This window comes from Magnolia sinica, chromosome 13 (assembly GCF_029962835.1).
Source record: "Magnolia sinica isolate HGM2019 chromosome 13, MsV1, whole genome shotgun sequence".
Taxonomy (NCBI): domain Eukaryota; kingdom Viridiplantae; phylum Streptophyta; class Magnoliopsida; order Magnoliales; family Magnoliaceae; genus Magnolia; species Magnolia sinica.
In genome coordinates, this window is record NC_080585.1 from 47,928,895 (window position 1) to 48,000,983 (window position 72,089).

At 41.1% G+C, this 72,089-nt stretch overlaps 2 protein-coding genes and 1 long non-coding RNA gene across 6 annotated transcripts; 2 read left to right on the top strand and 1 right to left on the bottom strand.

Moving 5' to 3' along the window:
- Positions 1-3,821: 3,821 nt before the first annotated feature.
- Positions 3,822-8,934, bottom strand: LOC131224270 (cation/H(+) antiporter 15-like). Its single transcript, XM_058219801.1, has 3 exons — positions 8,779-8,934; positions 6,967-7,965; positions 3,822-5,144 (listed from the first exon to the last, which is right to left on the bottom strand). Exons 1-3 carry the CDS (start codon positions 8,932-8,934, stop codon positions 3,822-3,824), a joined length of 2,478 nt encoding a protein of 825 aa, XP_058075784.1.
- Positions 8,935-19,030: 10,096 nt separating this feature from the next.
- On the top strand, positions 19,031-51,297 carry LOC131223735 (bifunctional protein FolD 4, chloroplastic). 4 transcript variants are annotated; one of them, XM_058219227.1, is made up of 6 exons: positions 19,114-19,233; positions 44,583-44,724; positions 44,905-45,224; positions 46,711-46,950; positions 47,435-47,602; positions 50,866-51,297. In XM_058219227.1, coding segments are annotated over exons 2-6 (900 nt in total). In that variant the 5' UTR covers positions 19,114-19,233; positions 44,583-44,723; the 3' UTR covers positions 51,037-51,297. The 4 variants fall into 4 exon arrangements, with proteins under 4 accessions (XP_058075207.1, XP_058075208.1, XP_058075209.1 ...); XM_058219224.1 differs by lacking the exon at positions 44,583-44,724 and having other exon boundaries at positions 19,031-19,233; XM_058219225.1 differs by lacking the exon at positions 44,583-44,724 and having other exon boundaries at positions 19,031-19,233; positions 46,714-46,950.
- A 4,756-nt stretch (positions 51,298-56,053) lies between these two features.
- LOC131224364 (uncharacterized) lies at positions 56,054-67,094 on the top strand. Its single transcript, XR_009160853.1, has 3 exons — positions 56,054-56,461; positions 56,583-57,131; positions 66,972-67,094. It is a non-coding gene; the product is annotated as an uncharacterized LOC131224364 (long non-coding RNA).
- Positions 67,095-72,089: the final 4,995 nt, after the last annotated feature.

Here is a 72,089-nt window from a genome sequence, read left to right on the forward strand (position 1 = left end):
GACACCGAAAATGCTGTTTAAGTATACTAGGTGCATAGGATGCCCATGTGTGAAATTTTCAAAACTTCCATGGTACCAAGGATTTACTCCAATGCCGTGATCGGGTGGAAACATAAGCGTGCGAGGGCCTTACACCTGTAGGCCATGACTCCCACTATCGTGTAGTCAGTTGGATAGGGATGTGGCCTTATCCACCTATGAGGGAGGGCATTATTAGGCTAAGCCTACCAGCTTGTGAAATGGGTTCGCTACCGTCAGGCCTTGTTGGTGATTGGCTGTTCACAAGCGGGTAGTAAGATCCCTTAGCTCATTTGACTGTGCGGGGTCTGTAGAGCGGCGGTCATTCAGTAGTATAATGGACCCCGGTGATTTCCTTATGATTGAAAATATACTTGACATATGGTTTGGTTATGAGCACTGGCATTACTTGTATTGCATTAGCATTGGCTGTGTAAGCCCCTTCATGCATTGCCTTGGTATGGCTCCCAGTACTCATTGCATGGTATTCATGAGAAGCCTTGGTAAGGCTGGTGATATTCTCATTAAGCATGTTTCTTTCCTTGTACCTCCTACTATTCTTCTGTGCACCATTGACACACACTTTCACCACCCTCTAAGCTTCTATAAGCTTATGCATGATTGATGCGTGTAGGAGATTCTAGGCAGGCATCATAGTAGCAGGGCGTAGAGTAGAGTTAAGCAGTAAGGACTCCAGTGTTGCTGATTTCTCTATTTTCTTATTACCTTATGTATGTTCTTTTGAACCTGATGTAAACTTGTAAAAGTTCAAATTTATAGTAGATTTTGCGATGTGTGCCTTTGTTATTCTCAGATGTACTTGTTGTAATCTTGAATATGCTCGCATTGAAAATGATTATACTATTATGGAAATCCTTATTGTAGGATCCCAGGATCGGAACCTGCCTCAGGAGCCGAGAATGAGGTACTACGGAGGCTGTTGCGGCCAGAACCGGCCATCGGATTCCTTGTGAGTGCGGTTACCGAGTCTGAGGCGTGACACTACTCCTGCTTGGTGTTCAAAGGAGTGTACCGATGGAAGCGACTTTCTGAACGTCAGTTGGTACGCTGTCCTCAATTTTAATCGTCCTCCTTTGTTTTGGCTTTAGCGGCAAAGGGTTCCCCTTCTTCCTTTCGCTTCATATCCTTAGTCAAGTTATTTTCTCCTCGAGTAGCTCTTCATGAATTGAAAAGTTCCTCGGTGTTAAAATATTTTTGAGCTCGGTTAAGTAGGTCGGATGATGTCAAACTGTTGATGCTCAATTATGATCAATACTGTCTCACCTCTTTGTGAACAAGAGAAGACACTGGGGACACTGGTTAAGGCCGAAGACCCTTCGACGCTTAAGTCAAGTGTATGGACTTACAGTAGGCATAGTATAATCGGGATAGTTGTCTGTAGGCTTTATAGGAGGTCTGCGTATCTGATTTGATTTGATGGATATGCTGGAGGGGGCCATATTGGAGTCGGACTCTAATTTCAATAATATATATGACCTTACCTCGATATATGTGATTTTCGACTAAGACATCGTCGGATCGATCCTATCTTTATATGCTGCAAGAGTCTCTTCGAATATTTCTATTATGATATTGAGGTCAGTACCCAAAGTCGAGGTCAGTACTTGAGGTCGGTACCCAAGGTCAAGGTTGGTACCTGAGGTCGAGATAGTTACCTAAGGTTGGGTCCTAAGTAAGGGTGTACACGAACTGAGCTAGCTCAGTTAGCTCGCTCTACTCAACTCGAAAAAGCTCGATTCGACTCGGTTCGAAGTTGAGTTTAAGCTGAGTCAAGCTGATTTTTTGAGCTCAAAACTGAGTTCGAGCTGGCCCCAGCTCGACTTGACTCGGATCGATTCCAGCTCGAATTAAACTTGGATCAAACCAGTTCGGTGACTCGGTTACTTTGCTATTGATGTTGTTCACCAAGTGTTTGATGAATAACTCAACGAAATGTGGCCGGTGGCAAGGAAGGTATGTACATGAAACAAATACCATTTTTTTCCTTAGTTTTTATGTTGCTTAGAAGGTGTTTAATATACTTGTAAAACCATTGCTTCTGTTTTACATATAGTGGGATTTTGAAGTTGCAGCATAGGTGTTTGTGAAAATGCCTCAATGACGAACTCTGCTTGATCTTGGCTCGAACTCGGCCCAAGCTGGCCCGAGCTGCTGACCAAACCGAGCCGAGCTAGCTAGTCAGGCTCAAGGACCGAGCCGAGCTGAGGCCAACTCGACTCGGTTCAACTCGATGCACACCTCTAGTCCTTGGTCAAAGTGACAACTGAGGCCGAGGTAGAAAGTAGTCGACACCAAAGGTCGGGGTGACTTTCCCGCCCTCAAGCAATATATAAAGTCACTGAGTCTCACTACTCGGCTCATCTGTACTATACATTTGTTTAACTTTATTTTACCCATAACATACATGATGTGGGGTCCACCTGGAAGAGGGTGAAAGAGATGATAGATGAGAGAGATGAGGGAGAGAGGGAGAGACTAACATGTGGAATGACTTAAGAAAATAAGTCAGTATACATTCATAATAACCTGAGATTATGATATTAAGTGCTGATCTTCCTCTGTTCCTCTGTTTCTGCTGAGCTTGATCTGTTTTGAAAATCTTTTCGCAGCAGTTTGGACCCAAGTTTTTGGGCCTCATGCCAAGGTCTCAGATTTTGGTTGAGTATATGTTCTCAGGGATTGTTGTTTTGGGTAAGCAGGAGCTTTGAATTCTTCATCCGTTTTGCTGTTATGCCCTGCAAGAGAATTGTTTACTTTTGCAATGTGTTTGAGAATTTTGGCTCTTCTTGGTGTTCTCTCTAATGTTTGCTCTGCCACGCCCTATTGCATGCTGCTGCTGTTGCCTTTGTTGCATTTGTTTTTGTTTTGTTTTGTTTATATATACTTTTATTACATGGTGCTGCACTTCTGCTACATGGTTGCTTGTAGATGCTTTTGTTGAGATGGGGTTGATGTTGTGATAGGTTTTAAGCAGACCCCAAAGTCAAGAAGTAAGGGTAAAGATATCAGGGGCGGTTTTTTATCAGGCTGAGCTTCTTTTTTTTTAAAAAAAAATAATAATTAATTAATTTTTATTATTATAGCTTGAATAGGGATCGCAATGGTGAGCACTCCGCAATCAAGGCCCCCATCAATCAGTGGATCTTCCTAGGGAGGTACGAGGCATATTGGAAGAGATTAGAGCAAGGTTCGGAGGTGCTATAGGTTGTATTTCCTCTCTCTCTAATCAATTTTGTAAAGCTGGATTGTTATTTGAAGCTCTTTGATATTTTTTAAATTTGTGTCTTACATTCATTCATGTACAATTATTTTTCTAATTAATAAAATTACAGATGGTGTGCTTCCACCTATATGAGAAAAGAGAGGGATCCATAATCACTACCCAGATGGACCTTTAGAGTTACAGCAAACAAAATCTTTAACCATACGTTAAAAACATTTTCTGCCCTTCAACGTAGGGGTCGTATCGAATCACTTTAAAAAAACCAAAAAATTATAAAAATATAAAATAAAATAATAAAATAATAAATCATATCTTGTATTGAACAACAAAAATTTAAAAAGAAAAAACAAAAGGAAAACCACCCGAAACCAACTTCCCCATTCATGCAGAATCCACGGAAAGAGCCAATTTTCCCTGCGTCTCAACCAAATGTCCCACCCACTGGGACCCACATGCAAATATCATTGGATGATAGGAACCCTCCACATGTATTGGGTGCTTCTGACCATTGATATTCTCTGATTATGGACCATGAATCAATGATGATGAGATTTGATCTTCAAGCATCCATCCCAGCCGCCGCATTACCCCGCGGCTGCGGCTGGTACAACGCCTGAGATGCCCGGTGCCGCCTATTATCATTATTCCCACCGAGGTACTGTTCCACTTGCTTGCCCGGACTATCCGGCGTTCCCAGCCCATCTGTCGACGTTGTACCCACGTACTGCTGCATAACCAGCACAGACACAGTCAATGCAAAATCCGCCGACGCCAGGAAATCCCCTATCGCCCCCAGCTCTGGACACTCACTCCATTCCATCATTCCCGCTGTTAAAGGCGACACCATTCCCTGCCCACGGCCTACTATATACAGATCATGGTTTGTAGACATATTCCGTATTGCCGCCACCGTCTCCTCTGCATTGTTCGTCACCTTCTCCGTGTACACCACCGACTCGTTACTCACGTGCTTCAACCGAAACTGGTTGATGTAGTCATCATCGAGCTGCTTCTCCCTCTCGTTATCGGTGATTACTGAAAGTCTCCCGTCTTCATTGGACTTGCCACCCAGCACGGCGGGGTCCACTGGGTTATCTCCTACAATGAAACGAATTACAGTGAGGGTTACACCTGGGTGCTCGGCCATCCGCCATGCGTACGCTAGGGCTTCACGATCGTCGGGCCCACCAAAGAAGAGGACCCCTACATGGTGCTGCACGTGGCTGGCTGGGACGTGGGTGGCCCCACCGAGGCCGCGGTCGACGAGGATCCCTACCGAGCATGGAGCATTTGCTAGGACGTTCTGGTTAACGGTCTGGGCGGCAGGGTTAGCTGCTTCCATTCCGCCATCTACTGTCTGTTGCTTGTGGAAGGGAAGGATGATAAGAGCGACTCGCTTGTCCTCGGCCACGTCGCATATGTCCTCGTGCATGGTCGAGTAGGGCGATATAGCTGTGAGCGGTTGCACTGCCACCCCACTAGAGCGCATCTCGTAGTTCTCAAAGGCGCTGACGATGTGGTCTGAATGAGCCTGGGTTCGGTTGATTGGGGGTCGACCGTTCTTTCTTGTGCTGTGGACGATCAGCATCGCTGAGGCGCGGCCTGTTAGTTCAACAAGGTGGAGTGCGTAGACGAAAATCGGCGACCTCTTGGTGGGTCTTGACGCTTCAAGGAGGTTAATGATGGTGGGGACACTGCGGGGGCTGTGGATGCAGGCTAGCAATCGTAGCTCAGCGTCTGCCTTTGACCTTTGGATCGTCCGGCGCTTATACGCTATGAATCGCCTTGCGGGCCGGTAGACGGAGGTCACCACCGGCGTGATCATCCCCGTCATTACCACTGCCGTCATGACCATGATTGCAAATGCCGGCTCATCAAGGACCTGTGAATGCATGCAACCCAACAGCCGTAGATTGAGTTAGGGCCCAGTAATCATATAAAACCCACCACGTCAATGTCCTTATCTGGCCCACTCCACTCAGGTGGACGAACACAGATGATGTTGACCGTTCATTAGGTGGGTCACACCATGATCAGCCCAAGTCCGGAAACCATTACTTGTTGAACAATCGTAAGCATCTGATTTCCTGTATATAACTTTGGCAGCAATCTGTATTTGTTAATGGTCTACCAAAATGGACGGGCGGGATTGGCCAACCTACAACTTACAACGGTGGCACATCCACGCTGTCACCTACCTGATGATTGGACTACGTAAGTGAAGTGACGTCACCAAGTTCCGTGGGCCCTGCTATAATGTATGTGTTATATTCAACGGGTACCTGCATTCGAAGATATCATTTCATGGCATGAGCCCAAAAATGAAGCAGATCCACAGCTCATGTGGACCCACCGTAGAAAACAGTAAAGATAGAGACCCAACGTTCAAAACTTCTTATGAGCCACAAAAGTTTTCGATCAAGATGATATTGATGTTTTTCTTTCATTTATCTCTATTTCAACTTCCATGTTTCAATTGTGGGTATCACTACCCCACTGTTTCCTGTGGTGGGTCCACTTGAGCTTTTAGATCTACCTCATTCTTTGGCTCATGACATAGAATGATCTCTCCAAATGGGTGGGTGGACGGTATGGATATAACACATATATCATGGTAGGGTCCATGGTTGGTGACGTCACTTCATTAGCTAATTGACTATTGACATTGTCAGTATCTAATCTGCGTCCATCCTTGCCACCGTCCAGTAGTCAGGTGGGCCACAAAATTAATTGTAAAAATGTCTGATTATGAAAAAAAAAAATCCCCAGTTCCAAGAATCAGGACCCTCCGATGGTCAGGTGGGAAACAAAATTATTTGAAAAAATCGTACGATTATGAGAAAAAATGGAGTCCTAATTCCAAGAATCAGGTTGGTCTGGTAGTCAGGTGGGCCACAAAATTAAGTAAAAAAATATATGATTATGAAAAAAAAATGGCACATTTACATCCAAAACACCCAAAATTACAAATCTCATCTAATTCCTTGAATTTGTGATAATTTTCAGATTTAGACATTTTTCTGATAATATTATCTGGAAAAACTCTTGCTAAAAACAAAATGTGAGAAAATATTTATTTTTAAATATGGGTTTTGCGGCCCTACTTTCAGGGGATGTTAGTAATATCCCAAAGCTTTTAAGTTACATGAGATGCCCTATCATCGATTTGAAACAGAGTAAGTTATGGTGCCAAAATCACATTAATAGGATTGTCTTAAAAATCCAATGGATGGCGTAAAAAATAATCAGTCAAGATTAAGCTGCAAAATTGAAAGAACAAATCATTATCTTCAAACATCTATTCATTGTATTACTTATGATTTTTTGGAGTACTTGAAGGCTTTAAAATAAATAAATAAATAAATAAAAACACCTATTCATATCATCTTACTTTGTATTCCTTATTATTTATAACATTTGAGATAATTTCAAATAAAATCACCAAAATTTTGTAAGAGTATCGCAATAGATATATATTATCACGATAAGTCAATTTTACGTAACAAATTCAAATTTATGTGGAATATTTGTCGGAATGCAAACACCCCAAAGAGGATTTTGAAAAATATTAATGGGAAAATGGGGCTCTTCCAAACAAGGTCATTTCTGAAAATTCTACAAAGTATAGAATAGAAACGAAAAATGGTGAATTCCGGCATGCAGCATAAGAGTTTGGGAGTAAGGATTATTATTATAATTTTAACCTTTTGATCCCTGCCGACGTTGAGGACGATCATTTCAATAAGCCCTTTGGTGTTCATGAGCATCCCGAGCGAAAACCCTTCACGGAGAGGCATTCCATAGAAGAGGGCGACAATGAGGGTGGCGACCACCTTGCAGATACATGCGATGACGATGATCACCACCAGGACGATCGTTGTATCTCGGTTTGTTACCGTGCTCAAGTTAGCCCTGAGGCCGCTGATTGCAAAAAAGAGAGGCAGCAGCAACCCGGAAACGAAATCCTCCAACTTTTCGATCAACAAAACTCCCAAAGGGCCGCTTGGAATTACTAGGCCAAATACAAATGCACCGAAGATAGCATGTATACCGATTGCATCAGTTATGAATCCGCTTATCAACACGCCAGTGAGAATGATGCAGACGTGTAATTCTTTGATAGCTTCTCCTTCTGGAGTCTGCTTGATGACCCATCCAATGGCAGGTCGAACGATAAAAATGCAGAATAAAATGTAGGCGGTCCCACAGAGGACGATCCAAAGAGATGCAAAATTATATTCACTGTTGTCTGTGAGGGCAATGGCTAGTGCAAGCAAGATCCATGCACATAAGTCATTGATGATGGCGGACGACATTGCAATCCTTCCAAGTTCAGTGTTGAGGAGCTTGAGTTCTGCAAGGATGCGAGCTAGAACAGGGAAAGCGGTGACGGAGAGAGCGACGCCGAGGAAGAGGAGGAAGCTTGTCTGGTTAACGCTCGTGCTTATGGAATTCCTGAGGAAGTATGATGTGACAGAGCCGATGAGGAAAGGAAGAGCCATGCCTGATATGGCGATTACCATTGCCTTACGTCCTGTTCTTCGTATCACGTTTATGTCCATCTCAACTCCTACAAGGAAGAGAAAGTAGAGCAGACCCAAATTTGCCATCGTCTCCAGCACTGCAATGCTATGTAAGGGGAAGACCGTTTTACTGAAGTGTGAGTTCTTCCCCATCACCGACGGACCCAAAATCAGGCCACCCTAAAACCGGAAACAAAAATGCTTAATCCAGTCCGTTTAATTAAGTGGACCACTTAAAAATACAATGATGATATCTAGCATTTTATTATGTTAATGATAGTAACACTAGTAATTATTACTCAGGTTTTCTGATTCAATGAGATATTTGTGACCCCACGTTGGGGTCGAGTGGGACCCACAATGTAGATACCCTAGTTCGAAAAGGGATGGGCTACTCCCCCTGCCACCAGGCCAATGGCTGATGGTCGGTGATCTGTGGGCCTCACCATGATGTATGTGTTTCATCCATGCCGTCCATCTTTTTTTAAAGATCATTTTAGCTTGTGAAACCAAAAATTAGATATATCACAATCTCATGTGGACCACATTACAGGAAACAGTGTTGAATGAAAGTCACAATTAAAACCTTTTTGGGGACCATAAAAGTTTTGGATCAAGCTGGTCTTCGTTTTTTTCCCTTCATCTAAGTATTTATGACCTAATCAACAGATTGGATGTCAAATAAACAGTACAGTGGGCCTTAGGAGTATTTTAATGGTGTATATACAATCGCTATTGTTTTTATGTGGTGTGGTCCACATGAGATTTATATCCCTCTCATTTTTGGGATCAAGCCATAAAATGATCTGTAAAAATGGATGCACAGCATGGATGAAACAAATACATCATGGTGGGTCCCACAGAGCACCGACCATCGGCCACCGGGCTGGTGGTAGGGGAGTAGCCAATCCGTTTTCCCCAAGATCGCCTGATGGCGCACGTTTTTTTATTGGACCCACTTGAATTAATGGTGATGATTGACGGTAAGCATACCAAGATCTCGGAGACGACCCGGGGCTGGCGGAGGGGCTTCAAGAGGAAGACCAGGGTGCGAGTGACGATGATGATGAGGGAGAGTTGCAAGACGAAGAGAGGGAGGGAGTAAGACAAAGGGTCCTCTCCTCGCCATATGCCATTTGACGAAATCATCGTAGGAGTATAACACACGACGTCGTCTGATGAGTTTGTGCGAATTTTCTCCATGATTATTACTCCTCTTACAAAACACCCTTCTATCAACAACAACAACAACAACAACAAATAACAAGAAGATGATATCAAATGTTTTCTAGCTAGAACGGAAGTTTTGTGTGTGCTTGCCCACGCGTGTGTGGGCGGGGGGGGAGGGGGAGAGGGGAGAGAGAGAGAGAGAGGAGACAAAGGAATGGAGGAAGACGGATAAAAACGGTTACTACGGTTGAAGGTTTAATGGTTTGCTTTGAGGGGTTAGTTCTCTACAAATGGAAGGAAGATGATATGGTGGAGAGCCGAAAGAATCGGAATATGGTAGAGCAATCTACAACGTACACGTGGCAAGGTCATTTGACAATAGAGTTCATTTAAGTGGTGGGACTAATCATTGATGGATAGCATTTGGAAAACCACACCTATAATACAATCTTGAACTTGATGTTTCTTCACTTTCAGCACTTGACGGTGTGGATTAACCGTTTTGGATTGATAGAAATATTAGAAAATTGAGGTTTTTTTTTTATGAATTATTTTCCATCCATATCAGAAAACATTAGATGGACGGCCTTGATTATACTTAAACCTTTCACCTGTGCTTGCGAGAGAGAGAGCTCTACCATATTACGGTTCTCTCAGCTCGACCGTTTTGAATTTTCCTTTGGGAGAGATTGGCGGGGAATTTCGTTATGTAAGACAGGACTTTGAACGTGGTCAATACAAGGTCAGCAGTCAATTTCTCTTCGCACTCACCTCTCCCACACGCCTGCGTGATCCCAGCCGCTCATAAGGCGGGGCCCACGTGATGACAAAACTACAGCTGGGCGAAGGGTGTTTTGAAATTCATTGGACCAAAGAGGGCATCCAAAAATCAAACGGAAGCGGATTAGGTGTGGCCCTGGCCTCACCCAAGTCGGTGCGGCCCTGACCCACCTTTGCTGTAAGTACTGTATATCCACGGTCTTAATCCGTTTTTGTGGGTCATATTAGGGAATGGCCCAAACATTAAGCTTATCCAAATATCAGGTGGACCACGCCACAAGAAACAGTGCTTGACCATTAAAAACTTTTTGCAGGCCAAGTTTGGGATCTTTCTGATATTCGGTTTTTTTTACCTTATCTAGGTCGTGTGACTTATCAACAAGCTAGATGGAAAATAAACATTAAGGCACTGGGGTGCGCCCCTGGGAAGTTTTCAATGGTGGATGTTCTATCACCATTGTTTCTTATGGTATGGTCCACCTGAGATTTGGATCTACTTCATTTTTGGGCACATGCCCTAAGTGATATGAAAAAATAGATAGACGATGTGGATATGCAGTACATACATCAAGGTGGGCCTACTCATCAAGGCTGCACTGTGTTGCGTGACGCCTAGGTTGCACATAATATGCTTCCGAATCACATAGGTTGAAAAATCATATCCAATGGAGAGCCTTTGGCACATGAAATCCGTTTTCAACCAATCTTTTCTCCTGAGAAATAGGATGATAAAATCCCATGATAGCCCTGCTATGGAACGATATTCTAATCATAATGATCCTAGGCTTGGACCATACTGCTAGCCGTCCATGCCTGCCTGAGCCTAGAAAACTAGAATATATTAGTAGATTCAGCTAGTTCGAAAAGCTCACTCGGCTTGGCTCGATTTGGCTTGACTTGACTCTACTTGAATGATGACTGAGACAAGCCAAGCTTCATACAACTCAACTCGTTTTGAAAACAAGTTGAGTTCAAACATAATAGACTTTTACTCGATTCAAACCCGGCTCAGCTCAGGTCGAATATTTTATATATATATATATATATATATATATATAATAAAATAAAAATTAAACCTTACCTTACTCATCCCTCTTTTTCTTACCATTTTCCTTCTTTACTTAACTCACAGCTCTCTCTCTCTCTCTCTCTCTCTCTCTCTCTCTCTCCACTTGGCCACTCACCTGAGCTTGACTCAGCATTTGCTCTACTTGTCTCACCGTATGGCCTACAATTGCTCGAGCTCTCCTTTCTCTCTTTATCCCAACAACAAGGTATCATTTATGGCTCTATTGAATATTTGATTTGGGAGTTGGGTTAGTTGGGTTAGGTAGCTGGGTTGAGTCGGGTGCAAGTTGGGTTGATGGGTTGAGTCCGGTGCAGTTTGGGTGCTGGGTCGGGTCAAGTTGGGAGCAGATTCGACTCAACTCGAGGTAAGCTCGCCTCGACTCGATCCACTAGCTCACCTTAAGATCAACTCAAAAGGTTTGACAAACAAGCCAAGCTCCAATTATAAGCCTGAGGTTAAGCTTAAGCTCGAGCTCAGAGAGTGCAGATAAGCTAAGCCAAGCTTGACCCACCTCGATCTGACTCGATTCGATGTACAACCCTAGATCCAACCCACTAAACCCCATCTGAGCAGTTCAAAATCCTGGCTGTCATTCCAAAGCGTTGAAATAGTCAGATCCACCTCGAAGATCATTGGATGAAAAAAAAATTCATTCAGATCCGTTAGTCAGGTGGACCAAATCGATGAAAGCCACTGGCCGCTAATGGGCTGACTGATTGTACACTACTGGCCCACCTGATGAGTGGATTGACCTAAGTTTTTTCACCACACCCAGATCCATCGGGCAACTGGCAGACGGAGTGGAGATACCTCGTTTCAATACTCGAGGTCTTGGTATCGATCCCTAGCTGGGGGTGGCTAACATGGAGTGTGTGTACTAACATGCCACATGAAAACATTTCGATTTCAAGATTATTGGAATATTTGGTTGAATTAAATAGACTATTAAAAATCTAGAACCAAAAAGGAAAATAAATTTTGAGAAAGAAGAACTTATTGAATTGAGTCGAGGCGTGATCGAGTCACTCGGCTTGAAATCGAATTTGCTCCCCTTGGACGGCGTCCCAAGTGCAATAGGTTTCGAGCAATCGACCTCCAGGATACAACGACTATGACCGGTCCCCGGTGCACTCACCGTACACGGGCTCGAACCACTTGCGGTTTAATCAAAGTGCTGAGTTGACTCAATGATGAACTCAGTAAAATTCTTAAATTGGTATCGAGAGAGTTTTATAAGAGAGATAATAATTTTGTATATTTAAAACTAGAATCGGTAGTCTTTATATAGACTCCGAAGTGGTGCATAAGCACCCTTTACAAAAGGTTAGGTCCATTGGGTTTAAACCCAACATGTGCAACCAACCGGAAGTGTGCGAGTACACTCTCGCACATAGAGTCCTGCAAGTACCCATACACACACACCCACACGAGTACACTCACACCGCACCCGCGCCACGCCCACGCCCACACCCAGCCCGTCCCATCCGTCCCTCACGCGCATGCGCACGCGGACACGGACTGACTCGGACTCGGCTCGGCTTGGCTCGGCACGCGCGCGTGTGTCGGCGCGCGCGCGCGTGTGGTAAATGACATAGATTAGAGCTATTGGCATAGCCCCTCCCCCACCCTATCAGACCAAATTCACATGCCCCCTAAAAGGGGCTCAAGCCTTAAGCAAAAAGACTATCATATATACAAGATAGTTTACCTTTTCAAATCCGATGTAGGATAAAACCCACAACACAAAAGTACCAAAACTTTTCAAATGTGGAGGAAATCGAAAAATCAAAATTATTGAATTACATAGACTATGGCTACAGTAATAGTAAATGCTTCTACTGAGTTAGCAAAAATCGAACCGTTCCCTGGACAATGCTTTAAACGGTAGAAACAGAAACTGATGTTCGCTCTGACCACCCTGAAAGTTTCATACATTTTATCCGAATCATTTACTATAGATCCAGCAAATCAAACTGAAGTAATATATGAAAATAATTGTAAAAATTATATTCTAAACTCTTTATCCAACGAACTATATGACGTGTATGCTTCTTACGAATCTGCTAAAGGCATATGGACTGCTTTAGAAAAGAAGTACATATTAGAAGATGCAGGCGCGAAGAAACATGCAATTACTAATTTCCTTCATTATGAAATGACAGACGATAGACCTATCACAAATCAAATTCATGATTTTCAAAATCTAGTTTATGAATTGTTGACAGAAGGAATTAAGTTGGATGAAGTATTTCTGTCAGGAGCACTGATAAAAAAGCTACCGCCCTCCTAAAAAGAATATAAGAATAGAATGAAACATAAAAAGAACGGAATTTATTTGGAAACCACTATTGTACATATACAAATAGAGGAGGCCAATAGAATCAAGGACCAAAAAGAAAATGAAAATGAGATAGATTCAAAGGCGAATCTTTTAAAATCAAGTCGGAAAAATAATAAGAAAAATGGCAAATGTCATAACTGTGGCTAACTTGGACATTATGTAAATGAATGCAAGCTCAAAAAGAAGAATGCAAACAATCAATTCAAGAAAAAAGAAAACTGGTACAACCGTGGAAAGCCTAGGCATCATGTCAAAACCTGCAGGCTTAAGAAAAATAAAGATAAGCCGCAGACTAATCTTACAGAAATAGGCAATGAGTCTGACATGGTAGTTGCTGTGGTATCAGAAGTCTTTCTTATAAACAACTTGGAGTGGGTACTAGACACTGGTGCAACTAGGCATGTGTGCAAGGATCGTAACATGTTTACCTCCTACCAAGTATCAGGAGATGATGAACAGGTGTTCATGGGTAATGCTAGAACGTCTCCAGTTGTAGGGAAAGGGAAAGTACTTCTGAAACTCACTTCTGGAAAGACTCTAATGTTGAATGATGTCTTACATGTGCCTGACATTAGAAGAAACTTGGTCTCTGGTTCACTCCTCAATAAGATTGGTGTTAAGTTAGTATTTGATTCAGATAAGCTTATAATGACTAAGAATGAAACTTTTATTGGTAAGGGGTATTGTAGCGATGGTTTATTCATTATAAATATATCCAATGATAATAATAAGAAGACATTCAGTTCAGTTTATATCGTTGAATCTTTTTATCCATGGCATAGTAGATTAGGTCATGTGAATATAGCATCTTTGAAGAAAATGAAAAGATTAGGTTTATTACCTAATATATCTAATGAAGAATTTGACAAATGTGAAACATGTGTCGAATCAAAATTCATTAAAAAACCCTTTAAACAAATAGAAAGATCATCTGTTCTATTAGAGTTAATACACAGTGACTTAGGTGATTTTAGAAATCATATGTCTAGAGGTGGAAAAAGATATTATATAACTTTTGTAGATGATTACTCTAGGTTCACTAGAGTCTATTTGTTAAGGAACAAAGATGAAGCTTTAGATGCCTTTTTTAAATACAAAATTGAAGTTGAAAAATAGTTAAATATAAAAATTAAAATACTTAGAACATATAGAGGAGGTGAATATGAATCTTCTCAATTTAGAGAATTATGTAAAAAGAACGAAATAGTTCACGAAACTACAGCTCCTTATACACCAGAACAGAATGGAATAGTAGAACGTAAGAATAGAACTCTAAAAGAGATGATGAATGCTATGTTAAATAGTTCAGGCTTACCCTCAAATATGTGGGGAGAAGCAATTCTATATGCTTGTTATATTCTAAATAGGATTCCTTTTAAATTTTTTGAACAAACACCATATGAACTTTGGAAGAATCATGTTCCTAGTTACAAATATATTAAAGTGTGGGGTGTCTTGCTAAAGTAGGATTACCTGAAACTAAGAAAAGAAAGTTAGGTCCTAAGACGACCGACTGTGTATTTATAGATTACGCATAAAACAGTGCGGCCTACAGGTTTCTAGTTTTAAAAACCAAGGATAATATTCTAGATCTTAATACAATTATAGAAGCTAGGGATGCAGAGTTCTTTGAGAACGTATTCCCTATGAAATTTAAATCTATAGGAATAGAGGAAGTCAATGAATCAGAAATTGCGTCTACTAGTAAAAATGCATTCGAGAAAGTAGTAGAAGAGATACAACCAAGAAAAAGTACTAGTGCTGGAAGAGAAACTAATTTAGGATATGGTTTTTTCACTTTCTTAGTAGAAGATGATCCTACAACCTATATAGAAGCAATTAACTCTCCAGATGCAACCTTTTGGAAGGAAGCAATAAATGATGAGTTAGAATCTATTATATCTAATAACACTTGAGAAATTGTAGACCTACCACCTGTAAATAAACCAATAGATTGTAAATGGGTGTTTAGAAAGAAACTAAAACCAGATAGGACTATTGATAAGTTTAAGGCTAGGTTGGTAGCGAAAGACTTTAAACAAAAAGAAGGAATAGATTACTTTGATACATACTCTCCTATAACTAGAATTACAACTATCAGGGTCTTAATGGCGATAGCCTCCATATATAAACTGGTGGTACACCAGATGGACGTTAAGATAGCTTTCCTAAATGGAGACTTAGAAGAAGAAATATATATGGAACAACCTGAGGGTTATAACATATCAGAAAAAGAAAATAAAGTATGTAGACTAATTAAATCATTATATGGTTTAAAATAGACTCCTAAATAATGGCATGAAAAATTTGATGGTATTTTAAAATCAAATGGTTATCATATAAATGATGTAGATAGATGTGTATATAGTAAAATTTCTTAAAATGAATATGTTATTATATGTCTTTATGTTGATGACATGCTCATTTTTGGAACTAATATTAAATTAGTTAATACAACTAAGAAATTCTTGTCATCTAAGTTTGACATGAAAGACTTACGAGAGGCTAGTGTAATCTTGGGTATTGAAGTAACCAGGAAAGATGGTGCTATTATATTATCACAATCTCATTATATTGAGAAAATATTGAGAAAGTTTAACCATTTTGACTGTTTACCTATCAGTACTCCTTATGATTATAGTGTGACTCTCATGAAAAATACAGAAAATAGTGTGTCTCAATTGGAGTATTCCAGAATAATTGGTAGCCTCATGTATCTAACAAACTGCACTAGACCAGACATAGCTTTTGCAGTATGAATGCTAAGTAGATATACACATAACCCTAGAAAAGAGCATTGGAATGCATTGTCTAGGATTTTGAGATACTTAAAAGGCAGTATAGCTTATGGTTTACATTATAATGGTTATCTTGTTATATTAGAAGGATATAGTGATGCTAACTGGATCAGTAATTTAGATGAGACAAAATCTACAAGTGGATATATCTTCACTTTGGGTAAAGGAGCAGTCTCTTGGAAGTCTACCAAGTAGACATGTATCGCTCGGTCGACTATGGAATCCGAGTTTATTACCTTAGAAAAGGCTGGATCAGAAGCCGAGTGACTTAGAAATCTCTTAGCTGATATACCATTGTGGCCAAAGCCTGTATCGGCTGTGTCTATTCATTGTGACTATCAAGCAGCTATAGCGAAAGTAAAGAGTAAAATATATAATGGAAAGAGCAGGCATGTTAGACTCAGACACAACATAGTGAAATACATGCTGCGTGATGGAGTCATATCTATTGACTTTGTGAGGTCAAAAAAGAATCTGGCAGATCCTTTGACTAAAGAACTATCTAAAAGGTTAATCAATGATACATCGAAGGGAATGGGGCTGAGCCTAATATATGAGCTGCCAGTGTTGGTAACCCAACCTATACAAGTGGAAAACCTATGAGATAGGTTCAATGGGTAAAAAATAAGACACAAGGTAGACGATTACACTGAGTTATATGAGCCCCTTCTATGGTGTACAGTGCGAGCAACAACACAGAAGGATGAGTTTTTAAAACTCTTAATGGATCCATAGCCATATATTTGGTGGTGTATACAGTTGCTGCATACACTTAATGGAATTCACCTATATGGGTGTGGAGGTGGAGGCCGCTTCCTATGAGAATCTAGGCGAATTATCTAGAGCACTTATGAAATTTAGGTAATAGTGTATGGCCGAAACGCACCGAACCACAGAATCACTTGCAGAGGAAGAATTGTGTGAGTGGCATGTACTTGCGATCTACATTAAAAGGATTCAGGTTCAAGACTATGGTGTCACCCGATTCCTGTAGACCTGTCTTGCTTACTCTAATGTCGGTTCAAGTCTATGGTGACACCGGCACCATTGCATAACTATTACGCTTTAATCCGAAAGAATTTTATTTTAAAACATGTGAGGGATTGTTATATTTTGTTTTAAAATAATATTAAAATTTTGAATTTTTAAATTTTCGGTGATTTCCAGACTTTTTGGCAGTATGAGCAACGTGGACGGTATCTTTACCATACATAGAGGCGTATTGGATCACTCAGGCCTTCCTGTCCGAGACTCCCCGATGGATGGAACCTGAATAGTTCTCCTGATGTGGCATTTTATGCAAGGAACCATTATCCAGTGATCCAGACCGTTTATCTCATGCTTCCTAGCGTATACCAATATATTCGCAAGTTAATGGTTCCAAACCCTCTTATAAAAGGACTACAGACGGTTAAAGAAAATTACAACAACAGCTCCAGTAAAAAGTCATTAATTGGATCGCTAGCATTTTCCAATCTCGAAAGTCTACAGGCATTCCCCATCTGCAGTAGCTCCCCATAAGATCAACGGTATGGATCAATGGAACATGGCCCACTTGTACGAAACTAGTGCATGAGGACAGTATTAGCGTGCATCATCATTCTGTTCCAAAATTTCACAACAAAATCTCCGTGGTAAGGTGTCAATGGGGATGGCTGGGTCAGGGCGTGTCATGAAAGCACTTCCGCCCTGCTATGTTTGCCTTGGGCATAAATAGTCCAGCTCGAGTCTAGCCAAGCATGCTTATGCTAGGCCTAACCTAAGCCTAGGTCCAACCGAATGGGTATGCTATGCCCGACCCATGTCCCCCGGACGGGCACAGAGTCAAGGTCCCCAAGGAGTATAAAGAAAAAAGCACAAGTTAAAGCCTGAGAAAAAAGAAGAAAAAAAAAACAAAAAGCAAAATAGCTAAAGAGAAAGAGTTGGGAGTTTTTAAAGAGAGATCGAGATCAGCAAATTGTTAGAGTTGAAGAGTGGGAAAGGCTGCCTTGAATATATATATATATATATACACACACACGTGTGTGTGTGTGTGTGTGTGTGTGTGTGTGTGTGTGTGAAATAGTGTTATAAGGTCGATATCATTGGAACTTTCCATGAGGTTGAGATGTGTAAGCCTCACCTTGATGTATGTCGAACATCAACATCATGTATTTTATGGGTCCCGTTTATGTTATGGGATATCCCAAAAATCATCAATATACCTAACTTAGGTGGGTTATACCATGAGTTTTGGATGCAAATGAAACTTGGCCTGACCCCTCATCCAAGTGGGAGACACATAATGGATGAATTGGATTTGTGAACCGCATATCGACGGGCCCAATAAATAATTATGAATGTTTTAATGGGAGGGTAACCCACCTTCTTATATTATAAGAAGGGGGTCAAGCTGCATTTGGTATGCCCGATTGAAAAAATTACTTTAGTTTTAAGCTCCAACCCAGCCCTCGGCCTAATATTCCAGCTCAAATTAGGACTATCAATGGACTGGGCTTAGGGCTATCAAAATCAAAATTTTAATTAGGTTCAGCTTGATGGCCCCGCCCAAAACAGTTCAAAATTTGGGCAGAGGCCAACCCTAGGCCGGGCCTGTTGACAGCCCTAGCTCAAATCCTGCCCAAAGTGGCTGAAGCTTAAAAGCCCAATGGGCCAGCCCAGACCGGCCCATTCACTACCCTGGTTTAGAAGAGACAAAAGACTTACCTAGGCTGATAAGTGTGAGACTTGATACGCAGGTAATAACTAATTGCGTACGTGGAAAATCGCGCGAACGAGATGCCTCGTAAACGGAAAGTTACATGGATCTTATTCCCTAACAAACTGCTTGGACAACTAAGTGGACGACGGTAAAGAGAACAAATGCCAACGGCCTTAATTAAATAAAACATTTCCCATTAATCTAAACGACGATCTGTCTACAGAAGGTCCTATATAAAGACCGGTTTATTTTATGCTGGTGTTTGCCACGTGTACAGTTTCTGAGCGCCAGCATATCAACCATCATACACTACCAGATATCAAATAACTGCCCAATCGCAAATGGTAGCCGGGAAGAGTTAGGAAAGCCGGATTGAAAACAGAGAGAGAGAGAGAGAGAGAGAGAGAGAGGAAAATGCAAGCTCAGATATCAAAGAAGGTCGCTCCTTCCTTTTCAAAAGCCGCTCTGAAATCTTTCTACCGTCGCTACAGAACGAAATCTGCTACTATTTCTACTCCGATACTCGGCCTCGACCTTCCCGACATATGGACTCCTCCAAGCTGTACTCGGCCGCTCCTCCCTAATCCAGGTGCTTAAGAAAGAAACTACTACCCTTGCCTATCCGTCTTTCTTTCTCTGAGGAACTAACACAAACACCTGACGAGCCTATATCCAAACTCCATTGCCGTTTTGTAATTATATCTACTGCACAGCCTGATTGAATTCCATACACTCTCTCCATTTTGAGAATTGGGTTGACAACGAAATGAAACATGGGTGCTTGAAAATCAATCAGTTTCTCTCTCACTCTTCTTCTTCTTCTTCTTCTTCTTCTGCTGCTGCTGATTATCTGAGGAATTAAGGCAAACACCTGACGAGCGAATGACCAAAATCTCCCTTCCATTAGCGTAATCAATATCTACACCCAGTCTCATTGATTTTTATAAACCCTTTCTTCATTTTGGGAATTGGAATACCACAAGATGGAAAATGGTTGCTTGGAAGTTGATCAGGTCAGGTTGTAGATTATCACTCCCTTTTTCTATCTAATTTCAGATTTCTGTAAGTCCTTTACACATCGTATCATATAATTGCTTTCTTTCTCTATTGAGATACAACTCATGCTACCATAGTTCTAACACTTGCTGACTCGACTGGAAATTCGGCCGAGTCAACTGGTCTGAGTGAGGTTTTGAGCAAAGTAACTGGGAACCCGCTCCTCAGAGTAACTCAGCTCTGATTTGACATGGATTGTTTAGTCGACTTGCTGATGCTTTATGCACAACGAAACTTGCTGAGATTTGAACTGAGTCACTCGTAAAGTATAAACTGCCTTCTTCTTCTTTTTATTTTTTTGTTCTTTTAAATAAAAATGAGGTTGGGAGTTTTGAGCTCATGACCTTTGTGAGAAAAGGGAAGGCCTCTAACTAACACACCGGCGTTGTGCAATTGTCTCTTTTAGGTTGCGTTTGGATGCCTGTAAATTCTTTAAGACTTGTTTGGCTGGGTGTAATTACTGGTAAATGGTAGTAAAAGCATAATAATGAGAAGTTTTCACTGTTTGGCAAGAGGAGGTGTTTTAACCTAAAAGACCAAGGTGTACCGTTGCGGTAACAGTGGGTGTAATGATGCCCACTGTTACCAATATGGCTACGGGGCCATAACGGCCGATACGCCCCCTGTAACGGTCAGAATTTTTTTGTTCTACAAAAAATTAAAAAAAAATATATATTAAATTCAGAAAATTCTAAATATTCCAAATATGCATTCATTTATAATTTTAAACGTGTTTATGGTAGTGTAACAGTCCACTCTTTGGTGTGAAAGCTATATCGGGTGATTTGATGAATTTATGAACTTGACAACCTGGAATTGATCGCAAACTCATATATTTAATTTTCTAACTATCTAATACTAATGACAGATATATTAGAATGAATTTAATATTAAAATATCTCACATTTTTAGGTGTTTCCTATTATTTTTCATAATTTACTCTACAATTCTACAGTACATACCTGTCCTTGAGGAGTGTGAAGTGAGGACTTATATAAATTACAATGTTTACTTTATTCTATTTAAAGTCTTAAACATGCTAGAGATTTCTCCTCTCTTATAATTCCCGTCCTGTTATCCTTAAGATATAAAAGTAAAAAATTTTTAATAGTGTTTAATTTACTCCCTTGCAACTTGATTAAGAATTACTTGATTGGTTGTCAAGAGAGCTATTTTAAGCACAATTTCGGCAGTGTTAATGAATGTGTGGTTAATGGGTTTAGAAATACTTACCTTAAATGTAAATAATGTTTTAAAAAATATACTTACCTTAATAAAACTCTCTAGTCACCGCTAAAATGAAAATCTGCTTTGCTATGGTTGCTCGACCGCCACGTTCTCGTCATCATCAGGTTGTGGGTGTGGAGTAGGTGCTACATATCCATAATATCCAACACCAAAGGGAAATATCAAGTCAATAAAACCAGAGGACGACTAATCTTAATTAGGCAACAACTCTGACCCCGAGTAAGGATATGCACCAATGCTCATCGAATAGTTATATTGGTGCTCATACTTGGGCTGCTATGGATAACTTGGATTTGGATTTGTATCTGGATATCTCTAATCATATGGAACATATCGATCAGGACTACTCCAACATGAATGTAATGGAATAGCCTCCATATAATCTTATCGGCCATAAGAATATCCATAATGCTTGAGACCATAAGCCTGTTGCTGATGTTTTGAACCTCTCGTCGGTGCACCACTGGAGCCAACCTCCTCTCATTGTATATAGCGGGACTCAGTAGACTCATAAGTCTGACCTCACGTACTCTGTTAATGCTCATCGACCTCGCAATCTGTAGACGGCTGTATGCTGGTGTGTCGAGCAACACTAGAAGCGGGATTAACATCAGGTGCATCATCACCATCACTACCATGATCATTTGTCTCGGTCTCGCTACTACTATTGCTCGTACTCTTCCACTGAGCTGGACTTTGCATGAAATCTACCCATCTTTATATGTCCAACACAAATGCATGACTCTCTTGTTGCGCCTTGCATATTATTGGGTCATCCACTTCCAATTTTTTACTATTTTATTCTATTTGTTTTTCTCTTGCTTCCAACCAAGGTAGAAGCAGTTCGTCATCCTCATAAATATTGTCTAAGTTTATTGGACAATAGTCTGTGTCACTGGCGGCTGCTGCAATAATGCTCCTATGATGTCGCCGCATTCTTAGCCTCATGTTGTAGTGCATGAAAGAAAGTCTATCCAACGTCCTAGTTTGTAATATATTCATATTTTTCAAATGAATAAGTGCAAAACAACTCCAGTTCCTTCGCAGTTAGAGGAAGATGTTATCTAGCTCAAAACTCTTACTGCAAGTTTTTGGAAAGGCTTCTCACTCTCTCTGAAATTCATCCGCCATTTAGCAGATGACAACCTAGATAGTACATGTTGTGCACAAGTATTTCCAAAGCTACCCTGACAATTTCCATATGTATCTAATTCATTCAACGGCTTTATTTGATTATTTAAGTGAGGCTCTAATCTCTTTATCACATTCTTTAGCCCGACACGAACATCATCATCCGCAACAAATGATTGGGCATATCTATATCTAGGATTTAGATAGTAATCTGCTGCATAAAGTTTGTGATGGAGTTGTCTTGTTTATCTCTTTTCTCCTTTCGATCATCCTCTAGTAGACCTCCCAGTTTGAACAATCACCTTGAATTGCCTTTAAGATCTTTTGGAGACTCTTCCAATATTTGTTGTCCCTTATGGTCTTCACAACCTCAATCGGTGTCCCTGATGTCTTCTTTCCATGTTTTGTGTTAAGCCAATGTTGAGAATCGAACATCTCATTCAACTCTCCTTTTTGTTGGTACAAACTCTCCAAGATTATAAAATTAGTTACAAATTTAGTTGCTGCACGCCTAAGCAACTCTATTCCCTTCATAAACCTCCTCATTATTGCAACTACTTGATTATGATTGTAAATAAATGTCGTCACTTCTCTTGCCCTTTCGACCATTTCCTTTATATTCTTTTTTTTCCCAATATCTTCCAATATAAGATCAATACAGTGGGCAGCACATGGTGACCAAAATATATGTGATCTCTTTATCATCAACTTTTGTCTTGCAGCCTTGTATGTTGCTTTGTTATCTATAACAATCTGCACCATATTCTCCTCTTCATTCTCATCCACCATTTTATCTATTAGGGAAAAGATATAAGCAACATTTTTTCTTTCATCCGATGCATCAATTGACTATGGTACATTGTTCCCAAGTGGCAATACATCATAAAGTTGATCATGCTACGTCTGGTTGGGCCATTCCAATCATCACATATGACCGTGCATCCTTTGGCCTCCCATATGAGTTTAAAGGTAGCCATGCATGATTTCACATCCGCATGCTCTGCATTTGTTTATTTTTACCTAATCTCCCTAGCTGTAGGAGCTTTAATTCATTCACCTACTTTTGTTGCTGCATCAATTACCACATGCTAATATGGAAAATTGGCTGCATTAGGGGGTTTGTTGGCATGTATAAATAACTTTGCCGCTGCCCTACCTAGCTTCTTAATGGAAGTTTTACTTCATATTTGTTTAGTTGATTTTTTTCTTAAATAGGATCGGATCAATAGAGGGTCTCCTTGACTCATCTTCTTCCACATCTACATCCACATGGGCATTACGTGAAGATGCCTTTCGTCGACTGCCAAACATATGTTGTAATCTACCCAACCTATCCCCACTTACAGCTGCCGTCACACTACTAGTTGCACTGCCCCACCTGTATCACGTATAGATCCCCTGCCAAACATGCACCGACGTTCTTCTTCATGAGCAAGGTGCACGCTCTATCTTCTAGCTATAGTTATTTTTTGATCTAAATCTTCATCAAAATCAATGATTTCTTCATCATGAACGCCCATATATTCAGGACCAAACACCTCTTGTCGGGCCGCTTCCAAAATCGCATATTTTTTCTTCTGCATAGCAACTCGTTTTCCTTTCGATTAATCCAAACTGGCTTGCATCAAAATCATTATATCTTTTGGCACTTTGGTACATCTTGCAACTTGACCCTTTCGATGTACCAAATGTTGTTGAAGTCGTGTAATTCCACCAATTATTAGTCTATCATAATAGTCGCACTTCATTTGGTACCCACCACCACATACCCTCTGACAATGTTGTTATCCAATATCCTCACCTCCATGTTAGCTAATCGTTTTCTTATATAGATATGACATATGTGAGAGTTTACTCAATTCTCTATGTCTAAATACAATTTTTATAAGAGAATTAATTAATTAAATCTCAAAACTTGTAAATAGATTAATGAAATAATGTTCTAACTTCTTCTAAATCTAATCGATAAAAAAGAAATTAAGTACTAAACCCTATGATTACGAAGCTCCAAAACCTATCCAAAATAAAAAAAATATATAAATATACAATCACTAATTTGAAAAAAAGAAGAAGACTGAATCAATAATGACAATATGGCACTCAAGCACATCATGTCATCTTATATTAATACAACATTCTTCTTCAATCATCAAATAAGAAAAAAAGACATACTTTTCTTAATTTTTAAAAATAAGCAGAAAATAGTCCATAAATACATAAAAAAACCAAAAAAAAAAAAAAAAACTAAATCAATTGCATAATCCGTAAAAAGAACAATTATATGTTTTATTATCATTAACACATCATATTCAACCGTTAAAACAAAAAAAAGAGTGAAATTTTTTTCCTAATTTTTAAAAATAGGTTGAAAATAGTGAAAGAATATAAAAAAAGAAAAAAAAAAACCCAAATCAATTGCATAATCTGTAAAAAGAACATTTATATGTTCTATTATTATCAACACATCATATCCAACCATTAAAATAGAAAAAAGATTGATTTTTTTTTCCTAATTTAAAAAAATAGGCTGAAAATAGTTTGAAATTTTTTAAAAATCCAAAAAATACCAAATCATTTGCGTAATCTGTAAAAAAGAACATTTATATATATTCTACTATCATTAACATATCATATTCAATCATTAAAATAGGAAAAGATTGAACAAAATTAGATTTTTCGTAATTTTTAAAAATAGGCCAAAAATAGTCCGTAAATACAAAAAAAATACCAAATCAATTGCTTAATCTGTAAAAATAACATTTATATGTTCTACTATCATTAACACATAATATTCAACCATTAAAACAGAAAAATATTGAAAAAATAATATTTTGTCATAATTTCTAAAAATTGACCGAAAATAGTCCCGGAAAAAAAGAAGAAAATCAGTTGCATAATCTTTAAAATGCACTTTCATACGTTCTAATTTGAATAACGCATCATATTAAACCATAACAACATAGATTAGAAAAAAATTGTATAAATACCTATTTTTGAAGATTTTTTGGAAAATGGCCCACGGAGCTTCGATTCAATAAAATCTTTCAAATAACTTGTTTTGATCCTCAAATACAAGCTGAGAGTGGTCGGAATTTACAGTAGAATAGTTTATGAAAGAATTTGGAAGAGAAAAGTGCCTAAAAATGAGAAAAATCACAACATAAAAAGATGATAAAACTAGCTGTTTTTTTTTTTTTTTTTTTTTAATTTTTTAAATTTTAAAAAATTAAATTAATTTTTATTTATTTATTTACTGTTACGCCTTGACTATTATGGGGAAGTAATGGCTGTCATGGAGCATAACGGCCGTTACGGCTCCCATAACGGCCGATCCAAGCAAACAATTGGGGGGTCACCGTTCGATTCTCGTATAGCGTAACGGACTCAACCATTACGGTTGATACGTAACCGATTTGGTACACCCTATGAAAGACATCAAAACTCATGTAGTTTTTTTGCCAAACCAAAATTTTATGGGCCCCACCATAATGTTTGTATTTTATCCACGTTGTCCATTCATTTAGATAGATCATTTTGGGGCATGAGCCCAAAAATGAGGCAGATCCAAAGCTCAAGTGGACCACACTGTAGAAAACAGTGGGAATTGAATGCCAACAATTGAAAGCTTCTTGGGCGCTATAGAAGTTTTGGATCAAGCTGATATTTATGTTTTCCATCCATGTCTTTGTGACCTTATGAACAGACAGTGTTTCAATAGCGCCCGTAGCGCTATGTAGCATCCCAAATAGTGTAAATCCCCTGTAGTGTACGCTACAGGGGTTGTAGTATACGCTACAACTATGTAGCACGTAGCGTCTGTAGCATAAGCTATAATGTATTTTTTTTACTATTTATTATTATTATTATTATTATTATTTTTTTTTTTTTTTTTTCACTTTTTCTTTGTTTCTAATGTTGAGGAATGTGACACTTGTATTATACTTGATACTTTTAACCTATGAGATTTTTATTTCTTTTCATAATCGTGACTCGTGGTTTCAAGTAGACATTATTATTTAAAGTGGTTTGCTTAGAAAGTTGTTGATGTGATAATTATTTGATTTGGCTTATATATGTGGATTGGCTTTTGATAAATGATAACTAATAACTTTTTTGAACATGCTTATAATTGATAAAATGAATCATCTTTTAGGCATTTATATATATATATATATATATATATATATATATATATATATATATATATATATATATATATATATTCACTATTTATTATATTTGTCCTATTTTTAAATTAAAAATAGAAGTATCATGTAGCTTACTCTACACGCTACGTATTTACACTACATGCTATAGAGGGTTGAGGCTACGCATCACGCTACCGCTATTGAAAACATTGTGAACAGATTGGACTTCCAATAAACGTCATGGTGAGCCCTACATAGGTTTCAACTGTGGGCATCATATTCCCGTTGCTTCCTGTGATTTGGTCCACTTGATCTTTGGATCTCCCTCATTTTTTGGGTTCATGCCCTAAAATGATATGGCAAAATGAATGGACGATGTGGATAAAACACATACATCATGGTGGGGCCCACAATGTTTTGCCATGTAAACACGGTATAGTCATCACGTTAGCTGAGACGCATTTGAGACATCGTACATTACTGCAAGGAATAACAAGGTAAGTAATTATTACCCATTTACATCTATTTACAGGGAATTGCAACAAATCAAACATCCCCTTAAGTTGTAAGTGACTTATGGGGTAAGTCACTTATAGGTGAAAGTCACTTATTGTTACAGTTTACAGGTAAGTTTTTTGCCCCAAACACCACCAGTACTTACTTGTAAGTCACTTGCATTTTACAGAAGTTTCAAACATCCAAATAACCCCTTAGCTATTTTATAATTCTCAACAATTTTTGACTGGTAACGGGAACTTTACTAAAACTAGGCAAAAGAGGTGGAAGGTCCAAACTAAGATTACATGGTAGATGATGAGGAATCATCCATGGATGCAAAATTATAGCTCTGCATAAGAGACCCTTAATTCTTCCATGTTACAACCTCAAATTCATCTATTCCAATTGCCCAGTCCACTACCTTCCTCAATCTGCAAAAATCCCTTTTGGCCCTTCCATTTTTTAAATTATTATTATTATTATTATTATTATTATTATTATTAAAAGTCCGATTACTTCTTTCTAAGTGACCCTAGGCTTCCTTTCAAAAAGGAAAAAAACCACCTACAAACTCACTATTAAGGCATCATTCGAAGCGCTTGCTTTTTCCTATTAGGGATCCCACAATACTAATTAAGCATGCTGTGCCATAAAGGCCGTTATGGGCCATAAAGGCCATTACCATGGTTCAGAATGACAGTATCGGCCCCACAGAAAAATGATATGATAAGGTGTCGCGTGCGGAATCGGGCCCGTATCGGCCAATTATTATTTTTTTTTAAAGCAAAAAAATATGAAAAAATATCAGAAAATAGGGAAAAAAAAAAAGAGATATTCATGAATCTATCATTTTTTTATTTTTTTATTTTTTCTGTATTTTGACCATGTATTCAATGGTGTATTAGAGCATTCTTTGGTAAGAATGCTATCCCGGCAAGTTGACCTACTGTATCTGTAACTTCTAGTGTTGATTTTTTATTTTATTTTATTTATTTTTTATTTTTTAATATATGAACTGATGATATATGTCATAAATTGATATCATATATTGCTAATAGTCTAATATGTCTAAGAAGTATCACTACTCATTAGTCTAATTACTAGTATGTGCTTGCTTGGAGAATGCGTATGACAAGTGTATGTAACAATATAAGTATAGAAATACTTAATTCTTACCAGTTCCTTAAATGTGAATAATCTTTGAAAAAAACATTACTCTTAAGTCTTAATAAAAACTCACCAATCACCTCACTACCAAAATGAAAATCTGGTTGGTAGTGGTTGCTTGACCTCCACGTCCTCGTCATCATCTGACTGCGCCAGTTGCTGTGCAAGAGGTGCCGCTGCTGCATATCCATAATAACTAGAGCCGGATGGAAAGAGTGTTCATAACCCAAAGTGTATGGTTGTGCTTTCATAATTTCTTAGACTTTTTTCCAATACTTGTCTCTTATAATTGTGCACATCTCTACAGGCGTGTCTCTCGTATTTTGTCTATACTTTAAGTTGAGCCATTGTTGAGATGCAACCATCTCGCTAAGTGCCCCTCTATGATTGTACATCTCCATGGCTATGAAATTTGTGGCGAATTTAGTCACTCCTCAACAACTCTCGCCCGCCTGTGAATTTCTTCACGAGAGCAATTATCCAATTGTGATTGTAAAATTATTTCATGATTAATCTTGCCTTTTCAACCAGTATCAACACATTAGGCTTCTTCCCAATATCCATATCAATGCAGTGTGCTGCACAAGGTGACCAAAACAGATGAGGCCTCTTTGCCATAAGATGTCTTCCTGCTAGTTTATATGATGCCTCATTATCAGTGACAATCTGCACCACATTACTCTCCAATTTCTTTTACCATTTTATCCATTAGTCCAAATATATACTTAGCATTTTTCACTTCATCGGATGAATCGATGGCTCTAATAAAGATTCTACCCAAGTGGGAGTAGATTATGAAATTTATCATACTCAATCTGGTTGGGCCAGTCCAACAATCACACATGATTGTGCATCATCTACTTGCTCATATGCTTCTAAATGATTGTACATAAGTCCACAGTTCCTGGTACACTTCATTTGAATACTTCAAATTTATGTCATAAGAACTGGGCGCTTTAATCGCAGGCCCTACATCAGCTCCTGCATCTACAAACACCTGAAAGTATGGGCAATCGACAATATATGGAGGAATACTATTTTGCAAGAACAACTTTGCAGCCTTCTTTTCAAGATCATCCACTATTTACTTTGACCATATCTGTTTCGATTTCTTTTGCTTGCTAGTAGCCTTTCTAAACATTGTTTCATCACCAGGAAGTGCTTGTGGCTTCCTCTCGTCATCAAGATTATGAATATGGGGAGGGGGTTGGGCTGAGAAGGTTGTGGCTTTTGTCGTCGTGTGCTAAAGGCATGACGTAACCCCGCCCCTAGTGCCCCCCAAATAATCCTCTGTTGTCATGCCCACTACCACTACCACTCCCCTCGCCCACATCCCAAACCGAACCAGTCCTCACAAACATTTGACGCCACTCCTCCTGTTGAGATCGTAAACTTTCCCTCCTCGCAATCGCAACCTCTCTATCTGAATCCTCCCCTAACTTAATGTTCTTATCAGGCAGCAGCGTAGGATCCCCAAACACCTGTACTCTACATGCATCAAGCGTAGTCTTCTTATTTTTCTCCCTCATCTCCTTTTTACCTTTAATTTCTTCTAAGTTTTTTTCATCTCTTCCCTTACTGGCTGAGGGACACTTGGACACCCTGAAACATGATCCTGTTGATGGGCCAAGTGTTGTTTTATTCGGGTTACGCCCCCACTCACACTTCTACTGCAAAACTTGCTCATTTTTTGTTATTTACTCCCACCTATCTTTACTCCCTTCTTCCACCCTACATCTTCATTTTCATTTCCAGCCATCTCAACAAATACAATTATACAACAATGGCTGCTCTACAGTCTGCACAAGCCACAAAGCCACAAATACCACAAATAGTAAAGAAAATGTATTATCAATTTGCATCATTAACTAAGAAACTAAGCATATGAAATTGAAATTGAAGCAACTTAATTTGCATCAATTTGCATCTCCCTAGACATGCATTATATATATATATATATATATATAAAATTGAAATTAAAGAAACTAAATATGATATTTGAACAAAAAAAACCCAACAAATTAATCGGATCTAATAAAAAAACAACCGAAAAAAACCAAAAACAATAAATTAGCCCCCCTCCCCAAAGCAATATATTTGAAAAAGAAAACATTTTCTGGAAATTTCAGAAATTTTGAGATTCCCAATTTTTTATATATCAAATCTGATGTGTAGATCTGATAAAAAAATGCATCCCCTCTCCAGATCTATGATTAGATTTTTTTAAAAATTACAAAAATTCTGGAATTTACAGATTTTTAGACAGATTTAATATATATATATATATATATATATATATATATATATATATATATATATATATATATATATTCCGAGGTGGGGGAAATGGGTTGCCTCTACAGATTGAGATTAGATTAAAGAAAGCTATTTTCGAAGAATATTCAAAAATCAGGCATAAATGCAAGAAAAAGCCCCCCAAAATGCTAAAAAAGATATTCAAATTTGGTAGTTTTTTTGTTGATCTAGGAGTATAATAAACATAAATATACAACAAGGATCGACAAAAAAAAATGGATTTTTTAAACGTCTTTTCCAATTTTTTGAAAACCAGCCCCAAACTGTTTTGATCCTTCAAATCAGCTGAAATATGATGTTTTGATTTTCCAAGTTGCTATTAATGGCACCGAAAATCCCTTTAGGTTGATGTATTTGAAAGCTTGGAGGATAAATGAGGGAGAGAGATCGAAAAGGGGGAAAGAAAGGGGCGTTTTGGCCCTTTTTATACTCGTATCGGTTAGACTGATATGGGTACAGAATATCGGCACCGATACAACCTGTATCAGCTGATACGACCCAATATAGGACAACGGATACCGATACGGGCGATATATGCCCGTATTACGTATTGTATCAAGCCAATACGGATACCGTACACTCGTATTGGCCAATACGATACCGTTTTTCAGATCTATGGCCATTACGTAAAGGTAACAGTGACAACCATTACACATTGCGGGGTCGTAAAGTCCATAACGTCTGTTATGGAAAAAAACCCATAAAGGTCATTATAACCCTCATAACGGCCCGTTACTCCTTCCCATAAAGGCCCTAATGGCCCCATAACGGGGCTGAGACAGGTTTTTTGGATTTTGTTTCAATAATAATTATAAAGAGACTGTAATGGCTGCTATGGCCCCTATAACGACCGTTACACCCGTATTGCAAAGGTGACGGTGGTGGCCGTTACATCCACCATTATCGTTATGGAATACCTTGCACTTAAGGAAGAACTAAAAAAACCGGTTGGGACATAACCCAAGTTGTATTTAAGCATGCAAAAAAAAAAAAAAAAAAAAAAACCTTCAAAGCTCTTAGCCACAAATAGATAGTGGATAAAAAGATGATTCACTAGTTTGTATTACTCATGCATAGATGTGTAAACAAAGAAAAAACGATGAAGGCTTTCGGGAAAATGATTCTCCTTTACTTTTCTGTGTATTTGAGACAACTCTGAAGGGTTGAATATATAGAGCTTTACAACGACTTTACAAGGTAAAATGATAAATACTAAATCTTCTACTTATACATCGTCTATCTATAGAATCGGCTATACAAGGCATGTGGCTTGTCTAACATCCCCCCTCGAACTAATGCTGGTCATCGATAAGTAATAGTTTGCTAATTAGAAATGAGTGTCGTGCAGAGTTAAGGGACTTCGTGAGAATGTTTGCAATCTGATCATGGGATGCGACATGTGGTAGCGAAATGAGCCGAGACTGAAACTTCTCGCAGATGAAGTGACAGTCAACTTCAATATGCTTTGTCCGTTCATGGAAAACCGGATTAGAGGCAATCTGAATGGCACTCAGATTATCTACATGGAGTAGCGTAGGATCTTGTAGATGAACGCCCAAGTCAGAAAGAAGTCCACGTAACCAGATAATCTCACTACAAGCAGCTGACATTGCTCTATACTTGGCTTTTGTGCTTGATTTGGAAACAGTGGCTTGCTTCTTACGCTTCCAAGAGATGAAAGAAGTGCCAAGAAAAACACAGTAGCCAGTGGTAGATTTGCGTGTGAGAGTACAACCGGCCCAGTCAACATCTGAATAAGCACGAAGGTCTAGAGGGGCCATGGATGAGAAGAATAGAGATCGATACAGAGTACCACGTAGGTACCGTACGATGCGCAATACTGCAGTCATATGGAGAGTCCGAGGAGCAGAAACAAATTGCCTGACAACTTAGACCGTACAGGCAATATCAGGGCGAGTCATTGTTAAGTAAACCAGACTCCCAACCAAACGACAGTATAATGTGGGATCCTCAAGGAGTTCACCATCGTCACGGCCATATTGAACGTTAAGTTCCAAGGGAGTTTGAACTGTCTTCTTATTCGTTAATGAGGCCAAGGTAAGAAGATCCTTGGTATATTTATGCTGGCCGAGCAGGATTCCACGTATAGAACGTGAAAATTCAAGTCTAAGAAAGTAAGTCAGATGTCCTAGGTCCTTCATCTTGAAGGATGACTTCAGAACTTCCTTTAATGCCGAGATGCCAGTATCATCGATACTAGTCAGAAGTAGGTCATCAACATATACGAGAACAATGACGATTTCATGCTCAGTGGTGCACAAGAATAAAGATGGATCATGACCACTTTGAGTAAAGCCAGCTCCTGTAACAACATCATGAAATCGTTGGAACCATGCCCCCGAGGGGCCTGTTTGAGATCGTATAAAGCTTTCTTCAGGCGACAGACTTTATTGGCAGGGATTAAAGATCCAGGAGGAGGTTTCAAATATACTGTTTCTTGGATGTCTCCATGAAGAAAAGCATTTTTCACGTCCATCTGAGTGAATGGCCAAGAGCGAACTGATGATACTGCCAGAAGAGTGCGAACAGTTTTCATCTTGGCCATAGGAGCGAATGTCTCATCATAATCAATTCCGTGTTCTTGTTTGTATCCCTGAGTGACAAGCCGAGCTTTGTATCGATCCAATGATCCGTCAGACTTGAGCTTCACAGAATAAATTCATTTACTGCCAATTAATTGTTGGTCAGTAGGTCAAGTAACAATGTCCCACGTATGGTTATCATCCAATGCGGCAAGTTCTTCTGCCATAGCCTTCTTCCAACAATCATGACTGACTGCCTGATGGTATGAAGTAGGAATAGATACAGTATCCAGGGTAGTATTCATGATAGACATAGAGTATATCAAGTGATCAGGCTGTCAATGTACACGAGTGGAATGACGTACCAAGATAGGATCAGGATCGGTTACCGGTACAGTAGGGAGAGTAGTAGGTGATAGATCTGTTCGTGGTTGTTGTGAATAAACCTGCAATTGACAAGGAGGTGTACTCGAGGCAACCGGAATGTCAGGAAAAATAGTAAGACCAGGAGAATCTGGTGTGGGTGAAGGAGGAACAGATGAATGGAAGGGAATATGCTCAAGAAAAACAACATGTCTTGATACCCGTACAAGACGAGAGATCAGATCATAGTAACGAAAACCCTTTTGAGTTTCTACAAATCCCAAGTACATACATTTGACTGATTTTGGGGAAAGTTTGTTACGTTCACGTGATGCCAGATAAACATAACATACACAACCAAAAACACAAAATGTGAAATATTTAGGAAATGAACCAGTAAGAACAAAGTAGAGAGATTTACTATTCAGGACTGTGGTTGGCAACCGATTAATCAAGTAGACTGAATGCATCATAGCTTTCGCCCAGAAAGAACGAGGAATACTCATAGCTGTCATTAAGGTATTGACAGTTTCAACAATATGGCGATTTTTTCGTTCAGCCACCCCATTTTGTTGTAGAGTATCAGAACAGGTGGTCTGATGATTAATCCCATGACCCTGAAGATATGTATGAAAATTTGTGGAGATATACTCTCCCCCTGAGTCAGAGTGGAGAGTTTGAATTTTTACGCGAAATTGAGTGTCCACCATAGAATGAAATATTTTGAATTTTTCAAAAACCTGTGACTTAGAGTGCGGAAAGTAAATCCAGGTGTAACGGGTGAAATCATCAATGAATATAATATAATATCGTAGTCCAGAGAGACATAATTGGGGAGGGGCCTCAGACATCCGTATGCACCGGTTCAAACATAGATGATGATTTTGTAGTACTTACAGGAAAGAGAATACACTTACTTTTTGAAAGGCAACAGGAAGAACAAGAATAATTCAAATTACTTTTATTAAGATAAATACTCTAACATGCCAGAAGAAAAGAGCTGAATCAAATGATCAGAATGTGGATGACCCAGGCAAAAGTGCCAGAGTTTCCATATTTTATTTGCTGAACAAATATCTGAGGAAGAGGGAGAAAAGAAACAACGAGTTGGAGTAACGGATGGGTGAAAGTCCAACACTTACAAACATCCATGCTGCCTACCCTTCCCAAGTACCTTCTCTATTACCAGATCCTGCACAAAATAATAATTTGGAAGAAATATGACTAAGCAGTTATTGGATGTAAGTTGACCAATAGAAATTATATTTGAGGAGAGTTTAGGGACATGAAACACATCACGAAGGGTAAACTTGCGATGGTTAGAAGGAGAGAAAGTTAATGAACCAACGGACTGAATGGGTAGTTTAATGCTATCCACAGTAGAAATAGCCTGATTGCCAGTGTAGGGACGAATATCGCGAAGATGTGATACATCATTAGTCATATGATTGGAAGCACCGGAATCGAAGAACCATGGAGAAGATGAGGTTATACCTGACATACCGACAGTAGAAAGGGCTGCACGATTTGCTGGAGCATTGTAGGAGTCAAAGGTGAGGAAAAACCTTCAACAAAACCAGTGGATGCAGTATCACTAACAAAAGGCTCAGAAGAAGTAGGTGCAGAAGTAGCAGAAAGAGCACGATCAATGCCAAGACCTCGACCCCCACGTCCATGGCCGAATGAGGATGCATAAGCACATGAATGATAGTCTTGAATACCATGACCAGTCCTTCGACAATAGTGCACCAATCTTTGCACTGAGTGACGACATGCCCCACTTTGTTACAGCCGTGACAAGTTAAAGGAGTGGAACCACGGTTTGGTACAGAGGTGGATACAACAAGTGCCAGGTCAGATGGTCCTTGAGATGTCCCCTGAGAGAGGACTTGCAGTTGTTGTTCCTCGGCTAATAAATCATTAATAACCAAATTCATTGAAGGAGTTGGGCTACGATTCAGGAGAGCAGCCCTGCAATGCTCAAATTCCGGACGCAGTTTCATAAGAAACTGTCTAACTTGCGTACTCTCGCGCATTGTGTGGAATATTTTAAAGTCATTTGGGAATTCTGGATCCATCATAGCCATCTCTGTCCAAATTGTAACCATTGTAGAGTAGAAAGTTTGAATACTTTTGTCACCCTGAATAAGGTGAACCAGATCTTATTCCAGGCATTATAACCTAGCCGCATTACTCTGTTGATATATTGTCTGGAGATGCTCCCACATAGCCTTGGTAGTGCGATGTGGTATAAGGCTAACAGCTATTGATTAATCGACCGAATCGAGAATCCAGGTAATAATCCGTCCATTTTTCATTTCCCACTTAGCCATTCTGTCGGCATCGGTGGAAGCGGGGACAGTAACAGATTCATCAATCAGTCCCTACTAACTACGACCCTTGAGAAAACTTTGAAAGTGAATGGCCCATAGATTGTCGTTGGTGCCATCGAAACTACATCGTGGGGCCTCTGTACGGGAGTCTTTATCCATAGATAGGAAGAGATAAGAACGATGTTAAAGAAGAAAGTACCTTGTAGCCCCAGATCAGAACAGTAACCAGCAAAAGACAGAGACAGTAGTAGATCAGAACAGCAGACAACAACAGATCAACAGGGATTGGATGCAACAGTAGACAACAACAGATCAACAGATTAGGACATGCAGCAGTTGGTGTAGCAGTAGGGATCGGCTGGGATGTGTGCAGAGAGGTGCTCAAGGACGTGCGTGCGCAGGTGTGTGCACAGGGTCATGCGCAGGGGCGTGTGCACAGGCCTGGGGAAGATCGGACGTGCTTGGGGAGGGTCGGATCTGACAGGGGAGGAGCCAGATCTGACAGGGGAGGGCTAGATCTGACAGACGGTGGTGTTGGTGATGAAGAAGATGCCAAATTAGGATCGGTATTTCTCTAATACCATGTAAACAAAGAGAAAACGATGAAAGCTTTCAGGAAAATGATTCTCCTTTGCTTTCCTATGTATTTGAGACAACCTTGAAGGGTTGAATATATAGAGCTTTACAACGACTATACAAGGTAAAATGATAAATACAAAATCTTCTACTTATACATTGTCTATCTATAGAATCGGCTATATAAGGCATGTGGCCTGTCTAACAAGATAAACCATTTACGATAATCATACCCTTACTCCAAATATTATCCACCATAAGTATTTGTCTAATCAACAAGCCAAGCAAAAGCAAAGACCATTGGCGGACCTTGAGCAACCAAATCCCTTGTTGTAGAAAGCTCCTGATAGTCTCATGCACCACCTTTAACGATTTGATAAAAGGATTTCACAGTGAATGCCCCTGACCCATCTAGTGTCTGTTAAAGATTGTTTAAGCTTAGGAGCCTCTCCTAGAATCTGATAATACTCTTCCACCTCTCTGTCTGTCATATTTCTACGAATACCTGGGTCCCAAAGTACTGTGTTCCTTGACACTATAAAGCACTAGGAGTGACTTCGCTTCTTTTGCAGTTGCTAAATTGAATAGCCTCAAGGTGTGCCATATTGGTTACACCACGGTAGCAACTTGAGCCGATACACATTATGGGGTCGTAATAGCCCTCTTGGAAATAAAAGCAAAAAAAAAAAAGAAAAAGAAAAAAAGAACCGTAACAGTCCGTTATGGGGGCTGAGTGTAATGGCCTAGGGCCATTACACAGTAATCTGAGAAGAAAAGAAAGTACCTGCATCTTTTTCTTTTTCTCCTCTTGTTTCCCATCGTCGCTCTTTGTACACAGAAACATTCTCTTCTCTGAAGGGGAAGAAATCTCTCTCTCTCTCTCTCTCTCTCTCTCTCTCTCTCTTCAAAAATATGTTACAACATGGCTCTGGTTAGAGTATAAGTTATGGTCCACCAACAAATAACTTCCAACTTTTTATGTTTCTGAGCAAGGTGTCCCGTATCGGTATCGGTTGGTGTAACGGTGCCCTCCGAAACCGATACGGATACGGGAGCGTAATGGCGATACGGGGGCATAACGGCCCGTAACTGCGCAAAATTTTTTTTTCTCCAAAAAAATATGAAAAAATATGGATTAAATCTGGAATATTCTAAGCATTCCAAATATACATTCATTTATAAATTGGAACATGTTTATGGTGGTGTAACGGTCCACTCTTTGGTGAGAAGTTGTATCGGACTGTCTGATGAATTTATGAACCAGATAGCCTGAATTTGTCTACAAAATTCATATATTTAATTTTCTAACTATCTACTATCAATGATAGATATATTAGAATGAATGTAATATGAAAAAATCTTACATTTAGGTGTTTGCAATTATTTTTGAGGGCCAAAATTCATGCGTAAATAGAAAAAAAATATAAAAAAAATATAAAATGACACCCCAAATATGTAAAATACACATTAACATGTTCTACTATGATTAACACATCATATGACATCATTAAAATAGCAAAAGAATCATTAAAAAATGATTTTTCGAATTTTCAAAAAAAGGGCCGAAATAAATGCGTAAATAGAAAAAAATATTAAAAAAATATAAAATGGCACCCCAAATATGTAAAATGCACATTAACATGTTCTACTATGATTAACACATCATATGGCATCATTAAAACAGCAAAAGAATTATTAAAAAATGATTTTTCGAATTTTCAAAAAAAGGGCCAAAATAAATGCGTAAATAGAAAAAAATATAAAACAATATATAAAATGGCACCCCAAATATGTAAAATGCACATTAACATGTTCTACTATGATTAACACATCATATGGCATCATTAAAACAGCAAAAGAATCATTAAAAAATGATTTTTCGAATTTTCAAAAAAGGGCCAAAATAAATGCGTAAATATAAAAAATTATAAAATGGCACCCCAAATCTGTAAAATGCATATTAACATGTTTTACTATGATTAACACATCAAATGGCATGATTAAAACAGCAAAACAACCATTAAAAATTGATTTTTCGAATTTTAAAAAAAGGGGCCAAAATTCATGCGTAAATAGAAAAAAATATAAAAAATTATTAAATGGCACCCCAAATCTGTAAAATGCACATTAACATGTTCTACTATGATTAACACATCATATGGCATGATTAAAACAGCAAAACATATTAAAAAAAGTATAAATACCTATTTTTGACGAATTTCTGAAAAATGGCCCACCGAGCTTTAATTCAAGAAAATCCGTAATATAATGTGTTTTTATCTTAGATACCTAGCCAAGGTCGGTCGAAATTAGTAGTAGAAGGAGTGAGAAACAGCTTGGAAGCAAGAGGTTTCAAAAAAATAGCAAAAATAGAGCTTAAAATGGAAAAAAAAGTTACCGTTATTTGGCCGATACGGGCCCATTACGGCCTGTAACGGCCGTTACGCCCTGTAACAGGCCCGTATCGGCCGATACGGGTACAAAATCGGGTAACGGCCGATACGACCCCGAAACGCGTAACGGTTCCCACCGTTACCGTTACGTATCAGCCGTTACGGCCGATACGTAACCATTTTGGCACACCATGTTTGTGAGACATCCAATCCATCCAATAGGTTGGCCCTATCACTAAGATCATCTTTTACAAAACTTAGGCATATTCACTCCTTGAGTAGACCACACTTGCATTTTACTATTTATTAATGGCTAAATATTTTTTTTCTATGGTGTAGGCCACCTGATGAGTAGATATGGATGATATTTGCACTAGGTGACTCTCATTTTGGGGCCAATCTATTGGAAAGGTTGGATTTCACATGTGCTTAACTAGTTGAAAGTTATCTATTGAGTGCATTGTAGCTTATGGTCCAACTGGTTTAACTTAAGACCTTTTGGTTTTTCCTTATACGATACTCTGGTGGCATATGAAGCTTGATACACTTGCGCTTGGAAATTTGTACACATGGCATGTTCTAAATAAAACTAAATTGATTAAAATGTGGGGCCCATTGTTGTTAGGTCACAATACTAAAGTCATGATGATCCTAACCGTTGATTTGTGGACACTTGTTTGTTGAAATAGGAGTACTGGATATTTTTAATTCTTAACCATATAATAAATGTCCACCGATTTGATAGTCTAATGATAAAATAAGCATAACTTGGGGCCAATTATATTAGTGGGATGAGTGTCATAGTTCGCATGACTGATTTGGGGGCATCCAATTGGTCCCCCAAATTGGTGAAGCTATTCATCTGAATTTAGTTTCAAATTTTTTTCTTAAAATTTCTTTGGGGGGAATAATGTCAAATGCTTAAGGATATGCATTAGTGGGATAGGGCCATAGATTGCATGAATTTGGGATCAATTTGGGTGCTTTCGAGTGGTCCCCCAAATTGGAGACGCTATTCATTTGAGTTTAATTTTTAGTTTTTCTTAAAATTAATTGGGGGTAATAATGTCAAATGTTTAGGGATGTGGATAGTGGGATAAGTGTCATAGCTTGCATGAATTTTGGGCAAAATTGGAGTCAATCTAAACTTGTTAGGTTAGTAATATCATCGGATAGGCCAAGAAAACATTCTTCCTAGAGAGCGGACCGTTAAACCAACATAAACATGTTCAAAACCACAAAAGAATACATATTTGGAATCCTCTCAATATTCCAGATTTTTCCGACATTTTAAAAATTTCTTTTTTAAAGAAGAGACCATTATGGGGGCGTAATGGCCGTTACGCCTCTTGTAACGGCAATAAGCAGTAATGGCCGTTATGCATATTGGAGTGATTTGGGTGAATAAAAGCTTTGAGGGCTATTTTTTCAAGCAATCGAAAAAGTGGTATATATGCATATTGGAGTGATTTGGGTGAATAAAAGCTTTGAGGGCTATTTTTTCAAGCAATCGAAAAAGTGGTATATATGCATTTTTTCCCGATTTCTAATTCTAATGCTCGATTGTGATGTGTAAACATTAGAGACGCACGACCATGTTCACAAATTCACCGAACAACCTAATACAACACTCTCATTATAGAGTGGACCGTTACACTACCATAAACATGTTCAAAACAAAAAACTGGATGCAGATTTAGAATATTTACGTTATTATAGATTTTCTAAATATTATTTCTGAATGTTTCGGGCAATTTTTTAATCCATTATGGGGGTCATAATGGTTGTTATGCCCCCATATCGGCCGTTACGACCGATGCCTGTATCGGTAATGGTGGTGACCATTATGGACACCGTTACCAATACGTAATACCTTGCAACATACCTTGAATAGCATTGCAAACTTTGTCAGAGGTTTTTCTCTACAATAGGTATCAAGCTAAAAGCATTCTCAAGCACCATCCACTGCCTCGTAAACAATCACTTCCTAGAAGGAACTCTCCATATTCAAGAAGCTTTGTATTGTAAGGATTCTTTGGTGAACCACTCCCACATCGCGTCCCGTGCTTGTAGGCAACAAAATGCCTCCATAAAGCATCATGCTCAACTCCAAATCCCCACAACAATCTCTTAAAAGAGCTTGATTTATAATTTTGTTATCTTTTACCAGTTGGAACATTGTTATTATTGGTGTTTTATGTTTAGAAGGCACTTTTCTGTAAATAGTGGTCTATTTCTAAATATATCATTTATAGCTTGTTATTGAGTAAGTAGTTGTAAAAACCCTACATATATCAAGGAATAAGAAAAAGGAGAGGGTAACGCTTTTTCCTCTCTCATAAACTTCTTTCTACAAGCTCTCTCACCCATTTCTTCTTCACAAAAACTACATGGTATCAAAGTAGAAGGTTGTGTTCGAATCCCAAAAGTAGCAAATATGCCACTGGAATATTTTCTCCCATGGGAGGCCGTTTATGGTGTGAGTTGAGTGTTCCTCCACCTTTGCCCAGGTACATTCCCGTACAGAGTTCCACCTCGCACATGCGGGGGAGTGTTGGAGTGTTAATCCCTTGATATACATTGATATGCCATCCTCTAATAGCTCGAGCTTTTAGATCAAGTGGTGATTTGACATGGTATCTTTTGGATTGTTGGCTTCTCCGTTTGTTAAATCAACAGAACAGTTGGCTGATATATTTACAAAGGCGCTTAGCTCTCCCATGTTGCAAGAGATTTCTAGCAAGTTGGGTGTGATAGATATTCATACACCAACTTGAGGGGGAGTGTTGGAACATTGTTATTATTAGTGTTTTATTTTTAGAAGGGACTTTTCTATAAATAGGGGTCTATATCTAAATATATCATTTATAGCTTGTTATGGGGTAAGTAGTTGAAAAAACCCTACATATATAAAGGAATAAGAAAAAGGAGAGGGTAACATTTTTCTCTCTCTCTCAAACTTCTTTCTACAAGTCCTCTCACCCATTACTTCTTCCCAAAAACTACATTACCCTACTCCCCCTCACTGTAGAGGTCTGCACACTTTTCCCCATTCTACCTAATGAAACTTATTCTTCTCCGAACTCCACAAAAATTCTTCTCTAATCCTTTCCAATTGCTTAATAATACTGGTCAACCAGTTGAAAAACGACATGTAGTACACTGGCATATTCACAATGGTTGATTTTATAAGCATCAGACAACCACCCAATGATAAGTGTGTGCTTTTCCATGCTGACAACTTCCTTTCCATTCTCCCCACTGCTGTGTCCCATAGACTCTTTGCTAATCTTCTCATGTATCAAGGAAGGTGCAAGTATGTAAGAGGGAAGATTACCTGCTGTACATCCAAAGACTTTTGCAAGCTCCTGAACTTTGTCCTCTCCCAAGTCCAAGCTGCACGCCAAAGAATTAACTTCTCTAACTCAAGATCACCTCTAAGAATCTAAGGATTTTGTTAAACTAGAGATTTAACTTCTGTTTGCATAATACAACGAAACGGTTTGCATGCAAAGTGACGGTAAGATACCTGGAAATTATCTTTTTCCACCCTAAAACTGCTATATATTTTACAGTTTCTTAAACAATTCATTAGTTTTAATGCTAAGCATCTATTTTAGTAAAATATGCCCAAAATCCCGTCGCAGCCATACAGCCAGGCACTAAATCACTCAATTTATGTCATAATTCCATCCTCTTGGGCTTTGTTTAAAAGCTAATTTGGTTGGGTTGTAAAGACACCAGTTTTGTGTCCTTAGACGTTGTTATCACTCAAAAGGTCACTTCAAAAATAATAACAAAAATAAGGGTACTATAAGTTGGCATCTTCACCATTTTCTATTCCTTTTTTTCCACCCCAATGCTCCATGACTATATATATATATATATATATATAACCATACCGTAGGAGACTGTTGTGTGCATCACCTCCTTATTCTCTTGGGTACTTAGATAGGGTGGGCTCAGTAGTGATGCATACGTGAAATCTACCCTGACCATTAGGTTAGTGTTGGCAAGTTAATCATAGAGCTAAGACAATAGGTAGATTTATTATTCAGGTGGGCCACACTAGAAACAATAAGGGGTTGAATATCATTGGATTTTTACATGGTCTACCATACTGTTTATGTGAAAGCCACTCCAACCATTAGCTTCATTGAGAAAATTCATGCACAGGGAATAACAATTATACCCATGCTTGATTTATGTGGGCCAAATCAAATGATACAGTTTGAATGGTGGGTGTCCCCCTGCCGGTTCCCCCTCATGTGGCCCATTGTAATTATCGATGTGGCTAATTTTTTAGCCATACAACTAAACATTTTTTTCTAACCTTCTCTGACCACCTTAGTTGGCACGCTGTCCCATTTTGAGGGTTGCATGTTGATCAAAAGACAGTAGCAAGAGTTGGTGGGAGCTCGTGGACCCCACAATGATGTATATATTTTATCCACGCCGTTCATCCATTTTTCTAACTCATTTCATGGCATGAACATAGAAATGAAGCAGATCCAAATATTAGGTGGACCATACCATAAGAAAACAATGGTGATTGTATGCCTACATTAAAAATTTGTACATTGTAATATTTATTTGCCATCCAATATGTTGATTAGGTCATAAAATCTGGATGAAGGGAAAACACAAATACCAACTTGGGGTCAAAAACATGTGTGGCCCCAAAAAGTTTTTAATGGTGGCCCTTCAATCACCATTGTTTCCTGCTGTGTGGTCCACTTGACGTTTGGATCTACCTCATTTTTTCGCTCATGCCCTAAAATGATTTGGCAAAATGTATTGACGGCATGGATAAAACATATGCATCATGGTGGAGGCCACAGATCACTTCCAGCACCAACCACTAGCCATCAAGGAGGTCTAGCAGGTCAGCATGCAGTCGGTTTGTGACATGAAGGAGGTCTGGTCGAGCAAACCAATATGGGAAGAGCTTGGGTGGGACCGACCATGATGTGTATGTGAAATCCACTCCAACCACAAGGTATGAGAATTTAGCTATGGGGATAAAAAATCAGCCACATCCATAATTCAAGTGGGCCACATGAGAAGAAATAGTGTAAGGAATGTCCACCATTCAAACTTTTTTCACTTAGTGTAGCATACATAAACTGCGTATGGGCCTAATGTTTTGTCCCATGTATGAATTTTCATGAAGCAGCAATGATTGGAGTGGATTTCACATTAACATCACTTTGAGTCATGTAAAAATCCAAATGTAGGCATCCCTCTTCTATTGTTTCCCTTGGTGTAGCCTACCTGAATCATGAATCCAGATGGGTTTTTTAGCCTTATGGCTAATATATATACATATAGGGAAATCGTACTATGAGGTCGAGCTGTGTGGGTCCCACTGTGATGTGTGTCGAACATCTACCCCATCAGCTAGATGCACCATTCCATGGTGGGCCACGGGCTTAAAAATCAAGTCAATCAGTGACTTGGGTGGGTCACACCACATACAACAGTTGAGAGGAATTACCCTCCCAATAAGACATTCATAATCATTTATTGGGCCCACCGAGATGTAGTTCACAAATCCAGCCCATCCATTGTGTGTGTCCCACTTGGATGAGGGGTCAAACTAAGTTTCAGCCGCATCCAAAACTCAGGTGGGCCCCACCAAATGCTTTTATATGTTTTTGGCATGTCTTCACATCGTTTTAGATGCTATGGCCTACCTGAGTTCTGTACATGGCTGATTTTTGGGATATCCTGTAACCTAAAGGGGACCCATCAAATGCACGGTGTTGATGTTCGACACACATCACGGCGTGGCCCACACAACTCGACCTCATGGGATGTTCCCGTGAGGTCGACCTTATAGTACCATTTCCTCTGTGCGTGCGTGTGAAGTTAAAAAGGTCGTGCTATATACTCAGTTTTGAGGTTCCAGTATTCAACTAAAAAATGTCACGGTTGATTCTCTGAATTCTGTCCAATTTTATTTGTGTTTGGAAGTACCCTCAAGCCATGTTTATGGTGGAAACATTTTGAGGCCACACAGAGTTGAAAAGGTGCCTCATTCTGTAAAGCTCGGAAAAGAAGCGCACTATTAGTTTTCCATCAAACCAGCCGATGATAATCTTTGTACTTGTTCTATCTAGGCATTGAAGCAAGCAGGCTATCTGTTTGATGTTGTATTTTGCAGAGACTGATCTAGCCCAACTGCTACAAAGCAGCCTCAACCTCACTAAAGAGAATGAATGTCAAAATCATCTCAAAGCACTAAAAGAGCACTTGAAGGAATGGTGTGCACAAACAGCCAATGGCAATTTAGTTATTTTCACCAAGTAATTTCTATATCATGTGTGCAGCTAAACTTCCAATCATCAAATTGAGGTTCAGTTTGTTTTCTCATATCATCGGTCAATACTTTCTATTTTTTGTCTTGAACATTTTGAAATATTGATCTTGCTTTTTCCTAAATTTTCTGCTTTGCTTCTAAAGCACCTATCCTTATAAATGTACAGTGGGAAATGCGCCAACTGCAAAAGTGATTGATGGGAATTCAATTGCAGAAGAAATAAGATCAGAAATAGCTGATGAAGTGAGTAGAATGAAGGATGCCATCGCAAAGGTTCCTGGCCTAGCTGTAATCATAGTGGGTCAAAGAAAGGACTCCCAGACTTACGTCCGCAATAAAATAAAAGCCTGTCAGGAAGTTGGAATTGCGTCTCTAATGGCAGAGTTTCCTGAGGATAGTGCAGAAGATGAAGTGGTTAGAGCTGTGGCAAGCTTCAATGACAACCCATCAGTTCATGGTATTCTTGTGCAACTTCCTCTACCCCAAGTAATTTCTAAAACCATGTTGAAAGCTTTCAGGCTCTCTCTTTGATCTGCTCCTGCCATTTCTCTAAAGAAGGGGATGGATTTCTGCTAATATCATGGTTGTCAAATGGCATAAAAGGTCATACGCAACCCAAGAGAGTTGTGCACGTATGCGATTGCACAATTGCATATGCCACCACACAGCTACCAATTTTTCTTTTCTTTTTTATTTTTATTTATTTATTTTTTTTCTTTTCTTCTTCTTCTTCTTCTTCTTCTTCTTCTTCTTCTTCTTTTTTCCTTTTTGAAAAAAAGTAAGGAAAAATGGAAAAAAATTATGTAAAAATACTACAAGTATTGGGAATTGTTTTATAGTTTTAGTACAATTTCGTTAAAATTTTGTTATATTTATTACATATGTTAGACAATTAGACTGTAACAAGTCTACTAATACGTACTCAAATGAATGTGGATACTAAAAAAATGTGGAAAAACTACATAGAAAATTTATTGATGTGATTTTGAACAGAGAGAATTTAAATTTAAACTAAAATTTTTATTGATGTGATCTTGATGGGAGATTATGCCATCATATACTGAGTATGGGATGGCATAATTCCATACTTACAGCATATGTGACCGCATAATGCCCAACGGTCATAAAACTGCATATGCCACTATGGCATATGCTGTCAAAATGGCATATGCAATCGCATAAACGCATATTCCATCGCATATGACAATACTGGCTAATGTTAGTTATCTAATGAAACTTGGACACATGTCCATGCCATACACAACATCCCTTGGAATCCTGACAAACTGACAATTTGACACAGATGTGATGGCTTTGATGGATATCGTTGTTATTTAAATTATTGAATAGCAAGAAAGATGGGTTATATGATCCTCAACCTGTCATTTGTAAAGTATTCTTGACTCTCAGTTTGTAGAAGTGGAACCCTTGGTTCAGTGATCCAGCACATTGGTCTGATGTGCTCCACAGTGGATGGACCATGCCTCAATAATATTCCTAGTCGAGCAATCCTAAACCTTTGATCATTGGCATGGAAATAGATGATTAAAGAAAAGGCAGCAATTGTCCATATGCAACAGAAAAGGGCAAAGATTGGATAGTATCATCAAATTTGGGAGATTTTGGGGTTTGGTCCCTTTTATGATTGAGCCCATCAGAAAGGTTTGGATCACTGAACTATGGGCCCTAGTTATTCAAACTGAGAACCCAAGGATACTCCCGGAGAATATTCTCTTATGGGTGCGTTTGATTGCACTGTATATAATCAAATTTCGTGATTAGTCAGCCTAATTTGGTGCATAATATCATGAAAGTTCATGATATTTGGTGCAACCAAACTCACCCTAGATAAATAGAAATAAATGAAAACTGTGTGGAGAAATTGCAGTTTTCTCATAATAATTTCTTGGTTTGTATCTGGTACAAGCATCTGATGAAGCATTTATGAACGGCTACTTGAATCTTTTTGAAGCAGCACATGGACGAGGAGAAGATTCTGAACACTGTCAGCCTAGAAAAAGATGTCGATGGATTCCATCCATTGAACATGGGCAATCTTGCTATGAGAGGTAGGGAGCCTCTATTCATTCCATGCACCCCAAAAGGTTGCATTGAGCTATTGCTTCGGTCTGGTATTGAAATCATGGGTAAAAAAGCTGTAGTGATTGGGAGAAGCAATATCGTTGGAACACCTACTTCCTTGCTATTACAGGTAACATTTCAACATCGGTATAATTTATGGAGGAATTATATGATTCTTGACCCAAGAGTATGCATATTGTCGTTAGATTTTCAGTTTGTATAAATGTGGCCCATGGTTCGGTTATCCAGGCTGTTGATATGGTGGGCCCCACCATGGACAGACCATGCCCTAATAGTCTGCCAGGTTGGAGATCCTAGCAATCCAATGTTTAGCCTGTTTTTCGGATCAATGTGGAGTTTCTTAACCATCTATTTGGCGGCTGACAATGGATGCATTTGGACCATCCCATTGTAGGAGATATATGTGGCATGGGCTATCCTCTGTGGGCCCATCACATCTATGGTCAGGATCACTGAACCATGAGTCCACTTTGTACAAATAATGATTCAAGGATACTATGCAGATCCTTGCATCTAGGATCATATGACTCCTCCCATGTGAACAGAGAGCTTCCATTAATTTAATTGAAGTGCAACTTTTGGCCTCTCGGCAGAGGCACCATGCCACAGTCAGCGTCATTCATGCTTATACAAGGAACCCGGATGTGATAGCCCGCGAAGCTGATATTGTGGTCTCAGCTGTAGGAGTGGCCAACCTTGTCCGTGGTGATTGGTTAAAACCAGGGGCAGTTGTGATTGATGTGGGAATAAATCCAGTTGAGGTACACATTTGGTTCCTATGTAACTTGCAACTAGAGCATGCATCTCCAGAGCGATAATATAGTCCTCCACCTGAGGATATGCATAGTATGCTCGGATGCATAACTTGTACGACCGTTGATCTGATGAGACCCACCATGGATGGACCATGCCCCAATAATTTTCCAGATTAGAAGGATCCCAGCCTTGCAATCTTTCATTTGAATATGGACTGTTGCTGTATGTCTTTTATTACCTGCAGTAGGCCACCGATTGATTGTCGATTGAGGCAGTTTTTCCGAATTATCCATCAACTGTGGGGCCATCAGATCAACAGTGTGAATCACCCTACCTTGGTTTTCACTTGTGAAATTTGAGGACGTGGGTATCCTTGGGTTGAGGATCATATACCACTCATGTCCCAGGTGGTCATAAAGCCACTCTCACAAACCCAACATGTTGACACATCCACATAGTTTTTTTTTTTTTTTTTTGTGAAGGATAATAGGTGAATTATATATATAGCAGATATTACAGCCCTAAGATAGAATGCGCTATAGAGATGTCCATGTTACAAGAATTAACTGCCCATTCTATATGATCCCTCTTGATTTTCCACAATGATTCTTCCCAAGGACCCCCTTTGTTGCACAAGCATCGGACGTTTTGAAACCCTCCAAATATTCCGAAGAACAGCTAACGAGGATAATCTCCAAATAATCCACCTATCCTTGGGAAGTTGCACCGCATGCCACATCCTGAATGATTGATTAATAGTGAAAGGCATCACCCATGCCAACCCAAAGGCTTTGAGGAGCTGAAACCACACGTGATTGACGAAACTGCAGTGTATGAATAGGTGATCAATAGACTTTGCATTTGACATGCACATAAGACACATGTTCGGAAGAATCATAAATCTCTTCTGCAGGTTATCAATGGCAAGAATCCATTTGTGGCCCACTAGCCACGCGAAGGAAGCCACCTTTGGTGGGGCCCCATAACGCCAAAAAGCTTGAAAAAAATGAATCCCCACTCACAATCCGAGGGGCATTAATCTGCTTATATAGAGATTTGACTGAAAACACACCTGAAGGGGCCGCACTCCAAACCAGATGATCTGATGAATTTGGAGATGGGGAGATGTTGTGAAGCTGACCAAACAACTTGGCAAATTCCTCCGCCTCTACGTCCCCAAGTGCTCTGTGGCACTGAGGGCACCAAGCCCCACACCCGCCAAAACATGAGAAACAGTTTGATACAGATATGTCCTTAGAGGGAGACAATCTTGCAAAAGAAGGGAATTCTACCTCCAAGGGACAATCGCCAACCCAATGATCTGTCCAGAAATGGATTCTACTACCAGGCTCAATAGCAAAGGAAAGATTAGGTTTGACTAGAGGCGCCACTGATATAATAGGTTTCCATATTCCAGAGGCTCGATAGTACGATGACCTTTTAATTTGCAAGCCTGTCTCTTCCAGCCCATATTTGGATGCGACTACTTGCTTCCAAAGGCTCCCTTCTACTCCAAATCTCCAAAACCATTTGCCAAGCAACGCTGTATTCATATCTTCTATGTTCCTAATTCCCACTCCTCCCTCCGAAAACGGTTTACAAACTTCTTCCTATTTTAGAAGATGAAACTTGTGATTATTGTCTTCTCCTTGCCACAGAAAGTCCCTTCTCATTCTATCCAATCTCTCCAAAACAGATTTCGGACATTTGTATAGCAACATAAAATAGATACGAAGGTTGGAAAGAGCTCCCTTGATAAGAGTGATGAGCCCCTCTAATGATAAGTGCCTTCTTTTCCATTCAGACAGTCTGTGTTTGAACTTTTCTATTACTCGATTCCACAAGTGTTTAGGAGTTCCCAAGCATAAAGGGAGGCCCAAATAAGAAGACGGAAAGCAACCGATTCCGGGTCCAAATGAATTCGCTAAGCGAGAAACCTTTCCATGAGAAAGACCAATGCCCAACATTTCGCTTTTATGAATGTTGATCTTAAGCCCCAACACTTCTTGAAAAGAACCCCTATTTTCCTTCAGTTATCGATCATTGCTTCATCTGCATCCGAGAATAATAACGTGTCGTTTGCAAATTGAAGATGCATGATTTTAGCTCCGTTCCCTGAGCCATAGAAGCCTGATATAAGATCAACCTCTTGACCTTTAACAAGCATCCTGCTCAAAGCTTCAACAACTACTACGAATAGAAATGGAGAAAGAGGAGATCCCCTTGCCTTAGGCCCCTCGATCATTAGAAAAATCCTTTCGGGAAACCATTGACCAAAACTGAAAAAGATGCCAACGAAACACATTCCTGCATCCACTTTATCCATTTGCTACCACAACCAATCTTTCGTAACATATATGCCAAGAAGTTCGAGTCAACATGGTCATATGTCTTTTCTAGATCGAGCTTACACACCACTGCTTTAGTACCTTCCCTGAATTTAGAGTCAATGCACTTGTGGGCTAATAAAGCACTATCCAGAATTTGGTGATTACCAACGAAGGCACCTTGGTTCTCTAATATTACCGATGGGAGCACCAACCTGAATCCAATAAGACTAATTGGCTGGAAATCAAACAATGCTTCTGCACCCTTCTTTTTTGGGATCAGGGATAAGAAGGTAGCCTCCATCCCCTTAGCAAGCTTGCCCCTTTCGCTGAATTCACGAACATAGTTAACTCATAATATTGAGAAATATCTGTTTGCATAAAAAGAAATGCCTCGAAAGTGAATGGTTTTACACACTAGGGGTGCAACTCAGGCAGGTTGGGTCAGGTTGAGGGTCAACCCGAGCCCATCGTGACATCAAGAGGACTCACAACCCGACCAGACCTGAATTCCAACCCTAGGTGCCCAACAAAAGTCTTCTATACTTGACCCATCCAACCAAATACATGGGATTATTCCCAACCCGACCTAATCTGATCTGAATTTTCTTAACCCAAACCTCACCCAAATTCAAACCAGGTTGGTGTTTTCTAATCTGAACCCAACCTGAGGACCTTGGCAACCTGACCCCAATTCAGGTTGGCTCAACCGGGTTTGGGTTGACCTGAACTCAAAGTTGCAGCCCTAAACACAAACACAAGAAAAGCTTCCTAAATGACATGAAAGTTCCCAGTCCAAGAAAAGATATCTGCATTCCATTTTTATCTCTAGAATTGTGTCATGAATATGCTATGGGAAAGGCCACTCCCTCTATTTTTTATGGTTTATTTTTGTCATGCATGCAATGCAAGTGCACTGAAATTCTATTTTATGACTGTAGGACCCCAGCAGCAAGCATGGGTACCACCTTACAGGAGATGTATGCTATGAAGAGGCACTTCCAGTTGTCTCCGCTATTACCCCAGTGCCTGGGGGAGTGGGTCCAATGACGATCGCGATGCTTCTTTCGAATACTCTCAACTCTGCCAAACGAGCATTCAGATTCAGTTAACGTCTTCAGTGGAAGAATTTGGGTTCTGGCAACCATCTTCTTTTAAAGTTGATATTGACTACAGTATCCCCAGAGCTTCCCTTTCCAATCATCACCATTGTAAATTTCAATCTTCTTTCACTGCCTATGGGAATTTCCCTTTTGTTGTGTTTTCCTTAAGGCTGGCTATTTCAGTTTCTATTCTTACCTACCTGGGAACCTTGTACAAACATGATTCATTGCATGTGGATATTGCCAAAAAGTCATCTGGCTTCTACTGAATTTGGAGGCTTTAAGGAGGTTTTCCGCTGTTCTCTATGCAATGGCCCGCCTGATAATTGCATTGACCTGATCTTTTCACCATGTGGGCCCCACAACTGCTGACTCAGTGATTTCACCGTGAAAAACAAACAGGCCCTACAAGTATGGTTTTGTACTTCAAACTAAAGAAGGAAAAGAAATATAACAAAGGCTTTTTTATTTTTTTAAAACCATAGTACTGTATGAAAGCTAAGTACTGTGAAAAACAAATAGGCCCTACAATTACGGTTTTGTACTTCAAACTAAAGGAAAAGAAATACAACAAAGGCTTTTTTTTATTTTTTTAAAAAACCGTAGTACTGTATGATATATCAAAGCTAAGGGCTTTTTTGAGAGCATAGAATTGAAATTGTGGATTTTCAATTCTGTTTGGCAGCATGGATTTTCAAAATCCTGGATTTCAGAAATTGTGTTTGGAAGCTTAGATTTTGACTCTAGGATGCCTGGAATTATTTTGTGGTATATTTACAAGATAATTAATGTAATGAATAAATGCTCTCAAGTATTCTAAACATGGCATAGGTGTGCAATATAAGTTGATCGTTGCATTAAGCTCATTGTGAGGCACCTTGGTCATAAATAAGGCAATTCCAAGCTTTTGGTGGCCTAGAAAAGTAGGTACGCTAATTTCATAATTGAAATAAAGCTATATATTTCTTTAGGGATATTTGTCAAATTTTTTCTATGGTTTAGTCCATATAACGATTGCATGGGCTGAATTTTTGTTACATTCCATCATCATGGTATGAATGCAAATGAAAATATCCAATGATTTGAATGATGTGAATACCTCAAAGAGTAGAAAAGATGGTGGTTGTGAAAATTGGAGTTGACCCAAAATTCTAGATTTTGCAAGTTTGGGGTCTTCCTTGGAATTGAAATGGGTGAAAACCTTGGATTTTGCACCACCTTGGAATTGAAGTTCAGGATTTTTTGGGTGCCAAATGATCTCACTTTTACAAATCCTGAACTTCCATTCCCAACTGTCCAAAATCTAGGATTTTGGAGGGGGTGCCAAATGACTCCTAAGGTCCTTCAGACAAAGGGTGTTGACATGTTAGCCTTCTTAGTCAATATCTCTTTGTTCTAAATTTCTCCTTTCTTTATTTTTTATTTTTTATTTTTTTCCTTTTAAAAAAATTTGATAATTGCTGACTCTCTTCCTCTTAGTCTGATGATTATTCAAAGAAAGAAATTATAAAGATATTAGCATACACATATCGGTCATGTTGGATTATCCATTTTCTGCTCAAAGACAAATAATACAAAGACAACACTGATAGAATGACTTGGATGTTGCATGAACTTCCTTGCTACGTTAGTGAGCACGTGTGCTCAAGCATCACAAGATTCCAAATTCAGATGAATGTCTTGGATTATTTTCAGCTACTTTCACATCTTATATTGTATTTTAAAAAGAAGAAGAAGAAGAAGAAGTTACCTTGTTCCTTTTTCATAATCAATGAAACTTGCTGCAGTCGTACGAAATTGAAGAAAAGAAGATAATAGATTGTTATCATCATATATGTTATCAATAATAATAAAAATGGAAAGTACTTTGTTGCTTACTCGTCTTGTAGTTATTAATGGTACCAATAGAGGTGGCAATGGGTTGAGTTTGGCATATGAGTCAACCTGTTTTCTTTTCGTAAAGTAGACATGCAAATTTTTTTTTTACTCTCACACACCACATGAGTACTTGAACTCATGACCTCGGTGTTGAAACACATCATGCATACCACGGAGCCATGAGTAGAGACTCAAGTGGACATCCAACTTGACCATAAAAGAAAAAATAAAAAGAGAGAGAGAGAGACAAGACTTGCAACTTCAGGAATAGATTCTTTAGAATGAGAGAAGGAATTGTAGCCCATATTATTACCACATCTGCTGTTGGATTTCTTAAAAGCGAAAATGTAAACTTTGGATCTCCATATTTTAACCTTTAGATCTTATTCCCATATAAATATATGAGAAATGCTTGGGAGTTCTCAGAGCACTATAAGTCATAGTGCTCCTTGTTGCATTTAGTTGCATTCGGGCACTTGGGTTGTCCAATCCATTGATCTAGATTGTTAATTAAGTCTAGCATGCATTAATGGACAACCGCACAAGAATCACACTAATTCAACAAATATTAACCATTTGACATATATTAACCATTTAATCAATGGTCTTTAATTGGATGAAGATTACTTACATAAAAATAGGTGCAATTAACAATTTGATCCATCAATTTTTTAGAGACCATCCTGGATTGATCCATTAATTTTTTAGAGACCATCCTGGATTGCTTATGATTCTAAAGAATCAAGAATCTGGATGGGTGCCACGCCTGTAGACATATCTATACCTATATCCATGGTATGTAAAGGACAGTGGGAGTGCTAGATGTATCCAGGGACCCTCCGATGCCTAATTCGGGCACTTTGAAAGTAGAAGCGGGACTTGAGTTGGGGTTTTTTGTGCTTACCTTTCTCCAATGGAAGTGGACGTATTTATAGAATGCTTAGGCAGCTTCTAGGCTTGTGTATCTTGGTGGGATACGTTGGATTCGCCAGAGGGTCCTTATATGGATATAGATTTACTTCCGGAAGTGACGCCGAGCCTGCCTCAGTTTGTGTGATCTTCGGTTAGAATCTCGTCAAATATTTCCTTTCTTGGTTCGAGGTAGAATTCTTTCCAAGTTTTCCGCCTATCAGGTCGAAGTCAATTGGTCAACTCGGGAGGTGAATCATGTTATTGAACCCTTCCTTTAAGCAGGTCAGCTTGGGGGGTCAGCATAGGGCTCGTCTCACTATTGGTGCCTCGCCAGCTCATGAAGTTCACCCTGGTATTCTAATCGACCTAGCTTTAAGGTACCCCTTATATGATTGGTCGCATTTACCATACAATAGGCTGGTTTGGTTTCCCCACAATAGTTGCCTCCCCCCACTTCTGAGCTCACCGCGCGTGAGCTCGGGAAGTAGGAACCTGAGCTGGTCTGGAAATGTGGGAACTAAATTTCAAATTGTAAGTAGCCCAGTCTTCTTGCCTCAAATTTGTCGTCTAATGATGAGGAGGGAACAGAAAAGGCGGCACCCATCACGGGATTCAAAAAAGATATGATGGTGATTGTGCGATACGAGAGGACACTCATTAATTGGCAAGTGTTGTTCAGCCTCTATGCGATTCACCAACGGACAACTATTGCCCGAGTCATCATGGTCTTGCACGGGCTAACCCTATGTTGCCACGTAGAGTGGCGCGTCATTAGAAGTGTCCCCTCGAGCCTACGTGGCTATAGTTAGCATTAAATGCGCTGCCACAGAGATTGTATAAGTGTAGGCTTTCCCCCCTAATTGTTTATCAACTTGATTCTGCGAAGCTTAAGCTTTGCCGACCTGGTTGTTCTTCCTTGCCTTCAGTTAGTGAGTCCCCTTTAGCATATCAACCAGAGATCTCTATATTCTTCAATATGCCTAGTCTTCTTTTTTCCTTTATTTTCTTTTGTATTTTCCTTCTAGCACCCTTTCCATTTTTCGCTATCTTTCGGGGGTAATTCTAGGGCTACCTCTGTCTTAGAGGCCTTTCATGGGGAGTCTATGAGTAATGGTACAGACTCTCGGTCTGCCTCGTCTTTGAGGTCTGGGTCTCAGGGGCCAACTCTTCCTCCTAGGGAACCATTACTAGAGATTACACCTTGAACAGGGGAGCCATCTTTTCCCTAAGCGGAGCCGACCTCCCTGTCTTCCAAGCATGTGGTCCTTACGGCCAACATCTTTCTCTCTAGGTTGAGGAAGGGGGACTTACAGTTCCTCCGATCAGAATACGCGATCCCGACCTCGGTGGGGCTTCGACTTCCACGGGCGGGAGAGCTCCCTAGGCCAGCCTCCCGTAGGGGAGGTGGCCTTATACCCAATTTTCTTTTCATGTGGCTTACGACTGCCCTTTCATCCAATAGTGAGAGAGATGCTCCATCGTCTTAGGGTTGCCCCAGGACAACTCAATCCTAACTTATGGAGGGTTTTCTTTGGTTGTTATATCTCGTGGCAGCAGGTTGGCAATTTTGTGCTCTCTGTGGATGAGCTCCTTTACTTGTATCAGGCCAAGAGCATCTCGAGCTCTTGAGTCTGGTATTATTTTTTCTTCTTGGCCAAGCAAGGGTCAGGCCATCATCACAAACAACACGTCCTCTAAAAAGGGATGGAAAGACATGTGGTTTTTTTACTACAGGTGAGTGAGAGGCCCCTGAATCAGAGTTGGGTGGATTGCGTGTTCGAGTTCCTACCTCCTTTGCCCTCCCAAGTCAAAACCTGAGTTGTGTTGTCATAGTCAGTTTTTGCTTGATTGTATTTTGTAAATGTTTTATTTTTCTTTTCGCAACTTTTCCTAAGTCTCAGTCCAGCCTCTCTACTTTCCTCCAGCAAATCAGTATTGCCATAGAGTGACTTGTAACCCAACGAGATTGTAAGAGGTTAATCACTCCTTAGATCCTGCAACAGGTAGGCCTCACTGTGGCGGGCTTTGCAGGTAAATATGATTTCCTTCTTTCATTCAGTTTTTATGAATATATGTAGCACTGATTAATTTTGATTTTTGATTTTTGTAGAGATGTCGGATTGTCCACAGCCGAAGAGAAGGAAGTTGCCATCCGTTGCCGAGATGGAGCGGCTAAATACCGCCGTCAGGAGGATAGCTTAGTCAACCCCTATTCAGCATTCTGCGACAGGCAGAGAGGACAACAATTACAGTTGCTCCCGAAGATCCTCCACTATCTATCCTGGTGGATGCTGAGGTTGTAACCACCCCCTTAGAGTGTCAGGCAGTAGCTCCGATGCCAGCTGCGCCAGGCTGCCCCTCCCCGAGCATGCCCTCGAGTTAGGTAGTTGACTTGGACTCGTCTCTTGCTCATGCTGAAGAGACCTAGGCTGAGGCTGCCAGAGCTCTAAAGGATACGTCTAAGCACTAAAGCTCAACTCCTGAGGGGGCAACGACGACGGGGGCGTCATCTTCCTTCCTTCTGAGACATATGGCCATCTTACCCAACTGGGGGTGAGGATATGTTCCAGAGGAGGAGGTGAACACAATGTTGTCCTTGTGCCCCGACCTCTTCCTTTCAGCCATGGTGGCCTCACATATTAAGGTGAGTGTTGGTCACCTAGTGGGCGTTCTACATTCCCCATCTTTTCCTCTTACTTGTTTGGTCCTCTTCTTCTTCTTCTTTTGGGTGTTGTCTTGACCTTCTCCCCTTTATTTTTACAAAGTGTGCTTGGGGCCCTTGTCGTCCTCCAACTTTTACTCGATTTGAAAGCCCGGGTGGATGGTGCAAATCGAAAGCTCTAGGCCACTAGAGCTGAGCTACGGAAGACTTCCGAGCCGGAGGCAGTCATGGAGGCCTCGGCGGCAACTCTCGTTGAAGTCGAATTTCTTTAGAGGCCTTGAGGGTCTCCCTAAAGGACCACAAGGTGAGCTCTTCTCTTTTGGCTGCTTAGCAATGCAAGAAGGTCAACCTGTTGGCCAGGGTCATCGAGCTAGAGGTAAGGGCCACCGAGGTAGAGACTTGCCTAGCCGAGGCGGGGGTTCGGGCAGTTAAGGCAGAGGCATGCTCTACGGAGATTGAGGCCAGGCCAGCGGGAGTTGAGGCTGTGATTCCTGCAAGAGAGATGACTATCATGAAGACTTTCAAGGCCTCTAAGGGGCATCTAGCTGAACTAGAGGAGACATTCAACGCCGGCTTTTAGAATTTCCGGGAAGACATTCAGCGCCAATATCTTGATCTTGACTTGGGGTATTTGGATGAGGACGCCACAGAGGTTTAAGGCCCGTACCCTAACCTGTACCATTCCGTATGCTTCCACGGTCCTCCCGGTTGAATTTCGGTGACCCGCGATCTGTAATTAGCATTTGCGCGCAACCCTGAGTCGTATCTCTTATTCCAGAGTTGGCTCGACCTGAGAATTATACCCTTGCGATTGCGCCGTCACTGCGGTTCCAATGCCGTGTCTCCCATGCCGAGGCGATACATGGGCTAGGAGATATGGACTCGCGTTCAGTTCGAGAAAAAACACCGCGCGTTGCAAAACCCAAAAGAATCTCTACAACATGTCACCTCAATCAATCAATCAATCCCATCAAGGGTCAAGTACACATCACCTCACACTCATCCCCGAGCAACCCTATAAATCAACAAACCCTTACACAACCCATACCTTTCTTACACAATCTTCCCCTAAAGTCAACAATTTCTTACATACCCATCACTCACCTTTTCACCCATCACGCCCATCTCTCTTTCTCTTACATCCCATCCCCCCCCACCCCCCCTCTCTCTCTCTCTCTCTCTCTCTCTCTCTTTCAAAAAAAAAAAAAACTCCATCTCCAAACAACCCAACGTCCAAGCTATCTCCATGAGAGAAGCCATGTGTGGCCCACCTTCCTACCTCCCATCTCCACCATCCAATCCTCATCTCAACCGTTGGATCACGTTCTTTGGAGCTATAGAACGCGTTGATGGAAGAAGGGAGAAGAGATCTTGAGGTGGGTGTTTCATCATCTCGGTTTTTGACTTAGGGCCCACTTGAAATGGGACCCATTTGATGTATGTGTTGTATTTTGAGGGACCCATAGTGGCGGGGAGAAGAGATCTTGAGGTGGGTGTTTCATCATCTCGGTTTTTGACTTAGGGCCCACTTGAAATGGGACCCATTTGATGTATGTGTTGTATTTTGAGGGACCCATAGTGGCGGGGTCCCTCCCATCTCCACCGTTCTCTCTCTCTCTCTCTCTCTCTCTCTCTCTCTCTCTCTCTCCATTGTGATGGGCGTGGCCCACTAGATCCACACCGTCCAGACAGTTTGGACTGTGCTGAGAATGCCACACCATGATGTATGTTTTGATCCCCCCGTCCAGCCGTGGACCCACCATAATGGATGTGTTTTATCCAGGGCCGTCCAGTCCCTGGATTGGACCCCATATGATGTGTATGTTTTATATCCACACCGTCCAGTGGGGACCACCACTGTGTTGTATGGGTTTTATTTACACCATCCACCCCACCGTGTGGACCCCGTCATGATATATGTATTTTATCCTGTCCGTCCATCATCAGGACGTGGACCCCAACATGCTGTATCTGTCCACCCAAACCGTTCATTTGCCGGGTCCCACGCAGCAGGCAGCTGCTGCTGCCCTGGACGCCAGCAAGCACCGTGGATCCACCATGATTTACATATTTTATCTAACCGTCCATCTGCAGCATACAGCTGCTGAGTAGACGTCACCAAGCTCTGAGGGTCTCACCAGCGGGTACGTGTTATATCTAACCGTCCTGATGTGGGGCTCACCCTGCACGTGTCACACGTGCAGGTGGTGGGACCCACATTAATGTATTGTTTCATCTGCACCGTCCAAGGTGCTGGACGGTGCTAGGACCCCACATCACGCATGTGTTTTATTCCCTACGTCCGTCCGTTTGCCGGCGTGGGACCCACCTAGATTTTTTGTATTTCGTCCCAGCCGTCCATTCATCTGGACGGTGGGCCCGCAGCAGTGGATTGGCTAGAGCACCGCACTCAGCTATATAGCTGCTGCAGGACGTCAGCAGCCTGTGGCCCAGCGGGATGTATTTGTTATCCTATCCGTCCATCTGTGGACGTGCAGCAGAGCAGCTGCTGTGGTACTACCGTCAGCAAGTGGGCCACCATGATGAATGTGTTCCTCCATCCATCGTCACTGGGCCAGCAACCCACGACCTGTTCAGCTATTGGATGGACTCATGCAAGTTCCGTGGGTATGGTCACGAGGTATGTATCAATCTGGACCGTCCAGATCGTGTGGACCCACCTTGATATATTTATTAAATCTGCACCGTCCAGCAGATCTGGACGGTGGTGATCTGCCCACCTTGATGTATTTATTAAATCTGCACCGTGCAGATGTGCTGAACGGTTGCAAGACTCTGGCCAGCTCCTTCAATCGCTGGTGGGTCCACACGTGTAGACCCTTGATGTATGTGTGAGGCCATGACCGCCCATCTGCATATGCAGCCCGCCCTGATGTTTGTGTCTAGGCCACACCGTCCAGCAGTGGACGGTGGGGCCTTGATGCATGTATGTGTAATCTAGCCGTTCGTCTGCTGGGTCCTATGCAGCATGCAGCTGCTGCTGCCCTGCACGTCAGAAGCTGTGGGGTCCACTGATGTTGTATTCCATGCTGTCTATCAGGTGGCCTCCACTATAATGTATGGGTCTCATCCGCACCGTCCAGGTGGTTGGACGGTGGGACCCACCCCTGATGTATTTATTTTATACCCACTCTATCTATCAGGTGGACCACACTGCAACCAGTGAGGGATTGAACGTCCACCATTGAAACCCGTTTTGGGGTCACAGAAGTTTTGGATTTGTATGAAATTTGTTTTTCCTCTTTAAGACAGGTCCACGTGACCTTATGAACATATGAACAGATGGAAAATAAATGTGATGGTGGGCCCTACCTTGATGTATCTATTTCATACCCACACCTCCAAGGGTGGACAGTGCTGTGATGCCCACCTCGATGTATTTATCCTATCCGCACCGTTAGTCTGTTCAGGATGGTGGGCCGGATCATGAGGTTGTGTTATATCCAAACCGCCCATCCGTTTGGACATGTGGACAAGTGGGACCCCACCTTGATATATGTGATTCATATCCACACCGTCCGTTTGGACGGGCAGTGTAGGGCACACCATAATGTAAGTGTTTCATCCCCGCCGTTCGGCCTACCTTGTGTTGTATCGTACATTCACACCACCCATTCACTTGGCCCCCACGTGATGTACATGTTTAATGCTAGTTATCCATCTAGCGGGGCCCATTTGGAACGTGCAAGACCCGCCCGTGATGTATATATGCGGCCCACCTTGATATACTGGTGGCCCATCCATGAGGCCCACCTTGATGTATTGGTGGCCCATCCGTTAAGGCTCACCTTGATGCAATTGCAGCCCATTTGATGGGGCCCATTGTGATGTATATTAAGCCCACGTCATGTGGCCCATTGTGATATGTATTAGGCCCATGTCTTGTGGCCCATTGTGATGTATTTCTGGCCCATTTGGTAAGGCCCGTTGTGATATATTTCCGGCCCATATGCCGTGGCCCATTGTAATATATTGCCGGCCCATACGATTAGGCCCATGTGATTTATTTGAGGCCTAGGTGCAAGGCCCACCTGTTGTGTATTCGAGGCCCGATGTGATGTATATGAGGCCCATTGTGATTGTATGTGAGGCCATGGGCCCACTATACGTTTGGCCCTATATGGGCCACTCCATGGGAGCAATGGTGGTTGAATGTCCACATTGATGGGCAATATTAGTTGGATGTCCACATTGTGACCTTCCTTTAGGCCGATTCCGTTAGTCGAGGCTGATTGTCGAGGCCGACTTCGATTGTCGAGGCTGAATATCAAGGCCGATTCCGATTTGTTGGGGCCGATTGTATAGGCCGATTCAGATTGACGTGACCGATTTACCGATTCTTATTATCGATCGATTCCAATTGTCGTGACCCATTGTCGATTCTGATTGCCGTGGCCGATTGACCGATTAGCAATCGAGGCCCATTATCGTGATCGATTGCCGATTCCGATTATCGATCGATTCCGATTGTTGTGGCCGATTAACGATTCTGATTGTTGTGACCGATTGTTGATTCCGATTGTTGTGGCCGATTACTGATTCTAATTGTCGTGGCCGATTGACCGATTAGCGATCGAGGCCGATTATCGTGACCGATTGCCGATTCCGATTATCGAGGCCGATTATCGATCGATTCCGATAGTCATGGCCAATTGCCGATTTTGATTGTCGTGACCGATTGACCGATTAGCGATTGAGGCCTATTATTGTGGTCGATTGCCGATTCTGAGCATCGAGACGGATTCCGTTGCCGAGGCCGATTGTCGAGACCTATATGATGTATATGTGACCCATGTTTGAGGCCCAATGTGATGTATATGCGGCCCATATTTGAGGCTCATCGTGATGTGTATTAGGCCCTTGTGTGAGGCCATGGGTCCACTATATGTTAGGCTTTATGTGGCCACTCCTTGGGGGCAATGTTGGTTAAATGTCCACATTGTCGAGGCCGATTGTAGGTACCGGTTATTGATACCGATTATGAGTATGTGACAGCATAGCATCACGATATATGCCTATACACATCATCTGCATGTTTGTTATAAGATGTGGTTGACATTGCATATGTCATTGGGTATGTTGTTATGAGACTCCCTGATAGGCAGGGATTGTCTCACATGAGTACATGGTATGCGCAAGATTGATGCATGACTGGATTGTATGACTCATGCATCTTGCATTGTGTGTTGTGATTACTGTACGCCCTAGCGACATCAGGGTCGTAGCCTCCACAGGTATTTCGTGAATGGCCAGATGGGACACCGAAAATCTGTTATACATAGGAGGCTATAGATATCCCTAGTGAAAGTCCCTAAATTCTCTTGGTTCCAGAGGTTACTCCAACGTTTAGACCGAGTAGATGCATGAGTGCGTGAGGGCCGTATACCGTTAGGCCGCGTCTCCCACTATGTCGTGGTCGGTTGGAAGGGGGTACGGCCTTACCTGCCCGAGAGGAGGGAGCAATGTTAGGCTGAGTCTGACCAGATCGAGAAATGGGTTCGCTATCGACAAGCCGAGCCCAATATTGGCAGGCGGATAGTGAGGTCTCTTCCACTTACCTTGTTGCGCGCGATGGGATGTCAATCTGATTTGGAGTATAATAGACCCCTGTCACGCCCCAAACTCGGAAACCGGGCTCACAAAATTCTCGATCGCCGAATCCGGCGCCGACAGCCTCCGTAAAACCCCATTCTCGGACCCCGGCACCCATTCACCAGGTTCCGATCCTGGGATACTACAAGGAGGGTTTCAAATCATTAGTCTGATTCATAATGAGCATAACAAAAGCATAACCCACAAACAATAACCACAAGAACACCACCACAAAATCCACTATGATAAAAAACTTTTGAGTACAATACGGCAGAAAGGGAAAATACAATGTAATAAAAGAAACAAAACTCCAGAAGCTCGGCTGCACGCTCCAACTACAGCGAGACTATGGCTGCGACTGCGTCCTGGCGTCACCTGCACGCATCAATCGTGCATAAGCTTATGGAAAGCTTAGAGGGTTGTGTAAGTGTGTGCGCAATATAAACGTGCTCAAAATGCAAGGTCAGAGTGACGCGGAATCATGGTGATGAGCACATGAATGCAATCAGCCGTACCAAGGCTATGCGATGCAAGATATGAATGCTATCGGCCATAACACGGCCATGCGATGCAAGATGCAACTCAAGCATGCCAATCCTCAACATGTATCAGTACAGTTCTCATTCTGGATAATCACCGGGGTTCAATACACTCCAAATGGCACTGTCGCTCTCCTAGCCGCACAGTCCAAATGAGCGTAAGAAACCTCACTATCCGCCTGACCAATAGTCTGCCAATACCTATCCGGCACGTCGATAGCGGACCCATTCGCGAGCTGGTCAAACTCAGCCTAGTATTGCCCCCTACCCTCGGGCGAGTAAGGCCACACTCCTTTCCAACCGACCACGACACAGTGGGAGACGCGGCCTCCTGGTATTCGGCCCTCATGCGCTCGTATATCCACTCGGTCTCGACGTTGGAGTCATCCTCTGGTACCATCGGGTTTAGGGATTTTCACCAGGGACATCTATGGTGCCCGTATGCTAGAATCAAATATTTCCGGTCTCCAATCCTGCCATCCACGATGTATCTGTGGAGGCTATGGCCCTGATGTCGCTAGGGCATATAGTAACTACAATCACACAATGCAAGTGCATGAGTCACACTACCAGTCATACAATAGTCCTGCGTAACCCATGCGCTCATACTGGGCAACTCCGCCTATCAGGGAGCTCGTAACAGTCTGCTCGAAGGCATATGCTATGATCAATCACTCCTCATACCAGTCATACATATGATGCGTATGATGATAAATCATGGATCTATACTAAACATGCATATAGGGATGGGCTCTGCGCATCACAGAAATGGGCCTAGACGGCCTGCAGAGTATAAGTATGAACCTATCAGTGGCCTTAAGGAGTGTGACAATGCGGACATTTAACCAACATTGTCCTTACAATGTGGACGTCAAACCAACATTGTTCCCAAGGCTTAGCCCGCCATAAAGCACCATTACACAAACCATAGGAAATCACACATTGCAATGGACTAATATACATCTCATTGGGCCTCGACCCATAGTGCTCAGATACATCAAATGGGCCATCTCATATGGGCCTTATATAAGTCAAGTGGGCCGCATTAGTGGGCCTTATGTACATTGCAATGGGCCATAACCCATGGGCCTTTAAATACGTTAAATGGGTCGAATCACATGGGCCTTATGTATATACCAAGGTGGGCCTCAATAATGGCCACAAATACACATCCAGGTGGGCCTCAACAACGGCCATATGGTTGAACAACTTGGATGCAACACATGCATCATGGTGGGGCCCATATAGGCCCACCATCATATATATATATATATATATATTATATAATATTAATATATGTAAATATATACAATATTATATATAATAATAATATAATATTATATATATATATATATACACATATATATGTATATATATATATAGATATGTATGTATGTATGTCCACACACACACTCACACACGTGCACACACACCCACATGCATACACACGTGCACACACTTGCACATTCACGTGCAGCAGGGAAGGGTCCCACCGTCCAGGACGGTGCGGACGAACACATACACCAAGTAGGCCCCACCGTCCGTCTGGACGGTGGGCAAGTAACACATGCATCACTGTGGGTCCCATGCGAGGCCCACCATAGCGTTTATCTTCCATCCGCTCCGTTCATAAGGTCACACGGGCCAGGGAGAAGGGGAACAGCAAATTTCAGCTTGATCTGGAACTTCTGTGGACCCAGAAAGGGTTTCAATGGTAGAGTTCAATTCACACTGTTTCTTGTGATGTGGGCCGCCCGAGCGCTGGATTGGCCTGATTTTTGAGGGGGGTCCATGTCAAATAGTGGCCCACCAAATGGGCGGTGTGGATACAAAATATACATCATGGTGGGGCCCACGGATGGAGCCGTGGGTCCCTGCTTCTTGGCCGCCCGCCCGCCAGCCGCAGGCGCTGCTGTGTCAGTGGCAGCAGGCGCTGCCCTATATATTTTTTTATTTTTATTTTTATTTTTGTTTTGGGGCCCACCGAGATGTGATTCACAATCCAGCCCACCCATTACGTGTATCCCACTGTTCTACCCGTCCAAAACTAGTTTCACCTGCATCCAAACTTCAGGTGAGTCCCACCGAGTACTTTTTATGATCTGGCATGTCTTTACATAGTTTCAGATGGTATGGCCCACCTGATGATCAGATCGCCTTAACATTTTGGCTCAACGCCTAAAGAAGACCGGAGAATAGATTGGACGGTGTGGATCACATACGTACATCAAGGTGGGGCCTGCATGAGCAGTCCACCAAAAAGTAACCCCCCCCTTTTTTTTTTTTTTAGCCATGCAGAACGCCCACGTCCAGGGTTTGGATAAACACTACCTCATGGTGGGTCCCACGCGTGAGTGGCCCATGTTCATCAAGGTAGGTCCCACATGATCACGGCCTATCATATATATAAATATTAATAAAATATTATAATATGTCATTTACTCTAAATAGGGGGGGGGATCTTTCCTAAAATGAGGTGGGCCACCCTATTTGATGGATGGAGTAGATTTAATATATTGGTGGGGCCCACTTCATTCTAAGGAAGAGAGAAAGAGAGGGAAAGAGAGAGAAATAGAGAGAGATACACGGTGAGATAGAGGAGGGACCCCGCCACTATGGGCCCTCCATTTCATACATGCATACATCAAACGGGTCCCACCACATGTGGCCCCAAAAAAATAGGAGAAATGACGGTGGATCACCCACCTTATCTTCCTTCTCCTTGCTCCCTTGGACTCATTAGCTCCTTACCTTCACTTTTAATGGAGGTTGATGAAAGATGAATGGTTGAGATTGGAGATGAGAGGGTGGGCCACACTTGAAGTTGAGAGGGAGTGTTGGATGAGTGAAATTTCTCATGGGATTTGGAAAAATTGCTAGAGAATGAGAGGGAGAGATAGAAATAATGGGTGGAGGGATGGGTGGAGTGATGGTTGTAAGAAAGAAGTGATGAGGGGTATGGTTTAGTTTGAAATTGGTGGAGAAGAGGGATGGTTGAGGTTGAAAATGAGAAAAAGAGGAATGGTGAGGTGGAAAGATGGTGGACTTTTGGAAAAAGAGGGAATGGGTGAAGTACTTTGAGGTATGGTTGCATTTATGGTTAATTAGTGGGACTAATTGTGTAGAGATTCCCTCGAAATCCGCAACGCGCGGTGTTTCTTTGGAATAAACGCTGATCGGCATCTTCTTACCTGGGTATCGGTTCGGTGCGCAAGTCACGGCGTTGGAACCGCGGCCACGACGCGGTCGCTATGATAAAACTTTCGGATCAAGCCGACGTCGGTGCGCGGGACCTGGCCTAGGATCGTGCGCAAATACCGAATACGGTGCGAAGGTTGCCGGAATTTGACCGGAAGGACCGCGGAAGCTAACGGAATGGTACGGATTAGGACACGGGTCTTACAACCCCAGTGATTTTTCAGAGAGAAACCGTACTGATATGTGGACTTATTGAGTAGGAGTTGCATACTCATGCATTCATTTCATTCACTATCCACTCAGGCTGGTGGTGCGCAACTAATTATTGTATACCTTCGCATGGCTAGGATTTCGGTTGGGCGCGTGACTAACCTGAGACCAGGAGTTTACCACATTGAGTCTATCTATCCAAATTTAGGTATGAGACTGGTTTGGATAGAAGTCCCTTGTGATGGACCCTGTAGCCTGCGATACTACGCACTATCATCCCGACTTCACTCCAGCTTGGCCATTTCATTCGCACCGCATATTGCATTGCATCCGCAGCATTTAGCATTTTGGGTTACTATATTTCTGTATTTATATGGCATTAACTTGCTATGTCTTTTCATCACATATCCTGGATGAGGTTGATGATATTTTTATGGATTTGCAGTATTTTCGCTTACTCTAATATTGTATTAATCATGCTAGCAATTCCGATACTGTATGATTAAGGCATTGTGTTGAATACTTGACACTTATTTGTGCACACGCTTATACCACCCTCTAAGCTTTCTATAAGCTTATGCACGATAGATGCGTGCAAGTGGTGATAGGACGCAGTCGAGCTGGGGCAGGAGCGTGCGACAGAGCTTTTAGAGATTTTATTATATGCGTGTATTTCCTTTTCAGTATTGTAATCAAATGATTATATTAGTGGATATGTGGTGATGATGTTGTTCTTATGATTTGGGTATACTTGTGGTTATGCTTCTTATGAGATAAATTCATATTGAAAATCCTTCTTGTAGGATCCCAGGATCGGAACCTGGCATATGGGCGTAGGGAGCAGAGAATGGGGTACTACGGAGGCTGTCGGCACCGGATTAGGCGATCGGGACTCCTGTGAATCCGATTTCCGGGTTTGGGGCGTGACAGAGGTCCCCGAAGCTGCCGCTCTTGAGGCCAAGGAACTCCTACAAGCTTAGGCTTTGTTTATTTTTGTACACATGTATTTTACTTAGTAACTTTGTAACAGTTTCTTTTATTAATAAAAGGTGATTTTTGCTTAAATTTCTATCTCGTGTTTGGAATGTGTAGTGTAGCCTGCATATCTTTGTTTTGTGTTTAATAGATTAATAGTCGAGAATATAAATTTTTTCCTTTCATTCATAAAGCGAAGTTTACAAGTAGCAATCACTTGAGGTGAATTATCGGTAAGTAGCTGGCACCTAAGGTGAATGGTCAGCTTGGTATTAGGTGTGTACATTGAGTCTAACTAAGTTGAGCTGACTCGGCTTGACCATTGACTAACCTTAGCTCGAACTCAGCTCGGCTCGGTCCTCGAGCCTGATTGGCCAGCTCAGCACGGCTCGGCTCAGTTAGTAGCTCGAGCCAAGATCGAGCCGAGTTTGCTATTGAGACATTTCCACAAACACATGAACTGCAACTTTAAAATCCCACTGTTTTACAAATAGAGGCAATAATTTTATAGGTATTTTCTCAAACACCTTCTAAGTAACATAAAAACCAAGAAAAATAAAGAGAAAAAGGGTATTTATTTCATGTACATACATTCCTTGCCACCAGCTATATGTATTGACCATTTTCTCCAATATGCGGATGATAGTCTTGTTTGCAGCTTCGACTCCACCATTCATTTAAGGATGGTAGGGGCTTGACCGATGACGTTGAATCTTGAATTTGTCGAGGAAAACGCCTATCCTTTTGTTGACGAATGGAGTTCCGTTGTCTGTAATGATGGCCTGAGGAATTTTGTACCGGCTGATGATATTGTTCTTTATGAACTTTATCACGTGTGGTGTTGCGATGGTAATGTAGGATGTTGTCTCTATCCATTTGGTGAAGTAGTTTACTGCCACTAGGATGTATTCATACCCTTTTGAAGCTTTGGGGTTGACTTTTCCAATGATGTCAAGTCCCCATATAGAGAAGGGCCATGGTGTCGTCAGGTTGTATAGCTCGAAAGCAAGTGCATGGATCTGGTTTGCGTGTTCCTGACACTTGAAGCACTTCTTGATATGTTTGCAGTAATCTGTCTCTATCGTTAGCCAATAGTAACCGAGCTGTAGGAACTTCTTTGCCATCATATGTCCGTTCATGTGTAGGCCGCACAGTTCCTCGTGGATTTCTGACATGATTTGAGCAACTTCCGTTTCATCCACGCAACAGAGAAGGACTTGATTGAATGATCGCTTGTAGAGGATGCCCCCGGTGATCGTGAAATGGGCCGCTAGCCATTGGATAGTGCGACGATTGGTTGACGTCGCTCCTTCCGGTTACTTTGGATGCCCGATATATTCCTTGATGTTTGTGTACCATGGTTGATCGTTCGAAGAGGTTTCGTCTTCGTCGATCTGCAGGCAGAACGCGGGTTCCTCTTGGAGTTTGACGATGAGTTCCCATTCAACAATTCCTCTCAGGATCTCCAACATTGAAGCGAGGGTAGCTAGGGCATCCGAAAATTGATTCTTGGCTTGGGATATGTAAGAGAATGTGATCTCTTCAAATTCCTCGGTCAGATTCTCTAGATAGACATGATATTGGGATCAGCTTTTCATCCTTGGTCCTCCAGTCGCCATTCGTCTGATTGATGATGAGCTATGAGTCTCAGAAAACTTGCAACTTCTTCACATTGAGGATGATGGCTTCTCTTAGACAGACGATGCATGCTTCATATTCAGCCACGTTGTTGGTACAATATAGCGCCAATCGCCTGGAGATGGGGATTGGGACGTCGTTGGGAGAGTAAAGTATTGCTCCTACCCCACTCCCTTTTGAATTTGTGGCTCCATCAAAGAAGAGTGTCCACTCTCCTGCCTTTCTTTCTTTCTTCTTCCTCGATCAGGAGGATGTCCTCATCAGGGAAGGTCTTAAGTGGTTGGTAATCAGGCAGAGAGTGTGCTGCTAAGTGGTCGGCTAGTGCTTGCCCCTTGATCGCTTTCTGAGTGACATAAGTGATGTCGAACTCGGAAAGCAGCAGTTGCCATTTTGCGATTCTCCCTGTTAGTGTTGGTTTCTCGAACAAGTACTTTAACAGGTCTATGTGAGCGAGCAGAAGGATTAGGTGAGTGATCATGCATTGTCGTATCCGTTGTGTCATCCAGACCAGGGCAAGACACGTTTTTTCTAAGTTGGAGTATTTGGCTTCATAGCTTGTGAACCATTGACTTAAATAGTAAACCGCTTGTTCCTTTCTTCTTATATCGTCGTGTTGATCGAGGACGCATCCGATTGCTTCTACTACGACAGAAATGTACAACAGTAGTGGCCTACCTGGTGTAGGTGGCATGAGCATTGGAGGGTTTATCAGATACTTCTTGATTTTATCGAAAGCCACTTGGTAGTCGTCCTCCATTCTTTTGGTGAGTTTTTTCTTAGAAGCTTGAATATGGGCTTACAAATAGGTGTGAGCTGCGCGATGAATCGGCTGATGTACTGGATCCTTCCGAGGAAACCCTGAATCTCTTTTTCGGTGCTAGGTGGCGGCATCTCGATGATTGCTTTGGCCTTGGTTTCGTCCACCCAGATGCCATCTTCACTAACGATGAAGCCTAGCAGTTTGCCTCTGGTTGCACCGAAGATGCACTTTTACGAGTTGAGGCAGAGCTTGAACTTTTCTAACCTATCGAAGAGCTTCTTGAGGTTTTCAAAATATCCTTCGATCGTGCGAGATTTGACGATCATGTTGTCCACATAGACCTCCATTTTCTTATTTATTATGTCGTGAAACAAGGCGATCATGGCTCGCTGATATGTAGCTCCTGCATTCTTCAACCCGAAGGGCATAACTTGATAGTAGAAAGCTCCCAATGGTGTGATGAAAGAAGTCTTCTCACGATATTTGACGACCATCTTGATTTGATTGTAGCCCGAGAAGCCATCTATGAATGAGAAGATCTTGTGTCCAGCAGCATTATCTACCAAAGTATCGATATGAGGCAGAGGGAAATCGTCTTTAGGACTTGCTTTGTTGAGGTCCCTAAAGTCAATGCACATCCTGACTTCGCCATCCTTATTTGGAACTGGTACAATGTTTACGAGCCATTTCGAATAGTTGGAGATTACCAGGAATCCCACATTCTATTGCTTGATAACTTCATCATGAACCTTTAAGGCCCATTCTGGCTTCATTCTCCGGAGTTTCTGCTTGACAGGCTTCATGTCTGGCTTTGTTGGCAAGTGGTGTACCACCAAATCTTTATTGAGCCCCGGCACATCTTCATAAGAGAAGGTAAAGTTGGACAACCTTGGCTTCAAGAATTCCATCATCCTCTGCTTGTACTCCGGAGGCAGTGATCTACCGATGTGGACTTCTCTAGGGAGTTCCAGTGATCACAAGTTCACAACTTCGAAATCGTATGCCATAACGTTGGCCTTTATTTCGAACTTTTTGAGGGAATCCTCAAGTTCGAGAGTTGTATCATCATTTCCCCCATCCGGGCTTCGTCCAAATACATGAGTTCAAAGTTTAACTTTAGATCGAAATTGTATGAGTCGACCTCAAACTCTGATGCTGTGAGTGATGTATTTGACACAAATAGTTTTGAAGGATTTTCTAATGTTTTGTGATTTTGAGAAATATTTGATATTTTTGTGATTTTTGAAATATCTACTGTTTTTGTGTTTTGAAGGCTTTCTGATTTTTTTTTGTGTCACCAAGGGATCCCGAACAGGACGGTGTTGCAAACCATGATTGATCTTGTCTCGATTCGGGATACCAACTGCTATTTACATTGGCTTTTTTTTTTAGGTCGGCATCCATGGATGGCTTACTAGTCGATTCGATCGTTAGGGGGATGGCTGTCCAGCTCAGTTCTTTCCCCTTTTCGACCTTGTCACTTTACTCTGTTTGTACCTATGGGTCATCCATCCTGATGACCATGATGTCTGCTGGACCGAGTTCAAAGTCTGTGTCTAAACCAATCTCTTCGCTTAGAAGTTTGAGTTCTTCGGGCTCCTCAGGTCCATACTACGGTGGGATCTTGATGTCTGTCCAGTTAAGGGAATGCCACTTTCCTTTTTCTATCCAATGGAGGAGTTGCTTTTGCCCTTTGCGCCGCTAAGTTGTTGACGGGGTTGTCTCCCCTTGACTGTCTCTGAGGATGGGTGCTCCCCGTTCTTATTTGTTTGCCTTGTAATAGGCACCTCTGGTCTTGAGTCCTCAATGGGTAGCCCTGTTTCCTTGCCCCTCGCTTCATTTGATAGGTCTGAGGGTCCCTAGCATTAGATGTGCTTCTAGAGCTTCAAGGATTTTATCCCAACGTATGGGCGGCCAAATGGACTCCTGGCTGGAGTGTTCTATGAGTTTGAGCCGTCGGAGGTGATCCTCGAGAGAGATTATTGTGTCTCCACAAACTATACTGGATTTTATGAATTCGATGTGTGTACATTTGAACAATTGCCTCTTTTTAGGCCTTACGGGCAGATCCTCTGGTGTCGGTTGATATCATAGTCCCTGTCTTCGCTCGTTGGCACAAGCTTGCTTTACTACCATACCTTTCTCACGGAACTCGGTATGGTAGTTTAAGATTAGCCTTTCAGGGGGGAATGACATATTCGACAGTAAGTGGGTGAGGGTTAGCGATGAAATTCACAATTTCAAAATCAAAACTGTGATATGATATGCCACCCTCCGTATGTTGAATGTCAATCACTGGAATGTCTTGACCGCCATTGGTAGAATGATTTCCAGTTCAGCCAACACTGAGATGATTCGATTTCCCGAAGGGAATTTAACCCTTTGATGGAGAGTGGACGGAATGACTTTAACAACATGGAGCCATGGTTGCCCTAATAGAAGGTTTAAACAAGGCAAGAATGTCAATGATCTGAAATGTGACAAGTGTCATGTCTGGTCCGATTTGTAACTCAATGTCTATTTCTACCTCTACTTGCCTTCAGGAGTTATCAAAGACTTTGACACCCATGGTACTAGGCCTGAAAGAAGATGCTTCGATTTTCAAATGCTCGGCAGTCCTCAAAGGGTAAACATTTAAGCTTGATCTATTGTCAATGAGTACAAGTGGTACTTTGAA

Bases quoted from the DNA above. Each gene is read 5' to 3' on its own strand.
- LOC131224270 (XM_058219801.1), bottom strand. From the start codon at position 8,934: ATGATTTCGTCAAATGGCATATGGCGAGGAGAGGACCCTTTGTCTTAC. The intron at 7,966-8,778 runs GTATGCTTACCG...TTCCGGTTTTAG, and splicing joins GGGTCGTCTCCGAGATCTTG to GGTGGCCTGATTTTGGGTCC. The intron at 5,145-6,966 runs GTTAAAATTATA...ATGCATTCACAG, and splicing joins ACGTCGGCAGGGATCAAAAG to GTCCTTGATGAGCCGGCATT.
- LOC131223735 (XM_058219224.1), top strand. From the start codon at position 19,059: ATGCAAGCTCAGATATCAAAGAAGGTCGCTCCTTCCTTTTCAAAAGCC. The intron at 19,234-44,904 runs GTGCTTAAGAAA...ATAAATGTACAG, and splicing joins GCCGCTCCTCCCTAATCCAG to TGGGAAATGCGCCAACTGCA. The intron at 46,951-47,434 runs GTAACATTTCAA...GCCTCTCGGCAG, and splicing joins CTACTTCCTTGCTATTACAG to AGGCACCATGCCACAGTCAG.